Here is a 70840-nt window from a genome sequence, read left to right as displayed (position 1 = left end):
TATACTGCAGGCGTATTTCAAACACTGGTCTCAGAGAAAATGAAGCAGGATGTTAGCCTACCCAATATATTTATAAAATCAATACTTTTGATTAAATATAGGTGGTGATGGGAGATAAACAAAGTAGGAAAGTTGAAGGATTGCAGGGTTGGCGATATATTTACATAAAACCAAAGCAGTCGATTGATTGAATTTAAGTTACTGATAAATTAAGCGAGACTGAATGAATTTGTCAGTTGAGCCGGAAGACAGCTAGTCCAATAACTCTGTGAATATTCTACTCGAGAGTAAGATCAATACAGAGGTGAACTTGACCTACAGGCCAGGGAACTGTAATCATTCCTTTATCTTCACACAGTTGCTGAATCCCTACTGTGTTCCAGGCACAGGTTAAAACCAGACTTTTGGTAGTGTTCCCTTACAGTAGCCATCGCAAAAACCCTGATATTTCCAGAGAGGTCAGTGCTGCTAGAAAAACACAAGCACACAAAAAAAACAAAAAAAACCCTCTAAGCTAAACAAATAAAGAGATCGTGTCCTGTGTAATGACAAACTGGGGACACTTTCAAGCATCTGTTGCTTGTGATTCAGAAGAGCTAAGTATACTAACCTTCCCACATGCCTGTGAAGCACATCTGAGGAGTAACTAGAACCCCGTTCCTGCGAATGAACACATACCACACCCTCGCAGCGTTCAGCCCATTGCTCCCGCTGGAACAGCCTCTGGCGGGAGAGCCGGAGCCTGGTCTAAGTGACCAGGTGGCGATGACCCGGTATGTCCAGTATGACTCTTTAATATCCACACACACACACAACCTGAGCAGGATGAGCCGTATACCACTGTGTGTATACAGCTTTCACGGTGTGTGTTCCAGTGTGTATGCTTTCATAGTGTATGTGATCACATACACACACACACACAACACACACATAACACACACACATGCACACATACAACACACAGAGTCTCGCTCATCTGGGACATCTAAGGTTTTAAACTCCAGGAGGACGTCCTTTGCAACAATTGCAAGATAACTGAAACACGGATGAACCAGTTTCTCTACTCACAAAATGCAGGTTAAAATAAATCCTAATAAAGGGGTCATTTGAAAGTACCTGCCATCCTGAGGCTAAAGCTGTTGTATAAACATGGGAGAGCCTCCTTTGCAGCCTGTGTACACCGAGCCACTGCTTGGGATGATTCACTAGTGAAAACAAATGTGAAAGCAGCTGCCGGGACCACTTTCCCCTTCTGGTGCCCAGAACCAAGCACCCGAGATCACTGCATGTCCACCAGCAACACTGGCCTTCTGGAGGCTTCGTCAAGCAAATCTCTGAAGTGCGCATTTCACACCTACTTGAGCCCATCCTCACACAAGCACAGGCACAAAACCTTCCAGCCCTACTCCCTTTTCTGCAAGGTTGATGGAGTTTTGTTCCAGCCCGTTATCAGTTATATGCCCGGTAATGCTGGTTATACCCTCAGTAGTGAGAAACAAGTGGCTGAGCAGAGAAGAGCGCGCTCTCCTGAAGCACAGAGCCTCGCGACCCTGGGGTCCCCCTTCCAGCTTTCATTCCTTGTCAACCCAGAGGCCCGCCTATAGCAGCCCAGCTCGCCAGCACAAGCGTGTGGACGAACTTTCTAGACCAGGGCACAGGGCAGTGACTCGTGGGGAGAAATCAAGTCCATAGCCAGTGCTCACTCACACTCCTAAGCTGCTTCTCTCTGAAATGGGACAGGGCCCACAGGTCACGTGTGGCGCATCTTGAAAATCGAAAGCAAAAGAGAATCAGAAAGGAGGCAAAAGGCAGAAGACAGGGGCCCGGCCAAGACTAGGGGGCCTCTTGGCGAGAGATCTCGCCTGTTGGGAGAAGGCTCGTTCTCACTCCGTCCATCCACCCATCACGGGTGATCCCCAAAAATCAAATGAGCCCACCCAGCTCAGGCCTGTCCATCCCCACAACTCTGCTGAGCATGGCCTGCCTCTAGGGACAGGCAGACAGGCAGGATCCTCGCAGGACCCTGGCAGGCCACCCCCAGTCCCTACACCATGGCCACAGAGGAAAAGTTAGAATCAGAAATGAAGCACGTGTCGAAGTTGGGGGGACAAAACAGTCAGATTCCAGGGACGAACGACAGCTTTCTAAGCCAGGCAGCGCCTCACTCACCTGCATCTGGCCTGAGGACTGACAAAGAGAGTCGGGTCAAGATCCAAAATCCGAGTGAAGGAATCCAAGGGTCTCTACCCTGCCATCCTTTCCTCTGTCCCCGGCTCGTCGGGTGTGGGTTAGCTGACGAAGGACATGGCCCTGATGAATCCCGCAAGGCTGTCAAAAGGGACAGAGGGGTCTGGCCTAATCCTGCCACCACTCCCCAGCTGGAGCCAGCGTCGGGAGCCGGAGGCACGGCCGGCGGTGTGCGGAGGGCCGGCCTCCGACATGGACTGAGCCCGCAGAATACCTCGATCTGATCTTTTATAGTGCTTTGTTTATTACCTGCGTGCCCTTATTTCATAAGGGAACTGAGAGAGAGAGAGCGAGCGGGAATCATGAAGATGACTATTACTAGCAATCCAAAGACAGCTTTTCTTTAGCTTCATTCATAGCGGCGAGTGTGGCCAAACAACCCAGCAATTGTTCTCAGGGATGTCACCTTTCTGTGTGGGCCACTGTGCCCGTCAAGCTCAGCCCTCTCCTTTTCGCTCCCCCTGGGCTCTCCCCCCCAGCTAAAAAAAAATGGCTGTGTTACCCTCCAAATATCTCCAGAGAAATCGACCCTACAAGGAAAGCTTTTCTTCTTCTGCCTGCCCCCCTCCCGGCTTTTCTTTCTTCTTCTCGCAGCCCGAACAATTTGGCTCTGTTCTGGGCGCATTCCTGTGGCCCATTCTCTCCCGGTCCCCCGTGCAGGGCTGAGGACGGTGGGCCAGGAGAACACAGGCCCGCATTCAGACCCAGGATGGCGCTTCGGGCGGGGAGGGGGGGCAGAGAAAAGTGACCCGAATGTACCTGTGATTGTTGCGCCACCGACTTAATACCTGGGCAGAGAGACAAAGGCTCTTTAGAAAGAGTCCGGGCTGCCCATTTCCCCCACCCTCCGGGAGTTCAAAAGATAACAGGAGCTGAAAATAAGGCTCGAACATAATTAAAGTTTCCCAAGCCATTTCGGGAGCTATTACCAATGATGACAAGAGAGCTCACGGCTCGCTCTTTTTGATGAACAACTCATACGTGAAGAGTCTCTGTGTGCATGTGTGTGTGCATGTGTGTGTGCATGTGCACGTGCATGGATACACACATCCCCCCTCCCCTTTCCTGGGCAAAGTGACCCACACTCTTCAAGCCCTACACCTTTCCCATAAGCAGAGGTGTAGCCGTTGCTCAGAAAGTCCCCAATTGGAAGGGAATCTGCAAAAGGAAAAAGCCCTCTCCACACCAACTCTGTTTTATTCTTAGCAGAGAGTAAGCGGGGGTGTAATTCATTAGTGCATTTATTTCTGCCTGGGATCCAGAGACTGCACTTGCCCGTGGACATGGGTGGAAGTCCCTGAGGAAGTTCTGACGCTAAAGGAAGGGGAAAGCCTGCAGTCCCGACGCAGCACAAGGTGGTCAGAGGATTTGTCTTCTCAGTGGGGCGGGTGCTGCGTGCATCATAGAGTTGAGAGGCCAACTTGGACGCAACGCTTCATGTCCTTAGTTCCATGCTCCTCGGCCAAAGCCTTCATTGAGAGAGAGCATTTCGCCAGAAAACTGGAGAGCAGCGACAGAGAGAGCCAGGCCTAGAAGGCCACTGAGAAATGAGAGTGAGACAAATATGCAATCGAACATCAAACAGCATTTTTCTACTTGTAATGAAAGAAAGATGCACTAGAAAAGTGCCCTAAGTCACTGCTTTATTTATTTGTTTTTCAAAAAGATTATAAGTTCCAATGGAACAGGGACAGTGTCCTGAGTCCCCAGCGTCGGGCACATAGGCGTGCTGAACAACTCTTCTCTGAGGGCGGAAACGTTCAGGTTCACCGGGAATGGGCGGACAAGCTCGCAGCGGTGGGCCGCCGGCTCCCGCTCCCTGCAGGCGCTGATTGTCAAGTTTGCAAGGGTGGTGTGAGCCCGCTGTTAAGCACAGCCACCGTTAGGAGTTAAATTCTAGAAATGGACAAGTAAAGAAGTTATATTAAAAACAAGGGTAAATAAGCTTATCACTTCCTTACTCTTTTATAGTGTTTTTACTGTTATCTACGCGCTCGAGTTCGTTTACCTCGGGCTATCTATAGAATGGAAACACTGTGCAACAGTGACCACTGCCCATCTCCCTCCCCACCCCCTCTCTGTGTGCAAGGATGTCACAGTTTTAGCTTAACAATGGCTATGGCAGGAGCGTTGACATCATGGGAATCTAAAAATGCTGCAAATCAGCGTTTGATCTATGATTCTGTAGTTGTCTAGACTTAAAATTGAGTGATGAAGTATCAGTAACACAAATTAAGCTATAAACACGTATCGCTTCTATAGTTGTTACACTGTGATTAGCTTATATATATATATGAAATTTTCTCCCGGTATTCTGTATCTTTTTTTAAATTCAGTAATTAATTTACATCATTGACTAAGAAGTGAGGTCCCAGTGTATGTCTTCATTGTTTCATCTTGTTCCTTAACCAAAATGAAAGCATCAGCCAGCATTCACGCTAGAACTACTTTCATCCACTGCAGAAGCGAAGTCAGTGAATTGTTTTTTGAGAATCAGCTTTCTGGAATGGACAGTAAAGGGTATTGCACATTTTATAATTATCTGCAAACTATGTGCTACACATCTTTTATATCGAGACTTATAATCAGCTTATGTGTGTATAGACGTGTGTATAGAGAGCTGGTTGTTGAACATTTATTAGAATGCCACTGTCCAAAACACAACTACATGTAAAGAAAGGGGGTAATTGGAATGATTTCTAGGATGATAAGTAGAAGTGTGTGCGTGTGTGTGGTTCATCAATTAGCTCTGGTTCAATGGCGGCAGATCACAGATCACTGAGAGACGGCTATTGGTAGAAAAATGGCATAGTGTGAGCTGTGCCTACCTGCCCTATGTTTCATCAGGGCCACGAAGGACATGGCTCAGCGAAGGACAGGCAAAGGAGGCAGGAGCCGACTTTTCAGTTGTTGCTATATCCAGATAGTGCTTTAGTTTCCAAAAGGACTTTTGCACAAACCACATCATGTGAGCCTTTGTGATAAAGGTGAGACAGAGAGTCTTCCCACTTCATGGCTGAGCATGTTCAGGTTCAAAGGCTTGTGTAGTTTGCCCAAAGTCACACGATCAAGGGTAACTGAGCTACGACTAGAAAGGTCTTCTGAATCCCAGCCCAGTGTTTCTCAAGGGAGCATCAAAACACCCCCTTTGGAGCAGCTCTTCTGGAAAGTTCCACCCCTCTTAGGCCCGACTGTAAGCAAGGAGGCAGTGCCGTCGGAAAAGAAGGTGCTTGGGAACCTGCAAGTCCCATTGTCCACCTCCGCCACGCTCACCAGCTCTGCCTCCTTGGGCATGGGACCTACGATGTCAGCATCCAGGTTCTGATCTGTCTGCTGGTCACTTGCAGCCACTGCACGCCAGGCTAGCAGCCACCTGGCCGGAGTATCGCACTCAGCAGGCAGAGAACCATGGCAGAGCCAAGGGGCCATACATAGCTCACTGAATCAGAACGCCGCTTTCTATACTTTTTTTTTTTTTTTTTAAGAATAGCAGAAGCCTTTTTATTTTTTTTTCAGCAAAATTCTATATGAAACAGCAAAATATAATTCAGACCAAAAGGCAAGTTTCTGCGGTTGAACAAGGAAAGAGAGGGGGTTGGCCAGTCCCAGTTATTACTGCTGTCATCTCATGGGGACTCTTTAAGCACCATCAAAGAATCCTAGTCTCCTCAAAGTTCTTTTTAAAAAATCCCCATTACCAATGAATGTTAATGAGGGTTTGGGGTGTGTGCTGGGGAGCCGAGGGTCCCATGGTCTATACTGCGGGTCTCCTGGAGCTGGCTGGATGCCTTGGACTCTCCTGCCACTGGTCACAAAAGGGCAAAAGGAAGGAGTGGAGGCCCCTCGGTGGAGCTGGGCAGAGGAAAGTGCAGCTCCGCGCATACATTGCGCCGCAGAGAAGCGAGCAGGTGACTCTAATCATAATCTCAGCTAACAGTCCTCGAGAAGGCCACGCACTGCTCTGAGCCCTTTGAACGTGACAGCCTTTTAAGTGTTTTACAGCATCCTGTTGAGCAAGGGACTCTCATCACTGCTTCGTACATTAAGAAATTTGTGCTGAGAGAGGCTAAGTCACATTCTTGAGCTGTTACTGCTTAGAGGTAGTGAAGCTGAGATTGGGGCTGGCCTCCTGGGCAAGCAGGGCCGGCGCTTGGGTTTGATGCTCTGCGGACTTCATCTTAAAATTTTTAATGATTTTATCTTCAAATTTGTGTTTTGTGCATAAAGTCAGAGGGAGCATGTCTGGGTTCTCAGGGCTTCCGCACACACGTGGTCCTATCCCACTGCCTCCTTGGGATGGGTTCTCAGCTACCTACCTTCCCTTCCTGATACCTGTCCTCCCAGTTGCCACCCCTGCCCCTGACCACAGCCCAGCCCCGGGTCAGCACCTGGGTCCTGTCGACATGGAAACACTCGTGTTCTGTGTCCAGGGCTCCTCTGTCCCCAGCAGGGACTGGGCACAGGCACGCCAGGGACAGGGTCAAGTGCACCCCATTATTTCCCCAGTGAGGAAGGCCCCAATCGCTTCCATCAGGGGGGCAGGAGGCCTCTCACCCACCCCTGCCCAGATTCCCAGCACGCCCTGGAAGGAAGGTTGCAGTCTCTTTGAGGTCTTGTCCTGTGTCTCGGCTGTGGGCCCGTGAATTCCCCTCTCCTGGCCAAGGCTGTGCATGCTTGCTGGGCAGTAGACCCCATGGGTTATGTAGCTGGACCTGGCTGAGAGTGAAACCCAGACACCTCAAGTCAGGAGATGGGGCTGTTGATCACTGTGTGGGACTTTCTCTTTCGTCCATGAGGGTCCGTCCACTGTCTCAGCGTTGATGGGCTCCTCCTTTGCCAGCAGCCATGTCACAGAAGAGAGGACATGTGTGATGAACAACCCAAAGGCCCTGGGCTGCCCTGTGCTCATCCCATAGAAGGAGGACTTGCCTTCCCCCGTTGGTTCTCTGCCCACATGTACTCTCTTCTGGTTCCACTGACCATTGTTTGGGGAACACTCATGAGAATCAAGTTCCCACAAAGGATAAAGGGCGAGGTTCCCAGGACAGGGGAAGTGGCCCATAATGTCAGAAGTCACTCCGGTGACCAAAAAAGCACAGGTGAGGAGCCAGTGACAGTTCCTAGAGGCAGCCTCTCCCCCAGGGCCCCACTTCCCAGAATCCTGAGGAGTGCTCTCATTGTTTCCTTTTCTTGGAAAGACCGACCTATAAATCCCCCGAGGGCAGGGGCTCCGCCTGTCTGCTTGCTGCTAGCCCAGGACATGCCTTGCAGATCGTAGATACTGAATAGATACTGGGGGACCTGGCGCTGTTGGGTGAATTATGCTATCTATTAACCCTGTGGCTGGCATTTGTAAGGGCTGGAGATTTTTAGACTTAGGAGTGAGGAGCAAAATCCCCCTCCTCTCTCTTGTCCCTTCCTCCCCCCCCCCCCATTCTCTGTGCTGTAATCAATAGCAAACAGGCCAGGGCCCCTTGGCTCCTTAACAAAGCCAAACAGGTGTGAGAGATTAGCTCCCTGGACGGAGCCTCTGTCCAAGGAAACAATGTCAAATTCCCCCCTAATAAAGTCCAGAGCTGTAAGCAATTCCCCTTGTTATTAAGCAGGAAAGAAAACACAGCCCGGCTCCTTCCCAATTAGCTCGGGGGACCCTCCGATGAGCCGAGTTTAAACCAGAGACCTGCCATGATCTGGTTTCCAAGGCAGACAGCCCCTGCCTTCCCCAGCGAGTGGAAACTCGCTGGCCCGGGTTCCCAGCCTTCTTGGCACGAGGGTGCAGACAGCCCCCCAAGCCCCCACCCCAATATCCACGAGCTGTCTCTGCCTCTGATTCAAACCATCTTTGCAACTCGTTGCCAGATCCCTTACTTTGATTTTCCATATGGAGGCTTGGTCTCCTCTGCCAGGTTAGTGTTTATAGGGATGGGCTTTTTGACAGTTGCGCTGTCAGTGAGAGAGGGGATGGGATCCCTCCCCTGAACATGAATCACTTGCCTGTCATCCCCAAAAAAGGGGAAAGAGCAACATCCTGAAGCAATAACAACAACAAAATAGAAATCCCCGAGGGATCAGCAATGGGGCTGTCTCGCCTTTCCTTTCCTGCCCCCCTCCATCCCCACCCCCGACTAACAGGCCGTGGGGTGGAGAACAGAAAGGCTCCGGGGTGCTTCCAGAGATGGCCCGACGCCGCGTGACCTCGTGTTTACACGTGGGCTGGAGACACTCAGACCCCTGAGGCCGCCTGCTCCTCGCCCCACCCGTCTTCAACGCCGTTTGGAGGAAGCTCTTTCCACCTTGAGCCTCTCACCTGCACAGGGGATGGCTGAGCAGTTTCTTAATGAGCTCTGCGTAAAGATTGCCAGGCACTGTCCTACAGTGTTAAGGCATTGCTTTCATTCTCAGGAGAGTTTTACGAATTTTATGAGGTAACTAAGCATTTGAAAAGTTGCTTATCCAAAGCACACGGCTAGCCACTGGTAGAACTAGCGTTTGGACCCGGAGTCCAAGTCTAGAACAGAGGTGGACTTCTGTGCTGTTTGCCAAATCTTCCTTTTTCCTTCTCGGCTCCCCCTTCTGGCCACACTGTGGGACTCAGTTTCCCAGGCTCCACCGGTGACCAGCGCTGACCAATGAGTTGTGAACACAGGTAACATGTTATCACGTCCAGGCTGAGCCAATGTGTGTCTTCCCAGAATGCACAGTTCCCTGTGCCCCACTCACAGGGCACGTGAAGGGACTTCTGGGGTGCCTGTGGGAGCTCCATTTCCTAACTCGAGTGCTGCCTCCATATTAGCTTTATAATAATATGATAAATATTTGTTTAGTGTGGGTTTCTGTATCTGTGTTTTATTTGACACTAAGAGGTTGACAAATATTGGGGGATGTTTGTTACCGTCCCTTAACAGCCCTGACTGATACACCTTCACAGCCCCTGTTATGATGTGTTACATTTTAGTGATCCCCTTCGGTGTCAACAAATTTCTATCTTCTGAGATGAGAGCTGAAAACTTTGTGTGTTTTTCTGGTGAGTCTAAGTCTGGCAATGGAAAGGACAAGGTAGGAACATGAAATGCATTAGCTGGAGCAGTGCAGCTGCAAAGACTCCTCACACCCAGAATTTCCTTAGGGAGTGTGGCTGCCTCTCAATAGGCAAGACACGATTGACTCTGAAATAGACTCCAAATAGTGCCCATCACTGGAACCTTCTCTCTGGCTCTGCTTCCCTCGACTCCGGCACCCTCGACACAGCCTCTTCTGGTGGCCTTGGTGCCTGTTCCACGGTACTCTTAACTGTACACACAGAGGGAGGCAATGGAATAGCTCTGTGGGACCTTTAGGCAGGAGCGTTCACCCAAGGGAGACAAAGGTCCTGATGGTCTTCAGTGTGTCCCCTTTGGCAAGTGGCTGTGAGATGTGCAGAGAAACCCTCTAAACCATCTAGAGATAAGCAGGGTGCAAAGGGCAGAGGAAACCTGTCCCACCTCTCCCCTGCCGTGACCCCAGCCGCAGGCAGAGGTCTGGCTCTTACAACACCTAAAGCTCACAAAGATAAAGAGGCACAAACAATCGTGCTGAAGCAGCTCCCCACACCCCAGCCGCTGTCCACTGCGGAGAAGCAGGATGCTGTCCCCGGCAGCCATGTGCTCCTCATGACCCATCCCCCATCTCTGCACCGCCGCCCACCCACCTCCAATGACGTCATCGCTGCTCGGGGAAATGACAAGGACTACCAGTCCAAGAAAAAACTCTGCAGTTTTGTTTTGTTGATACAGTTCTTGATCTACAAATGGGCCAAAGCTGCCTCTATTTAGAACTGCTGTCCTCTTGAAAACCAATTCCCAAAGCACACCCCAGATCCTTACCACCCACTTGCAGCAGACTCCTGACGAGTCGCTCCAAACTCAGGGCGTCGAGGGCCTCTGTCAGCACTCCAGGCTGTTGACCAACAACTGTTTCCCAAGCCCGGCGCTCGCTGATCTAACCTCTCAAGCCGACGCAAGAAGAGTGTGATAGACTGATCCTGTGTGATAAGCCCAGGCTACTACTCACTGGGCCACCTGGCACAGATCTGGTCCCTTCTGTAAGAGGTTGTGGCAGGCCAGCCACACGAGAAGCCGCCCTGCAATTTGGGGAGAGATAAGTGGCTGATCTGCGGCTGTCCTGCCATAAATGAATTTTCATTGCAGCCTGGAGCGACACTGAACTTCAAGGCCCTGTCATTGTAACCCATTGATTTTTTTTATTGTTACCTGCTAAAAGCAAAAGCATATAACATTATCACTTTAACACCAAGGTCCAGTTGGGTGGGAGCCCTCCCCCTGTAAAGTCCAGGTGGCAGCAGCGAGACACACAACCCTATCCCTCCCCCAAACCTGGAAACATGCTCGAGGAGCCCACACAAGGATGAATCATTGACGGGCCAGCCACAAGGGCCACCTCTTCCAGGCCCAGGAATTGGCACTTTCTCTTGCGCCACATTTCTCTCTCCCCACCTTGTATCTTAGTTATTTGCAAGAGATTATGCAACCTACTGATGAAGGGTGCAGACCTGAGAGGCGAAAGTCTTGCATTTGAGTTCTGGTTCCCTGATTCTTAGTTGTGTGACCTTGAGCTGCTGTGCCTCAGTCTCCTCCTCTGGGAAATGGGAGTGAGGGAGACTCTCCGGCCTTCCAGTGCTCGGATGAGGCCTGAGTTGACTGAAGGGCATCTGCTCCGCCACACGTTATTATTTCAACATGAATGGAAGTGGGCATGGCTGCCTTCCTTGCCTCTGGACTCTAAGTCTCTTGTTAGCAGGAAACTTGTGTTAGACGTCGTTTCGTATATTTAGGTGTTTAGACTGGACTTGTTGAAGGCAAGTCCTGGAACTGACCCCTCATTTCATCCCCTGGGCCCAGGGTGTGCCTGGTGCATCGTAGGTATTTAATTATAATGCTTATAACACCTTGCACATTATGAATATCAGAAATTCTCACAGAATGAACAAGTGGATGCTCAACAGGACTTTTGTCCACCCTTTCTGTGAGTGGTCATGGGCTCTATTTAGTAGATGGAGCTGATGAACAGACGGAGACAGGGAGGGGAAGCGTCCTCCCCGGGGTGAGCGGAGGTAATGACAGGACACGAGTTGAGTGGGGAAGAAACATCCTGTGCACTTAAAAAGATGCTGTATTCTGCCCTGGCTGTGGATCTTTCGGGGCATGTGTTTGACTCCGGGAACCACATCTAAGAGGGGCCCCGCTCACCGCCGTGTTTGTAGAGAGGTGATGAGAACATTGAGGGCTCCTGAAAGCGTGTGTTGTGTGGTCAAGGGACGGAGTGCAGAGAGGAGAAGGTTCCTGGGAAGCAGGAGAGCCGTGCTCAGGGCACTGCAGGGTTTGAACAGTGTCCCCCGCTACCCTCCGGACACGAGGGTGGCTAGGCTCTGCGACCCCACCTCCCAGTATTTTTTTAGCTCAGCACTACCTCGGCCCCAGATCCCTGGTTATCCTGGATCGGTGGAGGGTTACGGGGCTAATGCCACATATTTTTCACTTTAGTGGCCGGTCTCCTCAGCAGGATGAAGTTCCAGATCCCCAGCATGGCACTCAAGGTCTACATTGACCTCCAGCCATTTTTCCAGAATCATCTGTTCCACAGCATACCTGCTCTCTGTCTCAGGCTTGCTGCGGAGTGAGATTAGAGTTTGGCAATGGATGGTTATGGTTTTTTGCCACCCACTATTTTCTTCTGCCACTTTCTCAGCCTTACGAAATCCAGCCCCACCTCTCAAGGCTCAGATCTGAGGCCACCTCACCTGTGAAGCCTTCTCCCACCTTCCCTGGTGGAACTGAGCCCTCTTCCACCTCTGTCCCCCAGGAACCTTGTGCATCAGCCTCTGTCACCATTTCCATTGCTCTCCTCTGAACCCCTTAAAGACAAATCCTGGGGTTTACCCAACTTTGTATCCCAGGGGCTGAGCAGCATGCTGGCACATAGTAGGTATTGAACAAATGTGGAATGAACAGAAACTAGAGGGAATTTCCCACTAAATAAGAGAAAGGGTTTTTAATTATGAGGACAAGTCCCAAATCGGCCTGTGCTAGATGGGTTCGTGTGATTCCCACGCAGGGGCGCTGCGCAGAGGATTCCCAGTAGCAGGCTGAACCAGGGCCTTTAAGAGCTTTCATCAGTCTTGGCCTAAGATACAAAGAACTGTGGCGTTTGCAGGTCAGCTCCTGACCCTCAGCCACTTCCCTGGAGAGAGAGACACATGGAAATCCTGGTTCTGAGACTCGTGACCCCACAGTGGTGTTTCTCCAAAAAATGGGCGGTTTTAGCCTGTGGGAAATGAAATAAATAGGAAGTGTTTAACCCTAGGACAGGAGAGAGAGATAATCTAGCAGGGATTATAACCCGGAATGTTAAGACTTTTCTCCAAAAAGATCCAAAGCAATGAACTTGCTTCCTATGTATAAAAAAAAAAAAAAAAAGGCCTTGGTAGCTTATGTTCTCACAACTGAAAGAGTCCAGGACAGGAGGGGGCAAGGCATGGCCTTCCAGATGTGTCAGGATTGCGATAAGTCATGTTTAAACTTTACCCAAAGTGAAATAAAGTGTCAACAGAAACTGTTGCCCAAACTCTCTGATCAGGTCAGGCAAACAACCAATCGAAAAAATCAATCAAACGTGAAAGGTGCCCAGAGGGGTGGGAATGCTGAACTCTGTGATTCCCATAGGAGCCAGGTGTAGTTAGCATGTGTCCTGCCAGCTGCTGCTCCTCCTGGTAGCCATGAAGTAGCCAGAAGCACATCACCCGGGGTTGTTTCTGGGAGCCGGCTTGGCCTTGAGCAGGCTAAGAGCTCAGGGGCATTGGCCAGTGTTGAAGGGCGGATGCTGGGAAGGGTGGGCTCGAAACAGATGGGTCAGATCAGCCCCGGGACCAGTACTTTGGGACAAGAGGTGGCCAAAATGCCAAAGCCAAGGGAAAATTTGACCTTGATCTGGAAAACTGTAACTGCTCAAGAAGGTTGGCTCTTGTGGGTGGGAAGGAGGAACAAAAATTTCTAAGTCGATGTGACAGAATGACAGGGGGCTCTCCCATGTGGCCCCAGGGGTGAGGGATCAGCAGGAAGCGGGCAGGTTTGGGACAGGTTTCCATGGTGAGGAGGGGGTCCAGGGTAAGGCAGGAATCCGGGGAGCAAAGGTTCAGTCTTGTGGACTGAGTGAGCGTGGTAGAGTAACGTGGGATTGGCGGACAGGAAGGTGTTTGGGTCTCACCCCCCACAACGAACCTAATTCTGGACCCAGAGCAGATACAGCTAATGTGCCCCAGGAGGGGGCGAGGATCTGACATGGCAGCCTGCTCACCGGGCCTTCCCGCTCGGTGATCATTGCCTCCAAAGCTCACCCTCCTCCCCTCCTCCTACATTTTAACATGAACTAAGCCTGGCACCAAGAATCACGAAGCTTCATGACCAACCAAGCTTCGTAGATTCAAATAGCAACACACAATGCAGGAGAAACATGGGCACAGACTCTCTGAGACGTAACCTAAGGCAACCCAGTGACCCGGGCTGAGATCTTAAAAAATGTGCATGGGCTTTAACTAAGTAGCTATACTTCTAGGGTCGTATTCTTAAGAGAAAAATAAAAACGCATTGGAGATAGAGGAGAACAGCAGGTGGGGGGAGGGGGGAGTCGGGAGAGGCATTTTGAATGTTTATCACTATTACATTGGGAACTGTGTACATGGAGAATCTCATTTAATCCTCACAAAATCCTCAGGATGGGGCCGGCGATGCTCACTGTAGCTTTGTTTATAATAGTAAAAAATTGAAAGCAGGCTTCTTGTGTAGCTGCTGAGAGTGAGGGACATTGGCTGCGCCCACGGAATGCTCTGCCACCAGCCCGGGAAACGCTGTTGGTGAAGAATTCATCCCGCCCTGGGGGAGGCGATGCTCAGAGGATAATGCTGGTGGAAACTGTATGTGCAGCAGATCTACCAAAATACTTTCTACTCATTTGTAGGTGTGTTTGTATGGGATACAGTTGTCTATTAATGTATCCACATGAATATCAAAAAGTTTACAGGGTTTATTAAATGGTGGTAGGATCATGAGTGAAATTTATTTTCTACTTAACAATTCTAAAATACTTAACCATGAGCATAGTTAGTTTAGTAATCAGTCAAAATCGTTCATGGAAATAGCTTATATACCATGTGTTTTTAATACAAATATCTGAGCACACTTTAGATAGGAAAGCCTTGAAATGGTCTTTATACATTCTCATGACAGGCAACATCACAGGGAGTGTGACCCTAACATCAAAACATATATAGTCAATGTATCTCTAGTCTGCAAATAACATGACCTGCTAAGATTCTTCATTGATATTCACACTGCTTTGGGATTGGCTAAGAAATTTTAATACTATATGTGTTATTCCCATATTTTTTTAAATCTAAATGGTAAGTTATAGTTTACGACAGGTTGTATCAATTGATGGCAGCCCTAACACCATAATCCCAAGATAAAGAGCGTCATAAACATTTTAATAAGAGCAGCTGCTGGGGGATTTGATAGAGCCAAGCCTTTGAAGGGTGGTTTTCTTCTCCAAAACAGAGTCATAAAAGGTGTGGGGAGGCCTCAGGAGATGAAAACAGACAGGACAGGGCCCAGTGGTTCATGACCGAGACACCCCCTCAGCCTTTTTCTTGGGGAGTTGGGGGGAGGAGACGGTGGGTTCTTGAGGTTCATTTTCTTAATGTGGTGGTGGTGTTTTTTTATTGATTTCAGAGAAAGAGGAAGGGAGAGGGAGAGAGAGAGACAGAAACATTGATGAGAGTCATTGATCGGCTGCCTCCTGCACGCCCCCAATGGGGATCGAGCCCACAACCCAGGCATGTGCTCTGACCGGGAATCGAACCGTGATCTCCTGGATCCTAGGTTGATGCTCAACCGCTGAGCCACGCCGGCCGGGCTTGAACTTGATTTGACTTATTTTCTCTAATCAGGAAGATGCCACCTTCCTTCCCTCTGCTAAACTGGGAGTCAGGGGGCAGCCCTCATCTGTAGCCTGAGACTTGACATCAGAAAGGCTGGAAACATGTTCATAAGACCCCCCCACAGAGGCAGATTCATACTGAATGCCAAGGGACTTCCCTGGTTTGCAGTTCAGCAGCTATAAATCATGGATTTTCCAGGACAGTCCACGTGGGATACTTTTTCATTATATTCAAGAGTTTAGCGTTAGGCAGATATGGTGATGTTATCCAGGGGTCTCCATCCTGGTTAACATTCAGGTGTGCTTCCAAGGAAGATTGTAGAATATCTTGCTCAGAATATTACCATCGATAAGGTGGCTGTTAAGAGTAGGTGGCTGCCTACACACAGCAATTTGAAGAGCGATGAAAGAGGCCCATAGCTAAAAATGTCTTACTCCAGTGTTGGAACACGTGGGGCTCCACCACTGGAAAACTGAGCTGAGCGTTATTTTTCCCTCAAGAACCCCATTTAAGAAGGCTAATAACGTTGCTCGTGACAACAAGAGCTGCTCCCATTCAACCTAGGATGCAGGAGACGGAGGTTCGCGCATGCCCGGGTCGCGGGCTCCATCCCCGGGGGGGGCGTGCAGGAGGCCGCCGATCAATGACTCTCATCATGGATGTTTTTCTCTCTCTCCCCCCATCCCCGCCTCTCTCTGAAATCAATGAAGACATATTAAAAAATAAGTAAAATAAGATATTTTTCACCTGAAAAAAAAAGAAACCTATTGCATAGGTCACTTTTGAACTTCCACATATTTAGAGTGCCAAGGCCTTGGTCACAGTCAAAGCACTAAACTGACTGGTGGAACATGGGGAGGCGGCCAGTCAGCTGTCCCCACTTCCCCACCCCCTCCCCTCCCCGCACGGTCCCCTGCTGTCATTTATCAAGACTGGCCTGACGCTGTGGAATTCCGTTCTTCATCGGGGCTTTGACCTCCTCCGACCAAACAAGCAAGGAGCGACCTGGGGGGGCGCTAACACCCGGCGGGGGGGCAACGGGGAGGAACCAATCGATGCTCCCGGACTTTCCCACACTCAGCAATCAATGTCATCGCTGTTTGGACACTGGGTGTCAAGGCTGGTCAGGTGGAAGCCAGAGGTTCTGCGAGGGAGGGGGCTGATGGAAGGCTGCCGCCCTGGCCTAGGTCTCGGGACAGCTTCCTAGAAGTGGCCTAGTAACGGCCAGCTCACTGAGACCCGTGTGTCACACTCCGCGCATCCAGGCGCTGGCGATCCCTCCTGCTCTCCGAAATGTTCTCTGTGCACCTTGGAAGCCACATGGAACGTGCATCGGCTCTCGGTTATGGAAAAAGGCAGACGCCAGGGGCGGCGGGCCTGCCTCCACGAGGCCGTTCGCGCGGCCACCTCTCAGTTAGCCCAGAGCCGCTCTCCCAGCGGCGTGGGGCCCAGATCTGCGTTTTCTCGCAGTCCTTCTGTTGCTCTCTGGGATCGTGATGATTGTTGCTCTCCTCAGAGGTGAGCAGAAGGTGAATCTAAACCGGTCAAGCTGCTGCCTGGCACTGGGTTTGAGCAGAGGAGGAGGTGGAAGCTGGAAGCAGTCACCTTAATGAAGACCCTAAGTTTCTCATGCCCTTGCTCCCGCTTTTCCCAGTGCACTGGGCCTCTGCTCATGCCAAGTCCTCCTGCCCGTCTTGCCACCCACGGAGTGCCCACCCTTTCTTATCCCCTCTCTGAAGCTGTCCCCAGCGCACCCTAGTTAAGTCACCTCTCCCTCAGCTCGGCTCCCACTCTGCCAGAGAAATGTGACTAGACTGCTCTATTGTGTGCACGTACCAACTCTACCAGCTCACCTGCATATCCCCAGGCCTGTCATGGCGGGTAGCATGTCCCGGGCACTACCTAACCATCGGAGGAGTGCACGCATCTGCAGATTTACATAATCAAGATCCTCTCTATTCCATGTAACTCCAGAAACCTGAGCCACAGGTGGGCGTGATGCTCCCCTAGGCCAAGAGGCTGGCTGCTCCATCTGAACATGGTGTCCGTGTGGTCCTTCAGACATCCTGTCAGTTTCCTCTCTGCCTGACCCCTGGTGGCACCTCGGCCCCGTCAACCCAGTCCTCACCACCGGGTGACTGTCGAAACCGCCTTCCCACACCAACCCCACCCTCTCCGCCCCAAGCAACGGGTCTGTGCAAACAAGAGACAGGACCTAGGAAATCCAGAGTCCCGGTGACTCACAAGCCAGCTCTAGGCCATACCGACATGACCTGCAGACTTCAGATTAAATCGGCTTCTTCCTGATACCAGATGTCCCTGCAGGTGACCGGCGCCTCCTCTGGTCATCTGGATGTGTCCTGCTACCTGTGTGAGGTAGTAAGCTCTGGTCTCCCAGCCCGGAGCCCCCGACACCCCGCTTATGATGCTAAGGGAGACTCCGCAAATCATACTCCGTCTTTGCTAACCACTTCTTCCTAGGTTCGGGCATCGGGGGGCCCTAGAGAGAGGTTGCAAGCTGGGGAGGGGAGAAGGCACTCCCCTCTTCCTTTGTGCTTGCTGTTCTTGCCGAAGCCACCTCGCAGCAGCCGTCACCCATCCCCCAGCAGCCACTGGGCGCAGCCTCCGCCGCCCCGAGCCGGCCTCAAGGAGCTTCCTCAGAGGAACCAGCCCCAGCAGGGCAGCATCCCGGCTTCCCAGCCCGAATCCCAGCTGCCCGGCTCTTCCTCCACGCTCCTCAGCTGCCATCGCAGGCACCCGGAACGTCCTCCGCAGAGGCTTGAGCCTCAGCCCCTCAGGACCCCCTCTGGCCTCGCAGGTTCCCTGGCCTCAGTCTCTTCCCGGGTTCCCTCGGCCGTAGTGGGGGAGCTGCTGCCACCTCTACCCCAGTGGGCGCTTCACTTGCTCAGCCTTCCTGCACCCATATAATCAGTCTCCTGGGTTAAGTCCCCGCCGGTGAAATTCCTCATGTGGCTTCTGCTTTCCCCTTTGCCCCTAACAAGTACAGCAAAGATCCGTTCTGCTGATGGCCTAGGAGGAAACCCAAGGATGGACCCAACTCAGACTTAGCTCCGATCAGCGGCAGAGTCCAAGAGAGGAAATAATTTCACTCTGGGTTTGATACCAGTTGACTGAAGAACCTTAAACAGGTCACCTTCTTGAGTCCCTGGTCTTCGGGCCACACGTGGGAGCAAATAATCTCAGTCCCCTTGGTCCCGAAAATGCAGCGGAGCTATAGAGCCTGGTCGCAGGGCTTGGAGACCCGTGTTAGAGGCGATCGCACAAGGCCCCCCTGAACGCCAGCAGGCTGTGGGGGACGTGCCCGCTCTGACCTCAGTGAGCTCTGCGGGACAGCTCTTCCCCCTGTGTCGACCACACAGGAATATTCTCAGCTATGGGAAGAGAGGCTGATGTCTCCCGTTTCCTTTACTGATAAGAGCGCTGGTACCATTTTTCAAAATAAGATTTATTGTGGATGTTGCAATGCCAGGTTGAGATTGGCCATCCTCCCGCCTGAGAGAAGTCGGTGTTGGGGGGCAGTCCGTCCGGAGGGAAGGAGAGGAAGCAGAGGGGAGGGGGCCGTGGGGTAGGGATGGGAAGAGTGTGTTTTTATCACATATGGAGAGTCATTGCCAAGTGGTCATGTTCCGACGGAGAAGGGCTCGATCTGAAAGAAAGTCGAGGGATTACTGGAAGGTGGGGGTGGGGGGAAGAGACGGCACCATCAGGTGCGGAAAACTGGACCCTAACAGGTTTCCTCTTTGTTCTGCCAATTGGTTTTGAAACAAATTGGAGGAAATTTGGCGAGATAGACAGCCTGGGTACGCACCCTTGTATTGGAACCAAAATAAACAACTGCAGAAACTTGGCAGTTTCTCATTGGACACTTCAGGAGTGAGTATGAGAACCACGTGGGGAGCTAGAGTTACTGCACATAAGTTTACACAATGAAAACGGAAACGAAGCCAACGATCACAAGTTCTGCTCTTGACGTTTGGGAGCTGGACACTTAAATAGGAAACTGATTTATGAGACGAGCAAGGAACTGAAGAAAAAAATAGAATCAGGTCAAATCTGAAGATGGTTTACGTACAGTCAATACACTGAACTTAAAAAATTTAGCCCAGGAATTCCACACGCGGACACTGTCCAGGCCTCCCAGTAACTGGGCTATTTTTCTTTTCTGGAAAAAGATTTCCCCAAGACCCAGCCATTGATATTTTTTCTTGAATGAGTATCTGTGAATGAACAGAGGTTCTTAACAACCTGTGTACCAAGGGGCCTTCTGAAAATGCATTGAAGCCTGAGGACTCCTCAGAATCGTATGTTTGAAAGCATAACTTGAAAAACATAGAGTTATGAAAAAATAAATTATACTGAAATGCAGTTGTCCAAATATTTAGACAACAACATCGTCCTAGATGATATATATGTTTCTTTACTAACACATCCGATAAGAAGACTGTGGCTCTGTTAACAAGCGTAATTTTGAAGGAGCGATGACTACAGATGATATTATTTTGGGGTATGGACAACACTGCAGTGTGATATGAAAATATCTGCTGTTTCCGTTGGTGACAAAGTCTCAGGCGTGGCCAATAATATTGCATCTATTCAAAATTAGGAAAAATATATAAATTTCAGTTAGAGGTTAGAAAGAAATAAAGATGTGAAAACTGCCACTGGTTCTCCTGTGCCCGCATCGTGTTGTAAGTCCTCGCATCACCCGCGGGTCCGTGGGAGCCCCAGCAGGAAGGAGCTGCGCCCCCCAAGTCCTAATCCCGCCCTCGCCCGCGGACGCCGCACTCCGGGGGCACGTACGTTGGAACCGAGGGAATGCCAGCCACGCGTCACTTCAATCGGAGCAGGAGGCTTATGCCAGCCGGCGCCTAAGGAGTGGGAACGTCCCCGACCAGAGGGACAGGAACAGGAAGCAGAAATAAGGACAGACGCCCGCCGGTCCTACCAGCTAGCCTGTGGCGATCCTTCGTTTTCTGAGGATTAGTTTTGGCAACTCAACCAGTTCATGTTGTTCATATGCATTGTCTTTTTCTTCTGATAAAAAATATCTATTTTGAAAAACAGTAATATTTTTGAAATTTTGTCAACTGTCTTGGTCTAAAGAAAGATGTCTAAAAAAACAAAACCGCCTCCTCTGTCTCGTCCCCTCACACTCCCCAAGTCCCCGAAGGAAGGAAAGACCAGCATCGCCCTGGGCTAAGTGTGACCACCTCAGAGTGTCACCAGCAAGGAGGCAGAATGTAAGGCCCGTGACTTTGCCGTCTGTCTCCTCCTGATAGACCTGTATCTATCAAAAGCGTCTTTATTGCTCACCCCTAGTCAACTGGGGGGGGGGCTTGTTTGTGACAGTTCCTAGCCCTGTGCAGGTCTCAGTCCACTGCAAGGACCCACCTCAGAGCAGCAGTGGTCTCTGAGCCATCGGGGTCCCTCACGGACACCATTTTTCCTACACCCCCTTGTCTTTGATGAGTCGCTTGATGGTAATTGAACCAGAAGTGTTCGTGATGGCCCATGGATGTTTTCCTTAGCTCCTTCAGTGGAGGTCATAGATACTATGCCTTCATGGCTGGACCGTCAGGACAGGGTTTTAAATCAGAGGTGATTTTCAGGAAGTGTGTCCCTGCAGCAACCTGGAAGCGTGACGTTCAGACCTGTCACACCCAGTTAGGATCTGCATCAGTGGCCGGTCTGGTGTTGTCGAGGTCCTGAGAGTGACCCGTGTGACCTCCTTGCTAAGCTACAAAGGTAAATTAATCTCTTCCAAATGCGGTTCCTTACATTTGGCTATTAGGGCCGGTGTAGTCCAGATGGCTGGGTTAATTGAAATGAAAACCATTTCTCTTATGATCAACATATAGTTTCAGGTCGAGTGGCCCCAGCAATGACTTACCCTCTTTTCCACTCAAGCTGGTGCAAAGCTCTTCAGAGGCCCGAGCACGTGTATCTCCTTCATAGGGGACAAAGCAGAGGTGAAGTGCGGTCATGGAAATCCTCTGGAAACTCGGGTCACTCAGCTCCTATGAGCAGGTCCTGGCTTGCCCGCACCTTGAATTTTCCCTGTGAAGCACTCTTAGCAAACAGGACTTCCGAGCTTGGGAATCAATGTGGCTAGAGGAGGACCCCAACCAGGCCGAGGTTGCTGTCCCCTGGGCGATCACCTCTCCTGCATGTTCCCGGTCCTCTGCTCCCTTGCCCTGCCTCCCGATGCACTGCCAGCTTACCAAACTTGAATACAAGGAGCCATAAGGAATCCGGACCTAGGTCCCTCAGATCCTTCAACAATTTTTTAGGCATGGCGATGCCTGGAAACCCCAACATATCAACCTTGAGGATGGTTGGGTATGTAGGCATGTGTATGTGGGCACGCGAGGGCTCGAATGCTTTCCAAATTGCATTATTCTTAGGTAATAGCTACTGGAATCACAAAAAGCACAAGCAACTTTTTGTCCACTACACTACCTGTTACGCAGTTACAATATTTTTTTTCATTGCTCAAACGTATCTGTTTGAATGCAAACTATATAAACTTTCTTAACTGACTAACAGATTACGTAGTTGCCTGTAAGTGGAACAGACATCCACTGTCTATAGGATAGGTACATGGGTGTCTTTTATTATAACTTAATAGGAATTCACAGCAATTTTCCAATTATTTTAACTTTTTGTTTGTTTGTTTTACTCTATCCAGAGTATTAAAATCCTAACATTCTTACCAAGCTAATTTTCATCCCAAGGATCACTTCTGTTTGGTGGCCATGAGACTGAACTGCCAACCAAAGATTTTAATGTGTCATCTCAAGTCTCTAAAAACCCAATCACTTGTCATCCCCTCTGCTTTTACCGTTGATATGTGGCAGCAGTAAAACGAGCATTGTTGGGGTTGAAATGAATATACCTACACTCAGCTTCTAAGGTAGCACAGTGTTTCTTGTACGTGCGTGTCTCTGTGGGAGCGAGTGTGTATGTGTGTGGTCTCTCTCCTAAACTCCCCAAGCCAACAACAGGTTTGCAATATGATTTGTTGATGTGGTTCATGATTTAGACAAGGCTGCATGATTGAAATCCACGAAGGACAGTCATCGTGAGAACCCCTGAACTCAAGAATGGGTTAGGTATTTTCGCAGGGACCAGGCAGTGTGCGTAATCAGCCATTTGTAGCCTGACTCTGGCATTGGGTCCAAACCAACTTAACACAAAGGTGGAAAGCAAATATATTTAGTGAGAATAACCTCCAAAGTCAAAGATTTCATACCAGCTGAAATCTTGGGAAGTGAATGAATGCCAGGTCTTGGGCTTCTTTGTCCCCTTTGAGATGTCTCCCATTCGCAATCCTCTGCTCCCCAACCCCCAGTGGTAATATGTTGACTTCCAGAGAGCCAAGACTTCTTTTCCAGATATGCATTGAGTATCTCAGTCTTCCTTCTCTTCCCCCCCCCAAAGCTTACCTAGCCTGTGCCTTGTCCCAAGGTGACCCTGCTTGAGGAGATACCCGTGAGTCCTAAAGATGAAATTAAATGATCAGTGACAGCTCTGAGATGCCACTTTTGCAACGGGGCAGCTGCGTGCGGGTCGACCCTGGAAAGGGGTGACTCTCCGGGAAGACTGGAGGCATCTCAGCATGGGAGGTAGGGAACTCTGTTTGGGCACAAGAGCCTTCCCCAATTAGGTGACAGCCTCTGACCATGAAGACAGAAGTTTGGTCACATGACAGTCTTAGGCAACCACGTCTCTCCACTTTTAAAATAGACAAGGGATCCAGCCCTCAGAACCTGAACTGCAAAAGACTCAGAGTAAATCCCAGACTCTGCAATTCACTCTTCCCCCACAGGCCAAACAAGAACTAATTTTAAACAAACCACCGTGACCGAGCTTAGGGGAAAGGCCCAGAACATGGAGCATCGGAGCCGGCAGAACTGCACGCCCCACCCAGATTGTTTACGGCTCCGAGCCTCGCAGGGCCCGACGGCCGGGGTTTGGGCTGCCGTCCACGCCACCCTGAAATTCCCTCTTCAGGTTAAGATCAGGAAACCCTTCCCCAGGCCCGTCCCTTCTGACCAGAAGCTCCGGCCTTCATCTCCTCTTTTTCATTTGTTTGTTTTCATTAAGAACTCAAGTCTGGATTCCAATAATAGAGGAACTGAAAAAAGAATCCTATTAAAAATCGTCCACATGCGTAAGTCATGGGTTTCTATGTCAGCCAGGTTCTCCAGAGAAACAGAAATGAAACATTTTATATATAACTAGAAATATACTTTGGTACACATATTTATTTTATATTTATATATCTATTTAAATGTATTTTAAATAAATAAAAATATAAATGTATGAAGTTTTATTATATATGTAATAGGGTATCCCCAAAAATGTATACACATACATTTTTTGATAGCTCAGTGATGTTTCTTTCTTTTCAGATTTAACCCATTGGAATTAATAATTATTCAAAGTGTGTATACATTTTTTTGGACTCCCTGAATATAAAAAAGTTGTTTTCAGGAATTGGCTCATGTGGACTATAGGGACTAGAAAGTCTAGGATGCATACTGCAGGCCAGCAGGCTAGACGCTCAGCTGTGGGTTGATTCTGCAGTCTAGATGCAGAATCTCTTCCTTTCTGGAAAGCCTTCGTTTTTGTTCCCAAAGCCTTCAGCTGATTGAATGGGTCCTACCCACACTGTGGAGGTGGCCTCCTTTACGTACAGCCAACAGGTTGTGAGTGTGAACCGCACCTACAAAATACTTTCCCAGCAGCACTTAGATGGGTGTGGATGAAATAGCTGGATCCTCGAGCCCAGCCAAGGTGGGACCAAAATGAACTGCCACAGATCCCCGCGGCTGTGCTGGCAGCTGGACCTCTATGCAGATCTTGTGTCATAAGAAGCTTTGGTGTTGGTTGTTCTGACCTCTTAGCTGCGTCAAGCCAGACTCTGTGGACCTTGGATATGTGGGTGCAATCTCACCCCAGGCCCAGCAGTGCCACCCTGATATAGAGGCCTTGGTGTCTAAATAAAATAACGGAGCAACTCTCCACCCCATGCTCACAGTGTCCTACGCAGCATCATTGGACTGAAGCTATTTCACTGAGGTGAATCCACACAGTATTTCTTTCCAGATGAGCAAAATCCAAGGATCAGAAAAGTTAAGTCACTTGCCTGAGGCACGCAGTGCTTTCAGGTGAGGGTCAGCTGTGAGGCTGACCGTCCTGAACCCTGAGGCCGGCCCCAGGGCCGAGAGAGCAGTATCCCCAAGACCAGCCCAGAATGGGTGGGGAGTTTCTTCCCTCCCCCCTTCCCTCTACCCCCCACTTTCTTCCCACTTACCTTGCTATAAATGGCTATTCTGGCCACAGCCCTGAGCCTGGAAGCTGGCAGTCGTAGGGGGAAGGGGAATAATAGGGAGGGGCGGGCAGAGCTGAGGTGTTGAGAGCTTTCAACTAACAACTAATCAGGGGAAAGCAGGAAGAGAAGTTTTGAGTTGCAAAATGTGTTTTTGCCAAAACTCCAAAGTTGGCTCTGAGCAGAGTTAAAATGTTACCTCCGGCCAAAGATGCCCCGGGAGCATCCACCTTCACTCACAGCAGCTCTTACCCCGATCACAGTTCCCATGTCGGGGCTCTCCGGGGCCCGGCCGCTGAGAGGACGCTGCCCGAAGTCGCCCCCTTCTCTGCGCAGAAGTGGTCGTCACAGTCCAGGATCCTCACGGAGGAGCCCGGGCCCCAGCGGACACCGCCTGCCCAGTCGGTCACGCATCATATTGTGCCTGCGGGCCTTGAACTCACGCAGCCCCCGCAGGGCCTTGGGGTCCACGGCATGGGCGCTCGGGCGTGTGCAGCGTCCGGAGCCGGGGCCTGGAAACGCTGGGCCACAGAAAGGCCCCGGGAAGAGCCCGCCGCAGTCAGCCGGGAGTGGCCGCCGTCCTCACACATCACGCGGCTCATGTCACAATGTTTCCCTCCAAGGAAATCAACACAAACGAAAACTGGCCGAAGCTCTGGTCCACCCGACTGAGAACAAAACCGCAGCATGGAGGCTGCCCAATTCTAATTTAATTCAGAAGAACAAACAGGGGATCACTCAGCAGAGCCCAAGTCCCCGGTCAGAGGAGTATCCCCTTGGAGCCAAGAGCTTCATGGGCCATCTACCCCACCTACGCCTCCAGCAACAACAAGTAGATTAAAATAGCTCGCGAAGCCTTGCCTCGCCTCGGGGAGGGACATCCTCCTTAGGACCTTGCTGTCCGCGCTGACCCGGTGCTTTTTGGATATAAAGTCATATATGCACGATACGAAGAATTTATTTCTCAAAACAGCGGCAGTACTTCTCTGTGAGGCTTGCCGTTTGCCTCTCTCCGTGTCACTCCAGATCCCGCGCAAATGCCACCCTCTCAGAGAGAGCGTGCCTGACCGCCATTCTGAAGGGCTCCCTCTACCACCCAGCGCTGGCTACCCTCTAGATCTGCTTTACTGTCATTCCTGGCATCTTATCGTATCTTTTTTTGCTTATTTACCTAAGAAGTGTCTCTCCTGTTAGAATGTAAGTTCAATGAGGACAGAGACATTCATCTGGTCATAGGTATGTTCCCAGCGTCTACAGCGGTGTTCAGAACACAGGAGGGGCTTGACAAATATTTGATGAGTGAATGAGTCACTGGGCTGGTCCAAGGATCAGTCACTGAAAAGACCTTGCCGAGGATGAGCGGTCTTGGGTGTGTGACATGTGACATTTCTCTTACTGGGGAGCTACCCTAAACATTCTCGGCCTTCAGCGGTTCAGTTCCAGATCCCACGTGTTAGGATTAGACTGGTGTTAGGAAGTACTGACTTGTCTAGTCAGAAAACCAACTGTGGGATTTTCCACTTGTCTCATGGGCAGAAACAGAGCAGTAGGAATGTTGAGATCAAGAGCTGAAAGATCCAGGTCCTGGATCTGGCATTTCCTAGATGAGTAGCCTTGGGATATTTATTTTAACGTCTCTGTGAAACAAGAATGATAAGACTCAGACTTACTTCAGAGGGTTTTATGGGAGGAGAGAAATGAAGGAGAGGCTGCTGGAGGAGCCCCCAAATCATCGGGTGCCCAAGCTGTCCACACACATTTAAGGAAAGTGGCTAAATGGTTCATTCCTACAGATCATGATGTAGTTCCTGCCGTGTTGTGTGGAGAAACCAAGCCTGCTCTCTAACCACATCTGATTGCCCCAGGAAATGGTCCATAAGTCAAAGGCAGCTACATGTGGACCGGACAGGAAGAAAGCTGAATGTCCTGGGACACGTTGGTTCTAAATTCTACCCAATAACTCTATCCAAGTAGGATGGTGGCATAGAATCCCAACCAAATCCTTTCAGGGAGTGTGCCTATTAAGTAAACAAGAACAGTCTGGTGTCTAAAGCCCAGTTCTCTATGAGGGTTGATATACCTCCCAGTCCCGGGGTATTAAGATTTAAGGAAACACCATGATGGAAGAGATAGTATCCCTTTCTCCCCCAGCTCACACCAATCCTTGAAATACGCCCCCGTTACTGAAGGCAGCCTGTGCGGGGTCCTCGTGGAGCCTGAGACAAAGCCTCATACCCAACCCCAAATTTTGGTAATGATATAACTACCAAACTAAACATCCCAAGAACAGATGTGCCTGCTATCATGTCCTTCCAGTACAGATGCTGATTTTAAGGGATTAATGGAGATGCCCACGTGATGCTCACGGTGCCTGCATGTTTTTCATCATTTCTCCACTGTGTTTGTGCGAGAACTGAAGCGCGGCGCTATCGAGTAAACTTGTTGCTGAACAAAACTGCAGCTCCACAGGTTTGCACATTGCTCTCACCCTACGATAATACTGACCTAATAAAAGGGGGGAGAACCTGTAAGTTAACTAATCTTTGAGTGACCAACTCTCAAATCTAAGACAGTACAGCGTATCCTGCCATTTGTAGTCCTTCCGCCTCTTCCTCTGGCCAAAAGGTGGTGGTAGGTCATCAGCCAATGGTCTGCCCGTTTAAAAATGGATGTCCGAGTGTTCACATCCAGGGTCCAGATGTCCTGCTTAAACAGCTGCGAGCGGAATTTGACTCTCACGGAAAGGATTTAAGACACGAATTAGTCACTCACTTCCAGTGTTTGCCCTGACTTCTTACAAGGGAGTTCGAAGTGGAGCTGTGAAGTTTCCCTAGCTCCATCCAGGTGACAAAGGCCCACCCTGCAAACAGCAGCCCTTTCCTTCTGAAGACCTGGCACCTATGAATCAGCAAGGAAGGAATTTTCTGGCACAGTCATCCCCCAGGCTCATCCATTCCGGTTGGTTGTCCTTCACAACTGAGCTCAAGAAATCTGTGTTTAGCGATCTGAATGAATTGGCCAATCGAATCAGAAAAAGCGACAAGCTCTCACAATATTAACACAAGTCCAGGTCTGGGCACCTCCCTTCCTGCCTCCTGCACTGGCCTGCACTCTGGAGGGGACCAGGCCAAGAGGAGCTGGTGTCATTGACTTCAGGGAAGTCAAGGAGAGACGTCAGCAGACTTGGCACATTTCAAGTCCAATGTGCTCCATTTCTGAAATGTCCATTCAGCTGCCACTTAACCACATGTCCCGCTGGGGTGGAGATGGAGACCACGTTTAGTGCCAGCAGACAAGGAAACAACATTTCTCTTTTGTCCCAAAGTACAGAGATGCCATGGCTCCTTTCAACCTTCTCATCGTCACCATCGTCATCATAATTAAAATTGCCCTCCCGCATCTCTCGACCATGGCTCCTAGTGCCTTAAAACTTGATATGCTGGTACCATCTGACATCTACCAAAGTCACTTGGGGGTAACCTAGGCCTACATCCCTCTGAAGAGCACCCACCCACCACCTTCATCTTTGAAAGGAGAAAACTACAAGACTTTCTCACATGGCTCTGCCCAGGAGGGCGAACGTCACGAAGACACTCTCGGGGGTCTGAGCAACAACCTGTTTCAGAGGGAGGCAGCCCCTCGAGCGATCGCTGCCAGCTAAAGGGTGCGTGGCTCTTTCCAAAGGGCATCCTCATTCCAGGTCCAACCCGAGGGAGGCAGGCAGAGGGCACTCTTCTCATAATTCTGATATGAGGAAACTGAGGCTCTTAAAGGGGACCCACTCGCACTCATAGGAGTGTCTGCCCTGTCTTCAGGTTGCCCATCCACACCCCGCCACTCCCGCCCCGGGCAGCAGCCCCCAACCTCAATATCCTCTCCCTGCCCAGAGGCGCCGCAGGCTCCTTTGCACAGTTTAGTTTTTCCTTCCCCCAACAATGGCCGTCTGTGAGAGGCCCTGGGCGCCTGGAACCTGAAATTGTTTTTCTTCCCTCCCTTGCTGAGCCCCAGATTGTTCCTAAGCTCCCAGCAGCCCGGCCAGCGCAGGCCTGCCTGGCTGGCACCTGGGGTGGCGTGAAGGCCCGGGGTTGTGTTTGCGGGACTGCTCGTGAGGGATGGAGTGCGGCGCTGGCTTCCTCGTGGACGGTGCACGGCAGGGAGGCATGTACTTGCAGGGCAGCAAACTTCAAGAGCAAGCCGAACACACACACACTCCACATCCTGCCCGCCGGGTCCCCAGTCCTGACGGGTGATCCATCCTGACTTCCTTACGGAGACACGCGCCCAGCAGACTGCCAGCCGTGAGGCTGGTGGGTGGGACAGAGGACAAACCTAGAGTCTCCACTCCCCAGAAAGGTGGGCTGGGAAAGGTGACTTCGCCTCTGGGCCACAGGCTCCGCCTTTGAAACCTGTGAGTGTTATTTTGGTTCCTCCAACATACGAAAGTCTTTCCCACCCCAGGGCCTTTGCATGTGCTCTTGTCTCTGCGTAAGATGCTCATTCCCTCTCCCCTCCTTTCACACCCTCCTTTTCCTGAATAGCACCCCTCATCTTTCAGGTTTCAGCTTAAATGCCATCCACTCAAAGTCCCTTTCCCCAGCAGGTCATCCTCCACCCACCCACCCCACTTACTCTCTATTTGGCCATTCATTTGCTTTCCTTAAATATTTGTCACCATTCCTAATAATTTTTACTCGCTTTGTCTTCTCTTTCTGAGGGCTGCTCTCCGCTGTGTCAGCACAATGCCTGGAATTTTATTGGGATTCAATCAATGACTGTTTAACTAATGAGAAAGCATCCTTCCTTTGTCCAGGCTTAATCAGTTCAAGGGAGAGATCAGTCCAGACCCAGTGGGCAATTTTATCTTCAGCTGAGCTCATGCGAACAATAATTATCAGTGGCAGAAAGACGTGTCACCCAGAAGGCCAGGGGAACTAGTGGACTCGTTGCTGGAAAGGGCATCACACGCTCTTTACTGTGTATCTGCGATTTGGGGCCAGCACACTACAGGAGTTGTGTAACGTTTTCCCCCATCTTCCTGGGAATCTTCTGTACCCGCCTAAGTGTGTTTGTAAAAATATCTAAATCACAGAGGAATTTAACAGCAGACTGAATGGAAAAATACTATGAGCGACAAGTTAATAAATAGAAATTCATGATGAAGTTCTGTTCATACAATACAGATGTGTCTAGCGCCCGAGATTACAAATAAATGAGCGATGTCATTTTACGCTCAATAACTAACAATCCTCTCTGTCACCAGTAGTTTTTGTTCACATGAGCTTGGCATAGAAAAATTACAGGCTTTAGAACTGGAAGAAGGATTCATTTTATTGTGAAGTAGAGCCCCTTTATTCCGAGTGTCCTGCAAATGGACAATACTCGACACATGAGAGTGCGTACGTTTAAGAGGTACAGCGTGTGGATCTGAGGGGTGCATGTGTCGTAGTGTGATAGCGCCTCTTATCACATCACACGATTACCATTTCTTTTTTGTGTAGTTTTGAATAATTAAGGTCCAGCCTCTTAGCAAGCGTGACGACCATGACACAGTATTGCCGTCTCTATTTGCTGTAACCCCACTAGGGCTCCGGGGCTTATTTATTACCAACGGCGTCTCTCCCCTTCCCTCCCCAGCCCCGGTTACCACCGCGTTCCTCTGTTTTTACCAGCTGTGCTTTTTTAGATTCCGCATATAGTGACAGCATATAGGATTTGTCTTTCCCTGTCTGACTTATCTCAGTCCAGTGTCCTCAAGGTCCATCCATGTTGTCACAAATGTCAGCGTTCTGTGTTTCCTTATGGCTGGATAATATCCCATCGTGTGTGTGTGTGTCCGCGCGTGCTCGCGTGTGCGCTCTACAGGGTGGGGTGAAAGTAGGCTTACAGTTCATATGGAAAATAATATAACAATTAATAAGTAATGATACAAGAATAAGCTGTTTCGCGTGCTCACAGCTGTCAACTGCTTTTTGCCCGGCCTGCGTGCATCACCTTTCTGCCCGCTCGCCTGCCGACGGACACTTAGGCTGGATCTTGGCTCCTGTAACTAACGCAGCAGTAAACGTGGGAGTGCAGACGTTCCTTCTTGTTCAGGGCGTGTCTTTATTTAATTTGGGAGAAGTCCTTTAATGACGGATGCAGAAAAAGAGGTCCAGGGGGCTTTTCCCCCCACGTGGTTCCTGTAACAGTGGAGGGTCGGTGGTCAGAGGCCCAGGCACCCAGTCTTTCCAGTCCAGCACCCGGGCCATTTTAGGAGGAGGTGGGGCAAAACCTTGGCCACTGCACCGAAATGAATGGGCAGGATGGGGCAGTTGCCATAGCAACAGGACTAGGCCAGGAGCAGAGAGACGTGACAGGAGCCGCTTGGAGGGGAACCGAGGGGTGGCCAGTGTTCTTTGCTCCTCGGAGAACACCCTGACTTTTGGCATGTTGTCCGGCCAAGCGGCGCCTGAGTCATTGCTCTCAGGGCAAGAAACCAACTGGAATAGAGGCGCTCACTCATCGCGCCCCACACCCTGGTCATCTTGTGCTTTGCGTTGCCTCTGATGCCGGACCTATAAGCATGCAGCGGGGGAGTCTGCGTGGGCCACCACCGTGGCGTGTGCTATTCATGTTGGGAAGGTTCAGAGCAGGAAAAATAAATCACCTCATCCACAGGTAGCAGGCCTGGCTCCTCCTGAACCAAAATGCTCTTGTTGACGTGGAAGCAAGAAACAGGGGAGCTGGGAGAGCATGACAGAGAATGAAACGTGGCAGGAAGGCAGCATTTGCACGCTGCCGTGGCTCGTGACCACCACACCCACACGTGCACAGCGCCTTGGGTGGGTCCCCTGTCTCTCGGAGAAAGAGCCTCCCCAGAGAAGTGTGGGTTCCAGCTCTGCTTTTTAATAGCTGCAGGATCTTGGCCATGACTTGTACCTCTTAGAGCCACAGTCCTCTCATCTGCTAAACCTCTTCAAGCCCTCGGCGTGATGCACGGCCAGGAGCAGGGATCCAGCAGATATTAGTTCCCTTTTTCCTCCTGGTGGTGGTGGAGAAAGAGGTCCGGTGAGGAACTGTCGAATCCTGGGACAAGCCCGGAGGCTTCCAGAGGACAGGAAGGAATGGGCCAGGGCGGGACACTAAGAGCAAGGTTGAGGACACCTGGATGCAGAGTCCGCTTTAAGGCAAAAGTGTCTCGGGCAAGTTTGATTCCCTCTTTGGACCTCAGCATTCTCAAGCCAAAACAAAAGTTTTAATATTGATCTCTGGAGGTCTTTATAGCTGTCTGGTTCAACGGTGTTAAATGTTATTCTGGCAAAAAGTAAGGGCCATGGCGAGTGAAGTCTCTTCCCCATTGTGTGCCCCATCATAGAGTAGGAGCCGAGTGGAGAAAGTAGAGGAAAAAACTGGTCAGGACCCCATGGACCTAGTGATCCCCAGGACAGTAGCAAAGAGATAAAGGTGGAGTTCATCCACTATTTCCAGCCAGGAGGGTCTCCTCTTCCTCCTGGGTTTCACTTGTATGTGGGGAAAATTACATGGGACAAGTGTTAAAGGTAACACTTAATCTATTTCAAAAGGCCCCAAGATTGGTCAAGTAGGTAAGAAAATCCATTAAAACTGCATGTGGTTTTTTAAAAATATTTTTATTGATTTTTTTTTTTATTTTTTATTTTTTAAAGAGAGAAGGGAGGAGAGAGAGAGAAACACTGATGTGAGAGCGAACATCAATCAGCTGCCTCCTGCCCACCCCCTACTAAGGAGGGTGCCCAAAACCTGGGCATGTGCTCCAAGCAAGAATCAAACCGGCAACCTCTAGGTGCATGGGACAGTGCCCAACCAGCTGAGCCACACCGGCCAGGGCAAAACTGCATGTGTTTTTTTTTCACCATGCTTGACTATAAAGTCAACTCTCCTGTCCATAACGTTTTTCTCTTGGCTGCCCTTCTAGAGGGAAGGCGGGGAAGCTAATAAGAGAATGAAGTAGGTATTCAGAGTGGAGTCCACCCTACCAAACAGTGGCCTCAGACACATCCTGACCTGGTAATGTGGCCTGGGGCATGCTTGTAGTTGATTTAGTTCCCCGAAACCTAAACACCTCCAGGAGAAGCCAGAGACTGCTGAGACCTGAGTGGTAACACGCCAAGGGGAACCGCACGCTGCCCAAGCTGGAAAACCAGAGGACACGTGTGCTCCGGGGTGGGTAGGCTGACACTGCTCTTCCCTCCCAGTGACTCGGCTCTGTGGAGGCCCAGTGTATTAGCTTCCTGGGGCTGCCACCACGCCGTGCCACAGACTGGGTGGGTTAAAACAACAGAAACATACTGTCTCACAGTCCTGGAGGCCAGAAGTCTGAAATCATGGTATCAACAGGGTCATGTCCCCTCTGCAAACACTGGGAAGGGGTCAGGCCATGTCACTCTGCTGGCTGCAGGTGGCTTCAGGTGTTCCTCGGCTTGTAGATGCATCAGTCCCATCCTGTCTTCTCGTGATGTCCCCCCCACGTCTTCCTTCTGTATGTGTCTGTGTCCAAATTTTCCCTTTCTTAAAGGACACCAGTCATGTTAGATTGCCCTCAACCCCCTACTCCAGTGTGACCTCATCTAAACTAATTACATCTGTAATGACCCTATTTCCAAATAAGGTCACATTCTGAGGTACTAGGTGTTAGGACTTCAACATCTTTTTTGGTGGGGACACAATTCAACTCATGACACTAGCCTTCTCTAATTTATGATCCAGAAGTCAGGATTTGAAAGTAACATTCCCAGAAAGATTACAGACCAGGAACATCTACTCCTTTCCCCATGCTCCTTCACCAGAAATGATACATTCGGATGGACGCCCATGCGGGCAGCGCCAACCGATAGCTGGCCTGCAATCTCTCGCTTCCACCGCCCACACATTGCTCCTCCGAGAGCTTCCTGACACTGGGAATGCGTCCCAGCCCCCAAGGAACACGCCACAGGAACGAATCTGCAAGAAGGCTGTTGATGAAACTCATGAACCCCGATGAGGGCTCATCTAAGTAGAAATAAAATTTCTATCCAGTGAAGGGGAGGGGGCACCACAGGCTGGGAACAGAGGCACCTAGGAAAAGCCATGCTTATGACCAAATCTCAACATTGAAAAAGTATCACATCACATCATTACCCATTTCATCAAATCCCCACAAAAAAGCATTCAAGCTAGAATACTTTCAGAGAGAACACACAGACACACACAAAAAACACACATTTCATTTACTTCTGCCTTTGTTTCAGGAGCAGAAAGTTGGGGAGTGGGGAGGTCATTCAAAAAGGCTCCCCCATTGGTGACTTCTAACATATTATTTTTACATTAGTATTATCAGGCCAGTAACCCAGAGACAAATGCCGAAGGAGAAGCTGATCACATTTCCCAATCTTATTTGCAAACAAGCGTTCATTTCCTGCTTATCAAGGCCCAGCACGGGCACTTTGTCCATTCGAATCATTGTCTTAAGCCAGTGATACAAACCACTGAGTGAGGTTTGCCCCAGCCAGAGCCAGGACGCTCGATGTCATTGAACTCAAGGAGCAGATAATTAGTATTGAAAGGTGTGATTGCAGCCCCGTCGGCCAGGTAATCAGCCCCGGATTTCTCTTCAGGATTCTAGACCAGTTGGAAATCTTAGCCCAAGAGGAGGCTGGAGGGAATTATCCTGGAAGTGTGGTATCCCTTTTCAAATATAAACACCGGACAATTATCCCAGCCGGTCAGCCCTTCCTTGCTCAGCACGCCGCATCCCGGCCAGTGAGCAGAGGGGAGCCAGCCTTTCCCAGGCAGCTCTGCCTCCTGGCCCTGGCTCCCCAGGGCTCTTCCACCAGCTCACATCTTCCAAGACTGTCGCAACCTCGGGATGTCTCTGCAGACCAAGCCTCTTCAGCCCAGTGCTTGTTTTGCAAACATTTGGCTGCTCGGTGAGAACCTGCCTCAACCTGAGGCCCGAGCTCCTTCTTGGCTGGGATGGCAAGGGCTTCTTGAAAAGGGCTGGTCCCCTTTCCCACTCAGACCTGATGGCTTGGAGGTGACAAGCTGGAAGGTGTCTTCTTTGCTCTCCCTTCCAAGATGGAGTGCCAGGTGTCAGTTCTCAAAAGCCAGCGGCCAACTTGGACATGAAAACATGGCTATTTAAATGGCATCCACAGAAAAAAACAATTTTCAGGCAATTTGACAAAACATCAATGTAGAATCTAGGCTCCTTTGGCCATGGGCGGCCCCTCCTCCAGGGACAGGGTGCTGTCTGACAAGGGAGATGCTCGTAGAGTTGCCTCTCTATCAAAGGGCATTTTCTCCATCCTACAGCGTTTTGCTTTAGCCGACCTCACAATGGCTAACAAAGTTAGACAGCAAAATAAACATGAGTGTCCATAAAATGCTGACGCTTCCAGGCTCCAGAGAAGGCTCCGCAGCCAGCTACCTGCCCTGGTCTGGGAGGGAGAGCCCAGCGTATAAACAAAGTTTGCATGCAAGACTCCACGTACTATCAACATATCACGTTCAGGCTCCTGCCAACCTCACAGCAGACACTTAACTCTGTATTATGTAACGTGGCGACCAGCAACATTTGGGGAAAAGAGGCTTTTTGTTTCTTAGAACCTATCTGCCACCCAGGGCAGATGCCAGCCAACTCTCAGGGGCCAAGGCCCAGAAATGGTGCTCAGAGCTCCGGGCCATGGCTGCTCCTTCCTGCCTCTAGAAAATGCTGAGGTTACAGTTCGGGTCACTGGGCAGAGGCCCTCCCGCCTTCCACCTAAGCCTCCCCTTTCTTCCATTGCTCCATTTTTTCCCCTCAGAATTTTATTAAGAAAATTTCAAATACCCAGAACATTTGAAAGGATCACATGGTAACCACCCATGAAACATACGTTTTCGTTAATACCCTCTCCTTAAGGCTCTTACATTCATATCTTCTCCTCTGAGCCCCATTTTTCAGGAGACCTGTCTCAGGGACCAGCAGCATGGACAGTGGTTGTCCACGTGGCTTTCCAGGGCCTCTCGTCACCCTCTTGCAGAAATGGGAAGAGCCCAGGTGATGGCCACACACAGACCTGGTTTCGATCTCAACCTCCCACTTACCAGCTGTGTGAACCTGGATGTGTTATTTCATTGCCCTGAGCCTCAGTGCACCTTCAGTTCTATTGCGGGCATAGAGCTAACCCAACGAACCTCTGCTGAGCGTTTATTAAATGCCAGGGACCCTTCCACACGAAGCCCACTAGCCCAAATCCTCAGGGTAACCGCATGAGAGGACCCTAGTGTTGTCACCCTTGGGAGAAAATTAGGCCGGAAGTCCAGGTCTGCTGCTTTGGGGTGCTTTGTGAGCCAAGGTGAATAACAGTTTTTCAATGCATAATTCTAGGATTAGTATCATTGTTATTATTAATTAGCAGCAGCTATAGTATTTTTAGAGAGGGCACCCAGTCAGCACCCAACTACAGCTGAGAACATAGCCAACCATAAGTGCTTCTCCTTGTTCTGGGTTCCTACCACATCCTGTATTTACAGCAGAAGCCACTGCTTAGTGCCCTGGTACTGAAGGTGGCACCCCCAAATTAAGGGTCCTCCCGAAGAGCTGTTTTCCGCATAGCTGGCAAAGACCCTTCTGCAGACCGCTGCTTTGAATGCTCAGAAAATTCAGAACCCCGGGCGGCATGGATGTGATAAAGAACTGGCAGATGCTAAGTGCCGTCGTCAGGTACTCCTATGCGGTCGCAGACGGATAGAGTCAGACACCAGCGCTGGTTAAGGTTTATCTTTTATTGGCTGGAAAACCCTTTTGTGAAAAGTGATGGAAATGCGTCAAATCTAAACTCCATCCGTATGCTCTACTGTAAACATGGCTATCGACGCTGCGGAAACATTCCCAGACTGGCTCATCCCTCGCCTCCTCAGCTCAAAGATATTTTCCGTGGTGGCTGCCACGCAAATCCTAGACCCTGCCGGTGCCAGGGTTGGTGCCCCGTGGGTGATTAGCTCTTCTCTGCTGCTGTAGTTAAGCGTGGGGACGCTTAAAGGCAACAGGACCTCCGTCTTCCAGCCCAAAAAGCTCTTGCCTGCTTCCAACCCTTCCCTCGTGCTGAGCTCCTTCGAACTCACTCCGAGGGAGCGCGTCCGCGATCTCGCAGGGAAGCCTCCGGGCCGAGGGAACGAGAAAGAAAGTGGGAGTGTGTGCTCAATTTGACGAAGAGCCGCCTTTGAGTAAGAGATGTAACTGAAGCCCAGAGATGGGGTGTAGCTTTTCTAAAGTCCCAGAGGGGTGAAGCAGGGCAGCAGGCTCTATCAGGAGCCCACACACCTTCATGAGAATTACATTTAAGAACTTGCTTTTGGGGGAAATGAATGTGCCAAGACGTCTGATCACCTTAATCCTTCCCTGGGCCATGGAAGTTCATGCACGGCCAGCAGCTGGCATGTCACCGTAGAGAAGCACCACGGATGGGGAAGAGAGAGCGATGTTGTGGGGGGCCCGCAGCACAGCGTGGGCCGCCCCGGTTTCCAGCGTCCCCGCACGGCTCTGGGAAGCAGGCGCTCTTCGCACCGGGCCAGCCTTCCCTACCCACCTTGGGGGTCTGCCAGTTTTCACTGGCTCTCTCCACTGTCAAGCCTTCTTGTGAAATGACTGGTACTTCCCGCTCCCCGTCGCACCCCGGACCCAGACACGCCACCTCTCCCTGGGTATCCGCCCTGTGGTTTAATGAAAGAGAGCCAAGGGGCTCTGCAGGACACAGAAGCCCCTGCTCGGATGAGGGCAGAAAGAACAGAGTCATTTCCCTCCCTGTTTCCGAGTTTCCCTCCACCTTTCTCTGCTCTCCCCCCACCCCCCACCCCTTACTGTGGCTGCCACCTCCTGGCCCTAACTCAACACCGCGTGTCCCAGCCTCCCAGCTGCAAGGCCATGGGGATGTTCAGAGAGTTCCAGCTCCAAGAAATTCTCATCTCCATAGACCTGTCTGCCCACCTCCCACCTGGCCTCCCGAGAAACAGCCAACATTCCTCAGTCCCACGGAGAAAGGGTGTGACTCGGATTACTCAATGAAGCCTCCCAGCCAGCATCTTATGCCCCCAGAACAATAGAGGTGTGTTTTTCTTGGACTTCCTCCGTTTTACTTGGTTTCTCCTTTGATTAGCAGAAAAGAACTCCTCTCCCTCCCCCTGCCTTCCTTCTAATCCACCAGCCCAGCTCTTGGGTTCTTCCTGGAAAATTCCAACCCCCAACCTCAGGCAGGTAAAGCCCTGGATCCTGAACTCGAGTGATGTCAGTGAGCTTTGCTCCCGGGCTTTCTCACACGTGGGAATCGTGTCTGGGGAGCCTGCAGCCCATCTCTGCTCTGTTTCTCTTGGATGCTAATCCCAGGACGCTGGGTGAGGTGTTAGTCAGACTGACCTTTCCCGTTTTCCGAGCCAGTGATCTCAGATCACTAAGTCGGGTGCTAAGTGTCGAAAATGAAAATCAATGTGTGGGGCCTGAAAGAGGGATCCCGAGAAGGTGGGAACAAAGGGGTGAAAGGGGAAGGTGACACCTTGGTTTGGGTTGAAACAAACAAACAGAGACCCATCTATCTGCAATCAAACCCATCCCCATCAAAAAGAACCCTGCTCATTTGGTACAAGGCTCATATTACAGAGAATAGTGCATGGACATGACCCCCTCTCGACACATATTACTTCTGAAAAGGCTGCCACATGTCTGGAGTCTCAAGGGAGCTTCCATCCATCCCCAAACAACCAAATCTCCTGGTATTCGGGGAATTTTCGGTTGAGCTCTGGAGGTATGTCAGGCTGCAAGGGGTATTCACGGAGTATCTTAGCTCTCACCAGGCGGGGGCACTTGGGGACCCCACTAATGCCACCCCAGCTTCTCTATCACCAAACTGATCTCACGGAACAGCAATGCTGATAATGCCAGGTGTCTGGGTTGGATTGGCTTCTTCCATCTCGCTCTTGTCTCGGTCAAAATCCCCAGTGAGCCTGAGTCAACGCACCTTAAAAATCTATGGAAATCCGGACAAGGCAACTTCTTGTTTTTTAATCTGAGGGAAATGGCTTGTGGAGGAATGTGTTTTACAAAAGGTCACACAACTATTTACAGGAACACAGTGGTCACATTCTCGCTCTAAGAAACTCTGGAATTAGAATGATTACCTGAAAGATATAAAGAGATTGTATTGTGTTGACAAAAAATTGGCTTTTAGATTTAACCAAACGTCCTGGCCATCTGCTTAAGCTTCATCGCATTAGAATTTCAGAACTCTTCTGTCTCCCACACCAACAATCAAACCTTTACTCCCACCCAACCCACTCCAGCGTATCGTCTGACTGCCTTCTCCGTGAATATACCAAGCCAGGCAGGTGCCATTCTTTTCAACAAATATTTGCTGAGCATCAATTATGTGCAAGGCGTTTGCTCAAGTCAGATCATTTAAAAAATACTAAATCGCTTTGTGAAACAAACCATATCACACTCTCTCTACATATCTTTCCAAAATTCAGCAACCGCTCTTTTCTGTTTTCTACAATCCTGTTTTCAAGAAGAGACAACTTGATTGCAAAAGAAATTATCCCTGTCTTCTTTTCTCTGAGAACAGACACACACACACACACAGAGACACGCACACATAGACATGCACACACACGCATGTATAACATAATTATTTGTGCAGTAAGATTTACACATACGTCATGGAGATAGGTATACGAGACATGTATCAATCTGAACTCCAAGTATGCACTGATTTTTTTTAAGTCTCCACAAAGAGAGAAAAGGGAAGCTCAACAAGAGCCTAAAGGAGTGGGATCCCTTTCTGTGCTGTCAGGTAATTGTTAGCAGAAATCGGCTGTAATAACAAGCCATTTCAGAGGAATGCCGACCCAATCCTATCCCACCTAAAGAAGACCCGAGTCTGCCTTTGTTCCTGACCTGGGCAGTTTGGAGACAATAATACCTTCTTTCAGAAACGGGGGGGATCTGAAAGGTGGGACTCCCGCTCTCCCAGATAAGCGCTGGCAGGAGAGGTGCCTGCTATCCAGAGGGAGGCTGTTCTTGGCTCCTGGGGGGCAGCCCTGTCGGAGGGAGCGAGGTGAGGGGGCGGCAGGAAGAGAGTGTCCTGCTTTCAGAAACTTAAAAAGGCTCTCCGCTCCTCCTCCGTGTGGACTGGGCAGCCAAGGCCTCGCCGGTGGCGGTGGCGGCAGCAGCCTCCTGGGAACCGTCCCTGCCCTCCCTGCTGACTGTCTGTTTGCGTCTGGGACTGTTTCGGGCAGCTGGTTGCTTCCAAGAGTCTGAGGTTTAGGGTTTGGGTGAGCTCGACGGGTAGCCCTTTTCCCCCTCCCATTACTTTTTTATTCACAGTTTCCAATACACAAAGCCCTTCGTAAGGGCCATGGAAACCTTGGTGACCACGGAGTTAGAGAACAGCTGTGACCAGTGTCAGGCACACATGGGAAGGCCCAGGGGAGTGTCCGATTAGGTGGCATGGATGTGTGGCTTTCTCTCTTTTCTAATCAGGTCCCCAAAGTGGCATTTCTTGGCAAAAGGTAGACTGACAAGGGCCTCAGCAGAGCGTGATGTGATGAATTCAGGAACGAAGTTGCCGCTGAGCCAGTCACTTTGGGGAGTCACCTAGCACGGAGCCAGGCCTGGCGGAGACATTCGTGAGATGCTTGTGGAGTGAGCGTGCGCTGCCTTTTTAAAGGCTCTGTGTCGTCGTTAGGACACCCACTGGAAGCTTCCCAGAGGCCGGAGTCCTGGCGTTTGAATTTGCCATTGTTCTTGCTTCCACTGGGCTCCCTGGCTCCCTGGAGAGCGACCAAAAATTGTGCTCCTAAACTAATAGATTTTTGTCTTTCTCTTGAAATCGTCTGCCCCCATCCCTAGCAACTGCCTTTATCCCACTTCATTTTTCCCCCCAACCTGTTATACAAGAGTAACTGGTGAACATTAAGACTGAGTCCAGCTGAGCCATCATCTGGCTCTTCCATGGAGGAAACAGCTGACGGACAAGAGACAGGACACTGGCCTCTTCAGGGAATCTGAGCTCCCAGTCCCACAGCCACCTGCCTGCCCGCCCTCTGTCAGCTTCCTCTTTCCTTAAACCAGCATCACAACCCTCTTCCCCTCGCGTTCAACACGACCGAGCCTTCAACAGAGTCGTCGCTGTGCAAGTGAAACGTGTTATCACTAAGAGGAGGTTGGGACCAGAGGATCCTCATCTTGATTCCTCCCAAGAGGAGAGTGTCTTTCTCTGTGGCCCGTCAATGTCAGGCGACCCCTTGGAGTCTGGGCAGAGGGAGAGAAAGGCTCTGAGGGGCCCCAGCCTGGCCTCCATGGGAGGTCACCCCTTCAGCCATGGCTCATGCAAAATGCAAGACAGCCATTGAGAAATGATGATTCTCAGTAGGCCCCCTGACGACCTTGCTTGGGGACTGTCACGCCCAGTGTGAATTAACGTCGTGCCCTAAAACACAGAGTCCAAAGAAACTAGGCAAGGCCAAAAAAAGAAATAAGGCCCCGAGTAAAGAGCCTCCCTCGCTGGGGAACGAAGGTGACCATCGCACAGCCCCCTCGGTCTTCGCAGTAAAGCATCAAGCGTCCGAGAGTTGGCAGCCATTGCTTTCTTGTTTCACTGCTGTCGTAAGTGTAGGTTTTCACCCCTTAACACTGAGAGTCTGGACAAGTAAATAAACCGACTAAACCTCAGCTTTCACACCTGTTAAATGGGGAGAAGGTAAGAATATCCACAAGAGGTCTTCCCGGGGAGATACAGGTGAGGCATCGAGGTGAAAGCCCTTTGCAAGTTGCTGAGCACATAGGAAGGGCTCTGCAAACATTTCTTATTAATAAATGTCCCTGTGAAGCAGAAAAAGGGAGAGGGGAGCCCAGCCCGGCATGGCTCAGCAGCTGAGCTTCAACCTAGGATCCAGGAGATCACGGTTCTATTCCCAGCCAGGGCACATGCCTGGGTTGCCGGCTCAATCCCCAGCAGGGGGCGTGCAGGAGGCAGTTAATCAATGATTCTCTCATCATTGATGTTTCTAGCTCTCCCTTTCCTTTCCTCTCTCTGAAATCAATAAAAAGCATATTTTTAAAAAGAAAAGAAAAAGGAACCGCTATAGAGGGGCCTGCACATCCCCAGGTTGCAATGGTGACATCCCAGTTCTGGTTTGTAGAACAAAATGACTTTGAAAATCCGGACAAGCCTCCATCAAGATGTTAAAATGCTGCCACGTGACCCCAAGGAGAAAGAAGCCCCAACACATATTGGAGTGAAATGAGTCCTGGGAAACCAAGTCAACCAAGGCCCCACCACTGTGAACCCAGAGCCGGTCTCCTGGAAAGGAAATTAAGAGCCACGTTCACTGTGCACGGTTCAAGTCACACTTTGTTCTCTGCTGCTAGGGACAAAGGCAGCCAAACCCTGATTAGGGGAGAAGGGAGAAGATAAGATCAGAGACACGCTTCACAACAGCCTGGAGCCCCAGTTTCTCTGCATGACCCAGAAAAGAGCCGGCGCCCAGGGGGAACAGTGAGAACCCGGGGGAGTGGGCTCCTGGCCGGCTGGCCCGCGAGCCCGGAGCCGGCGGCCCTCGCTGAGAGCAGCGCGTGGGACTCTGGGGTTCTGTGTGTGCCGGGCTCGCGGGGGAGGCAGGCGCACCCCCGCTCGGGCTGGACCTGCCTCTCCCCTCAACCGCGTGGCCTTGACCAAGCCACGTGCTACTTTCGGGGCTTCTGTGTCTGTGCAGAAAAAGCGGGGGGGTGATTTCTTCCCCGCCGCCTCCCGGGGACGTCCAGGGAATGGAGCTGACGCGCAGGTGCCAGGGCCCTTCCAACGCAGAGGCGGGGAGCGGCGGCAGGCGATGTTCATTGGCATCAAATTATTTTTCCGCACTAGGTGAGAAGGCACGGGAGCAGGTGAACACATGTGCTTCAGAGTGATGTGTGGGAGAAGGCAGGAGAGCGGGGAGAGGGTGTGTACCCCCGAGACCCCTCGTCGGGTCCCCTGGTGTTTGGTAGGAACCGTGTGGCGCCCGATGAGCGAGTCCAGGCAACCACTGGCTATGGGGGCAAAGGGATAGGGACCCCAGCTGTGACAGCAGTGGACACAGTGCCTTGGACAGAGCAGGGAAAATGCGGCTCTAGACAGACAGAGGCCGGGCCAGAGCTCCCCCCCCCAGCTGGCACCCACAGTTCCCACACGGGGTCGCTGCCCATCGGCTGGAGGAAGATGCCCATCCTTGACCCCTCACTGCACCGCCCCACCCTTCTGAGCAGCAAGGCTCCCCCAGGAGCAGCAAAAAGCTGTGGCACTTGGACAGTTAGTAACGAATGAGTACCTCTCCGCCCACCCCACCCCACCCCACCCTGCAGCCCCCTGTTTCCCATGTTCTCTACCTCGCCTTCCTCTCCTCTACTGCTTCCAAATATATCACAGTTTGGGATTAGGGACAGGGTGGCAATGGGTGATTTTTATTTTTTATTTTTTTTTATTGAATGCTTCTGGTTGAAGAAGATGCAGGATATTAGGTCCAAACTGTACTGCAAGAGTCCCCAACGTTCCCAGATATCACACATCCGTACCCACCTACACACACTTCCCTGCTCTCTTTCCCTTTAAATCCACCCCAGAAGGAGCTGGGGAGGAACTTGTGCTCCTGGGGCTCCTGGGACCTCAGTCCCTGGGGCCATCTGGGAGTGATTAGCCTGCAGATTTCAGGTAGCTCCAGCCACACGTGCAGCCCACATGACACCCCCTAATTCCATGCCCACAGCTCTCCTACTCCAAACAAACAGCAGCTCGGTTTGCAGAGAAAAGAAAATGCCTTCCTTAGAGGAGCTGCCGAGGAAAGCCGGGTCATAACCGGCTCCTCTGCACCCGCCCCCACCCCCCGTCCACCCACCCCCAACCACCATTCATTCAACAGTCGGCCACACCGAGGCTCATCCGTGGGAGGACTGCGCCTTGTGCTTAGGAAAGCAAGCAAGAAAACCAGGGAGAAAAAAATATTTATTATCGTTGTATATTTGGGTAGCGAGGTCCCGGGGTTTTTAGAGGTTCTGATATGTTAATAATGATTTCAGTTTGTGGTTTGTTTTCTCAAAACCTGTAAATCCAGGCCAGACATATAAAAAGATTGCAATCTGAAAGCTCTATATCCATCACTCCAAATAGTCTCCAAAGGCACAGCTCCAACGCCCTTTCTTACAGAAAAAGGTCAAAGGGTAGGAGATTTAGAAGAGGGTCCCAGAGCAAGGACAGAATTCTTTCTAAATGGCACAAGCAGCCATCTGTCTACAGGACACATTTGGAGGGGAGCCATAAGGACATCCCATCCAGCTGCCCAAGCATCCCACCAGGTGCCTGGTAGCTGTAATCTACCATTAGGTTTTCATTGCTTTGGCTAAATTCTGGTCATCCATTCCCTCCGTGAACATTTACTTAGCAGAGTCTGTGCGGCACATCAGCTAGGGGTAACACTGTGTTCCTGTCCTCAAGGAGATCGTAGTTTAGCGGTGAACATACATGCACAAGGCACAAATGACAGCACAGAGGGGCATGCACGAAACGTAGTAAGAACACAGAGAGGGAAGCGAATATCTATTCCTGGGGAGACCTCTAGTCTTCACAGAGGGGTTCGTGTTTCAGCTGGATCTCTTTCCCCCATTACAGCCGAGCTGCCTCATAGACTGAGAGTATTCTAAGCCTTAACAGCCATTTACTCTATAGTCTGAATGAGTCTCATCTTTTCAAGGAGAGCGTCTTTTTTCTTTTATCTGGGAAGCCACCCTTCCCTGAAAAGCTTTATAAGGAAGCGTCCCCTGTACCCAAGAAAGGAAAATCTGGAAGACAGGGAGTAAGTCGGTACATAAATACAGGAGGGCTGGGCTAGTTCCGTCCGTGAGTCATTGAGGACGTGGGAGAGACTTGGGGGGCCAGGGCTCTTCCTAGGAATGAGCAGACGTAGGCCAGTCGACAACTCCTTCCCCGCTAAGGAGGCACTGCCTGGGATTTTTCAGAATCAAAGAAGAGTCTCATGTTTTCTTCGAACCCATTGGGGTTTTTTCAGTTACAGTTTACATTCAGTATTATTCTGTGTTAGTTTCAGATGCACAGCAACGTGGTTAGAAAATCATGTGCTTCACAGAGTGGTTCCCCCGCTGCTTCAGGCACCCGCCTGGCCCCGCACGCAGTTATCACGATACCGTGGACCCGACCCCCTGCGCCGTAATCCACATCTGTGCGGCTATTCTGTAACTGCCGCCCTGTGCTGCTTAAACCCGGTCACCTTCCCACCCGCCGAACCCACCCTTACATCTCAAAGGCACCCTCCCTCCCACCCCCGGTTTGCTTGACTGAGAAATCAAAGTGCCCGGACAGAAGGGAAGCTGGGCCCAAGGATTGAAGAGCCCGGCGTTCAGCGCATCCGTCCTCGGCCTCACCTCTCCAGGTGAGTCTCGGCTGATGAGACTCACCCAGGAGTTGCTGCCGCAGGCCCCACGCCTAGCTGAGCTCAGGCCGGTGGGCCTGGCGGCGGATGCCCCGCCGATACCACCCCGCAGCCCTGCTCTCCTCAGACCTACGTTCCTGGAGGAGGGTCAGACTCCAAGAACCTCCCAAGTGCCAGGAAAACAAAAAGCAATTAGTGACTTTCGCTGCAGGCAGAATCTAAAGGGGAAAAAAAGGAGTCTTGGCGCCCCGCAGAACTCTGCCTCCCCGGGCCTCTTCCGGAACCACACTGTTCAGCCCACTCAGCGTTTGGCCAATGCCACTCTCTCCTCCCCCAGACTTCTTTGCTCCTGGAAAATCATCTGGAAACTGTCATCACCACTGTGCTGGTTGGCAGATGTCCCCCAAAGAGAGAGTGAAGCGTACCACACACTACAAGGCATTTCTGGGCTGGGACCAAGAAAGGGGGAGAGGTGGGTGGGAGATGATGGCTGGGGCACAGAGCAAAACAGCATCACCAGGGCTAGAAGAGAAGGGGCTCCAGGGCCAAGGGATGGGAGGGACCCTGACACTGAGCCAGGAGCTCTGGACCACTTCTCCCCAGGCTGCGCCTTCCCCTGGGGACTTTGATGGAGCCACAGGATGGGAAGCAGCCCTCTGTGACCCACACAGTCTTTCGGAGCAAGAAAAGGGGACTCCGTGGAAGAGGCAGAGAAAGAGGGTCTCAGAACAATGAGCCCGGAGGGCAGAGCGGAGCACTGGTGGCAGAGGCTGAATTCTGGCGGGAAGCAGACACAGACAGTAACAGCAGGGACCCAATCTTGTCCCCTTTGGGTGTCAGGCACGTAGTAAGCCTCCAGCGGCACTTGCTGAATGTTGGGCTAACGGGGAGAGAGACGGCAAGTGGAAGAATGGCAGGGAACGAGAGAGGCTAGAGAGGACAAGATGTCTGCACCGCAGCGTTGCACCCAGAACTCTAACCCGCCGCCTGGTGTCCCAGAGCCAAGCCTCAGATCCAGGGACCCGCGCCTGCTCCCCCAGTCCCTGCACGGCCTCCATCATCCGTGCCTCGCAAAGTCACAAGCACCTGGTTGGCTGTCCGTGAACCTCGTGCGTTTACTACAGTTTCGTTCAAGTGAAAGCTGGATGGGGGCTCCTTCAGGAGCTGCTGGAGCCAGGTCCCTGGAGGGCAGGGGGCAGGGGACCCTAGGGGCGTGGGTGATGCCTGAGCAGATTAGGCTGAGCCAAGACCACCCACCCTGCCTTCCTTTCCTACAGAGGTATCAACCCGCAGCCAGGTACCACCTTCACTCCTATTCCTGAGGAAAGCGTCTCCACCTGACAATGAGCGTTTCAGGGCAAGACACCTACATTTGGGGCCCTCTCGGACTCTCTCGTTTTTGAAGACGAATAAATGCCCTGATACAGGAATCTAGGGTGACTCTGCCCCTGGATTATCCCAGGAATTGCTTTCTGGTCTCTGTTTTACACGCGGATAGTCAGGCACATGAGACTAAAAAGACAGCGCTCTCCTGCCAACCAAAGCTGAGTTCTGTGAGCCTCCGGGCACCCCAAAGGGAGGCAGCTTCTGCCCTCAGCCCCTGCCTGGTCCAGGCCGCAGGCCTTCCCTCCTGCTTCAGCCAACCTAGGGCTCCGTCTGGCACAGGACAGTCTGCCCTTTCTCACATGACGGAAACACACTTTGTCCTAAAGACAGTGACAAGGAGACGGTGAGATTCCCTAGGTCTTAATGACTTAAGGGAGGGACACACACACACACACATACACCCCAAAAAACCCTGTTCCTCTCTCCTATACCAGACCAAATTTCACACTCATCCAGAAAAACCATAAAAATGACAGGCTGGGCCGGATGAAAGGGTATTTAAGAGCCCACTTCATCACTTTTTACATCAGTGAAAAGGGCCTTGGGAAAAAGATGCCATAGAGGGAAGGAAAGACAAGGGGGGAAAAAACTCAAAACAAAACCCTGCTTTCTCCAAATCCCTGAGCCGCCTCCTGGAGGCTGGGAGAGCACCAGAGACACCCTTTGCTTCCTCCCCAAACAAAACCGGGATGGAGTCTGACGGGTGCAGCCGGTGCCTCCCGCAGGCTCGCAGGCGGCCACGCGCGCAGGACTGAGCGTGGGACCAACCAGAGCGGGCGGGCCGGGCCGGGCCGGACCGGGCTGGGCCGGACCGGGCCGGACCCGGCCGGGTATTCGCTGCCCAACTGCGCGAGGCCCCGGGGCTGTTTCACCGGCTCTAGGGCGGCCTACCCCCTGCAGTGCTTGTGACCTTACAGCTCCGAAAGCCCAGCCCCCACCCTAAATGCGTCCCTCTCGCGGAAACTCCAGAGTTGGGGGCTGACCTCTTGACCTTGGCCCTCCTGGGGCCTCAGGCGCTGCAGCCCGAGCTCAGACCCGAGGAGCGCGGCCGGGCTGCGCCCCTGAACCCCGCGCCCCGCGCAGCCGCTCCAGGGGGAGCCCAGCTCGCAGCAGGTAGGGCGCCGGCTGGGCCCCAGCAAATCTGCAGGTCCCAGGAGCCAGGGCGATGCTCTGCCCCGGCCCGGCGCTGCCGAGACGGAAAGCACTGAGCGAAAACACGGGACACTTCGTCTTTCGCTCAGCTACCTTCGCGTCTGTGTATTAATAGCACTTCTCCCTTCCCCTGGTTTGATGGAGGCATTTTCCGCTATTAATAAAGATCCGAAATAATCGCGCGCCCAGTGGGACTTCTTAGGGGGAGCAGCGGGTTGGAGCCCCTTCGGGCTGAGCCGGGGCGTCGCTCGGAGCCCCGCCGTCCCCTGGGGGAACCTCGGAGACACGTCGCGAGCGTCTCAGCTCCTTCCTGCGGCCGCGCTCCCGGGTCCCAACACCCGAAACGGGAAGGTGCCGGAGGCGAGGCGGCGGCGCGGGTGCGAATCCGGCGTCTGCGGAGGAAGCTCGTGGGGCGCAGGGAGCCCGGCCCGCGGAGCCCCTCCAAAGGCGCCGCTGAGCGCTGCTGTGTGGGTCTGTAAGTCAGCAGGGCGAGGGCACCTTTCGCTGGGAAAGCCTGAAAGGTCGGTAAGCGGAAAGCTGAGGGGGTGGGGGAACTCGGCCTAGGAAATTTCCCGCAGGCCGTTCTAGGGGTGCGTCGAGGTACCCAGATGACTCGCGGCTCCCTTGCGCCTTGACTAAAGGTGGATATTTTTGGAAAAGTTCGGATTTTTTTTTTTTAAAGAGGAAGGGCACCAAAGGCGCCCACTCCCCTGGGAAGCACAGCCCCTTTGGGATGGAACTTCTCCCGGCACCGTCCTTTCCCCTCGCAGAGCAGCCAGGGCGGGGAGCCAGCCGCTCCGGCTCCGGCTTTGGCTCAGGTCCGAACCGCCCCCGCCGCCCCCTCCCCGGGGCGCCCCGATGGGTTAGAGCCACCGCCGCCCTGAGACCAGGCCGGGTCACGGGGAGCACGTGGACGGTTCACGCCCCCCTCCCCTCCTGTCCACCTAAACCGCCTTTCTCTCCGAAAACAGAGAAGGGAAGAAACCCAAAAAGCCCCTTGGCCTTCAGCGTTAGGGGCGCCGGGATTGCACAGTCAGAGGTGACACACGACAGATAATCTCCCTGAGTGGGGCGCCCGTTTCGGGAGAAATACACGCACAGGGCTCTCCAGTCACCTGCGTCTGTGGAGCGTGTTTCTGGGAGGTCTGAGGGCCTGTGATGACAGACACACACTGGGGCACCGCGTCCAGAGGTCACTTTTTCCGGCCGGTCACGGATACGTCTGGCGCCTCCACGAAGCCCTCTGCCGCTGCCGTCCAGCCCGAGGACTCTCCTAGCCTCGCCCCACCTGCCGCTGCTTCCAGAGGGGAGCGGTGCCCGCGCGGACGGGGCGGGCGGCAGGCTCCGCGCCCGGGCAAGTTCCGCTGACCCCGAGCGCCGGGAGCGCCGCGCGGACCTGAGGCCCCGCGGGGCTAGGGTCTCTCTCTGCAGGGAACGGAGACCCGGGGACTTGGCAGGAGAAGGGTGTCCCCAGGGCTGAGACCTTTGGGAGACTCCGCTGCTCACCCCACCCAAATTCTTCTAGGGACGCGCATCCCTGCTGAAAACGGATTTAGACACGGTCCCCGCTTTGGCTAAGGAAATCTGGGGAAGGGAGGTTGTGATCCTTAATTCCTCAGGTATGGGGAACCCCATCCACCACACCGCTCGCCCCCACCCCGGGATGGAGCCCCCATCCCCTTGCACTGCGTGTTAGCACCGCGTGTTTGCACCGCCCCGCAGAGGGGGAGAAACTCGCTCTGCGCCAACTCTGGGTTCCTGCCTCGGCGCCCGCGTAGACGCGGAGGGAGATTGGCGGCCCCGGCTGGAGAAATTGAGCCCGGCGCCGGCCCCGGCCCCGGACGCCGCAAGAAAGAGAAGGGGGGGACCCCAGGCCTCGGCTTCCCGAGGTTCCCCTGGGGATCCACTCGCACCTCCGCGTCTCCGCGCCCGGCGGCAGACCTCGCGGCGCTGGCTCAGGTGCCGGGACCCAGCGCGCGCTGTCGCCTCCGTGCGCAGGGCCGCCGGTTGCCTGTCCATTTTCTGACCAGCGCCCCTTCCCTCCCTCGGCCCCACCAGACTGTGGATCCCGACGCGTTTAGCACCTGGCAGAAGGCTCTGGCTAACACTGGGCCAGCGGCCTCAGTTTCCCCATCTATAACCGCAACTCTGGGGAAGGGTTCCTTTCTCCCTGGCTCTGTCTGACTCAGGTCCTCAGGTGGGAGACTGCGAGTGTCTTCCCGGGGCCAGGCGGCGAAGTCAGGGGCGACCGGGAAAAGTCATAGGGGAGCGAACCGAGTACCTGAAAGGGGGTGGGGGAGTTGGCACCCAGGCCCCAGCAGAGACACGGGACCGCCCACTGGCTAATCGATGGTGCCCACGCGTCAGACTCGGCCTGGTCCTGGCACGCCTAGCAGAGGGCAACGCTTGGCCCCTGGGAGATGGGTGGGGGTGGGGGTGGGGGTTCTTCCCGTGGCCTCGGTCTCCGCGTTCTGTGCAGAATAGAAATGTCAGGCACCTAGGATGCTCTTTTTATCTGCTGAGTCCTCTATAGACACGCACCTCCCAGGTCCCCTAACTGGGCTGCGCAGAGGTGGGTGCTCACGGAAGGAATATCTATGGTGTAGGGATTTCTGCAGAGGTAAATCCCAGCAGCAAAGCAGTTCTGACTGAGCGGAACGCACCGCCCTCTCCACCAGCGCGGGTCAAACGCCCGGCGGTTCGGAGGGTTAAGACAGTTTCTGGGCTTTTGGCGCCCCCTCCGGATGCAGCTGAAAACGGCAGTCCATTTTTTTAAGTCAACTGATTGTTTATCCTGTTTTCAAAAAGATACAAGGACACAAAATGCTTGCATCCAACCAACAGAAAACGGATCCAGTACCGTAACTTACTAGTTAAAATGCTATGTATTATTTACGTCCTATTACCTAATTGTATTACGATATATTTTTATATGTACGTATTTTTCTAAACCAATATTTTAGTGAAATATTCCAAAAATATCTTCAAGCCTCAGTCGTCTTCGCTGCCTGTTATGTCAGTAAACGTGGGAATCACAATAAAATACAACTAAATATAGGCGCCTTGGTTAAAACTTCTGCCCCCAGTTCTGGTCTCTGAGCCTCCTTCTGGGTCAGGTGTCTGCGAATCACACAGTTAGTTATCCTCACAAATGTCCCCTCCGGAAACAAATCAGTGCATACTACGCAGGACTGTCTCCCCCCGAAAAGCAAGGAATTTTTTCTAATATTTTCCCATCGTATAGGGAAGCCATGAACGCAAGACTATTGTATGGAGAGATCTCTTAACTGCCTGTGAAACAAACTCTAAGGTACCAACGACAACCACTGTGAGTTACATTCTATTAAAAAGTAAATACTATTTAACAGGGTTGCAACTTACTACTTTCTGGAGAGTTTCGTTTCCTATAAGGAATGTCGAGTTTTTCGGAAGAAAACGAGATTTAAAAAAAAAAAAAAAAAAAGCCTTCAAGGAAAACAGTCTTTGAAATCTTGTCCTAGTGTCCGCAATTTGCAAGTTAGAAATAAACAAGTCTTTGATAGGATGCGGGGCCAAGTCACAATAACAAAAATTTGAATCCAGGCGAATATTTGCGGGAGCCAGGAAGGGGGGAGCTGAAAATGGAGAGTTTTCCACAGTTTATATGCGATTCTGAAGACAAGGTACCCGCAGGCAACTAAGGTTTTTCTTCTGCCCCCAAAAAGATACCCAACCAGACTCTAAACATTCGTGTAAACATAAAGATTGCGCTCAAATCACACTCGAAACGCATCAGACACCTCCACCCCTGCCGCAGAAGTCCCAGCTGTCCGCGAGTCACAAAAGGACCGGACTGTAAAGTGAGGGCGACAGGCGCTGCGCCCCTCCAGGTGTTTGCAAAGGAGGGCGAAAGCAGGCGGACTCCGCCGAAGTGGCCCGTTTCGTCCGCGGCGGTGCCCATTTGTTTGGCCTTTTACAGACCGAGCGACCGACCGGCCGCAGCCTCCGGCCGGGACGGCCACCTTCGCGAAGCTCGGTCGGTCCCAGCCGGAGCCGCCTGCCCGCTCTTTCCAGGGCCAAACGTCCCTGCTCACGCTGGGACTCGGCCGGGAGGTGGAAGCAGACCGTCAAAGCGGCCGCCCTGTCACCGAGGCGCTTTGGCGGGGCAGGGGCTTGGGAGGGGGCCCGAGAAGGACTTGTCGGAGTTCAAGGTCGCGAGGGTGCGGGACGGCTGGGCGAGCGCAGAGCGCGGGGGGGCCTCGCCGCCGCGCCGGCCTCCGCGGGGCCCTAGCTTTGGTTTTCATTGATTCCCTGTGCAAAAGCGCAGCAGAGCCCCGACCAGCCGCGCCAGCCCCCGCGAACCGGAGCGTGTTAATCTATTTATATGGATTATTACAGAGGAACGGCGGGCGCTGAGTCACCAAAACATTTGTTTCCAGAGACCATTTCTGAGTACGTTCGGCAGACGCAGGCTCCCGGCGCTTACACTGGGCTGCGCGTTAGGGAGAGACTCGCCTCGCGAATACTGAGAACTCCAGCGAAGTCCCCGGTACCGCGGAGAAAGCGGTGGAAAGAAAGGCTTGGGGGTGGGGGTAGGTCCTGGCCGGACACCCGCGCGCGCACACACGCACACACACCCGCACACGCACGAAGATTCGCGCGGAGACGGCACCAAAATTCTGACATTAGGAGAGTACGGCAAACTTACACACTTGGACGTCCCGGGTCCCCCGCCTTCCCGCAGCACCCCCCGCCCAGCCGCCGGGCCAGCGCAGCGCGCCCCGCCCCGCCGCTCCCCGCCCCTCTCTCCACCCAGCCCAGTGCCGCGGCCCTCCCCCCTCCCGCAAACCCGGGCCCAATCAGCCGCCTGCCAGCCCCGTGATTGGCTGGCCGGCTCTAAGGTGAGGGGGAGTATTTATTAAAGAGCAGCCGGGCTGGGAGTCGGAGAGCGGAGAGCGGAGCTTGAAATTAACTGGGAACTTCAGTGGCGCCGCGACCTGCCAGGTTCACCCCAGGAACTTTTCTGTGCAGGGGGAGAGGAGAAGGGGCGCAGACGCCCCCGCTTTAGCTCTTTCTTCCCCCACTCCTCCTCCTCGCCAATTCGGCTTCCCCCACTTGAGGCGGGCAGTTGCGGGCCGGCCACCCCGCGCCTTCCTAAGCGCTCGCCGCCGCCGCCGCCGGGTGACGCGCCAGGCTCCCCGGGAGCCGCTCGCTCCGCGTCCGGGCAGCCGAGGGGAGAGGAGCCCGCGCCGCGAGTCCCCGAGCCGCCGCGGCTTCTCGCCTTTCCCGGCCACCCGCCCCCTCCCCCGGGCCCGCGTATGAATCTCCTGGACCCCTTCATGAAGATGACCGAAGAGCAGGAGAAGGGCCTGTCCGGCGCCCCCAGCCCCACCATGTCCGAGGACTCGGCGGGCTCGCCCTGCCCTTCGGGCTCCGGCTCCGATACCGAAAACACGCGGCCCCAGGAGAACACCTTCCCCAAGGGCGAGCCGGACCTGAAGAAGGAGACCGAAGAGGACAAGTTCCCCGTGTGCATCCGGGAGGCCGTCAGCCAGGTGCTCAAGGGCTACGACTGGACGCTGGTGCCCATGCCCGTGCGCGTCAACGGCTCCAGCAAGAACAAGCCGCACGTCAAGCGGCCCATGAACGCCTTCATGGTGTGGGCGCAGGCGGCGCGCAGGAAGCTCGCGGACCAGTACCCGCACCTGCACAACGCCGAGCTCAGCAAGACGCTGGGCAAGCTCTGGAGGTAGGGCCGCGGCCGGGGGCTCCGCGGCGCGGGGGCGGCGGGGGCGCGGGCCCGGACCGCTCTCCGCGCCCCGCCTCCCACCAGGGGGGTGTCTCGGTCCGCGAGCCGGCGGGGTGGGGCCGGAGGGGGGGGATGCGGTGTAACTTGGCTCAGAGTTTGACCAAGTTCTTGGATTGCTCCGGGAGAGGGGGCGGGTGCGCGGAGGGGGAGGGAGAGAGCCAGAGAGGGAGGGAGACCCGCAGGACGCCCGTGGGAGGGGGCCGCCAGCCCGATCTCCGCGGCCGTGAAGGCCAATCCCAAGTGGGTGCTGGAGTGGCAAGTGAGGTTTGCTTCCCTCCCCCCCCCAAACCGCGCTCGCGGAGTTGGGGGGAGGGAGGGAGGGAGGCTGCTGGAAATAGGTGGGCGCAGCCTGCGCTGGGGGGTGGCCGGAGGGGCTCCTTGCAGATGGAGTGGGATCCTTGGAAAGTTTTTAAAGGGAGTTGGGGGTGGGCGGAGGGATAACTCCAGTAGCAAAGACCTTCAGAGCGCAGGCTGCACGGAGCTATTTTCATCTGCGGGGTTCCCAAAATATAGAGGGGAAGGGGGAGGGCGGGGCGCCGAGACGCTGCTCGGGTCCGACTGAAAAAAACGCGAGCGTTCTTCTACTTCTTATACTTTTTTTTTTTTTTAAGAAAAGTTACCAGCGGCGGGGCAGTGGCTAGAAGCAAGGAGGGGGCCGCGTGCGGGGCGGCGGCGAGGTCGCGGTCACCTCCCGCTCCCGACGGCCGGCGGATCCCACAGACCCCCCCCTTTTTCTCCCCCCCCCCCCAGACTGCTGAACGAGAGCGAGAAGCGGCCCTTCGTGGAGGAGGCGGAGCGGCTGCGCGTGCAGCACAAGAAGGACCACCCGGACTACAAGTACCAGCCGCGGCGCAGGAAGTCGGTGAAGAACGGGCAGGCGGAGGCCGAGGAGGCGGCCGAGCAGACGCACATCTCGCCCAACGCCATCTTCAAGGCGCTGCAGGCCGACTCCCCGCACTCCTCCTCGGGCATGAGCGAGGTGCACTCCCCCGGCGAGCACTCGGGTGAGTCCCCGCCCGCCCCGCGCCAGGTCCCCGCCCCGGGTCCCCACCTCGCGGGCTCTGCCTGCGGCTCCGAGCTGCCCGGGAGCGAAACGCCGCCCCCGCCGCCCAGTTCTCCCCCCTCCCTGCCGGGGGCCCCGCGACGCCCCTAAACACACACACACACACACACACTCTCTCTCGGCCCCTGCGTCCTGGCAGACTGGTTTCATGGCGAGGCGGGATGCCTCTACAGCTGCACAGGACGGCGCCCCTCTTTAGTCCGCTCCCACCCCAAAAGCACCCAGGGGACTCCTCTGCAAGTGCAGTTAGGCCGAGGGTCCCGGGAGCCCCCCGATAGGAGACCCGCTGCCCTGTGCGTGCTGGCGGGTTAATCCTTCAGGACCTCAGACCCGCGCAGCGCGCCCTTGTGGGGGGGGGGGGTGCCAGGGAGGAGGGGGCGGGGGAGGGGACCCTTTGTCAGGGAGGGAGGGTCCCAGGACCGCTCCTAAGACTCTTGGCCTTTGCCCCACCCTTGTTGATTTTCCTGCGTTTCTTTTTTTATCGCTTGCAGGGCAGTCCCAGGGCCCCCCGACGCCGCCCACCACCCCCAAAACCGACGTGCAGCCGGGCAAGGCCGACCTGAAGCGAGAGGGGCGCCCCCTGCCAGAGGGGGGCAGACAGCCCCCCATCGACTTCCGCGACGTGGACATCGGCGAGCTGAGCAGCGACGTCATCTCCAACATCGAGACCTTCGACGTCAACGAATTTGACCAGTACCTGCCCCCCAACGGCCACCCCGGGGTGCCGGCCACGCACGGCCAGGTCACCTACACGGGCAGCTACGGCATCAGCAGCACCGCGGCGACCCCGGCGGGCGCGGGCCACGTGTGGATGTCCAAGCAGCAGGCGCCGCCTCCCCCGCAGCAGGCCCCGCAGGCGGCCCCGCAGGCCCCGCAGGCGGCCCCGCCGCCGCAGCCGCCGCAGGCGCCCCCGCAGCAGCCGCCGCCGCCCGCGCCCCCGCAGCAGCCGCCGCACGCGCTGACGGCGCTGAGCGGGGAGCCGGGCCAGGCGCAGCGAACGCACATCAAGACGGAGCAGCTGAGCCCCAGCCACTACAGCGAGCAGCAGCCGGCGCCCGCGCAGCAGATCGCCTACAGCCCCTTCAGCCTCCCGCACTACAGCCCCTCCTACCCGCCCATCACGCGCTCGCAGTACGACTACGCCGACCACCAGAACTCGGGCTCCTACTACAGCCACGCGGCCGGCCAGGGCTCGGGCCTCTACTCCACCTTCACCTACATGAACCCGGCGCAGCGGCCCATGTACACGCCCATCGCCGACACCTCCGGGGTCCCCTCCATCCCGCAGACGCACAGCCCGCAGCACTGGGAACAGCCCGTCTACACACAGCTCACCCGACCCTGAGGAGCCCGGCGCGGGGGCGCGGCGATCGATCGTGAAAATAACCGAAGGAAGAAAGAAAGAAAGGAAAAAACCAACCAGAATTCCCATTGGACTTTTTTTTTTTTTTTTTTTCTTTCGTGATCCCCATAACGACGTTTAAGCTAAAGGCAACTCGTACCCAGATTCCAAGGCAGAGACATGAGCCACCCAGACGCGCCACCACCTTGCTGCGCGCGGCGGGCCCGACGGGCCGGCGGAGTGTCCCCGAGAGACTGGACTTGGAAACCTCCAGAGCGAGCCCAGAGCGTGAGGAGAATCGTGGGACCCGTTCGCTCAACCTCTCCGCCTGTTTGGACTTTTTGTAATTATTTTTTAGCAGTAATTAAAGAAAAAAAGTCCTCTGTGAGGAATATTCTCTATTTTAAATATTTTTAGTATGTACTGTGTATGATTCATTACCATTTTGAGGGGATTTATACATATTTTTAGATAAAAAATTAAATGCTCTTATTTTTTTTCCAACAGCTAAACTACTTAGTTGAACAGCGTGCCCTAGCTTTTCTTGCAACCAGAGTATTTTTGTACAGATTCGCTTTCTCTTACAAAAGGAAAAAAAAAAAAAAAGTGTGTTGTTGTATTAACAAGAAGAAAAAAAAACAACCCACAGATTTGTGTTATGTGATGAGTTTTGGGGAGTTAGCTTTGCTTAATGCCTCAGGCTTTCTGATTCAAGGAGCTGCCTTAGAAAAATAAAGGCCTTATTTTGCAAGTATGGACCTACACACGTTAGCCTAGAGAAGCATATGGTAAGCTTTATCACATATATATTTTTTAAACAAGAGCAAAACACCTTGAGCCTTAAAAACCATGCTGCTGAAAAATACTTGCGCTCTCTCTTAGTGCATTTATTTCCCCCTGCCTTTGCTCGTTCATTGAAATCTTAAGCAAGAAGCGAAAGGCGAGGAGAGGAAATGTGATTTGGGGATGGTTCAGCAGCCAGTCAGTGCCCCCCCCCAGCACACTGCCCCCTGGTTGCCTGGCCGGCCCCATGTGGAACACAGATGCTCCAGTCCTCCCACAGTCACCTGTGCCTCTCTGAACACCAGCAGTTTAACCTTCAAGACATTCCACGTGCTCAAATTATTTATTTTGTAAGGAGAGGTTTTAATTAAAAAAAAAAAAAAAGAATTTCCTTTTTTTTTTATTTTGAAAACTTAACCTTCTTTAAAATAGGTTGTTGGAGCCTTCCTCAAAGGGTATGGTCATCTGTTGTTAAATTATGTTCTTAACTGTAACCAGTTTTTTTTTATTTATCTCTTTAATCTTTTTTTTTTTATTATTAAAAGCAAGTTTCTTTGGATGCCTTGTCCTAGATTTGTATAAATGCCTTTTCGTCCGTCCTTCTATTTTTTTTCTTCATTGTTTTTGTTGAAAACAAACTGGAAACTTGTTTCTCTTTTTTGTACAAATGAGAGGTTTCAAATGTAGTGTATCACTGAGTCCTGCAGTGTTTTCTGCCACAGACCCTCGGGCTGCCCACGCCGTGTGCGCGTCGTGACACAGGACGGTGCGAGCCTGTGTCCTGGATTTCCCCCTGCATGTTCTCTTGGAGTGAGGGAGGAAAGGGGGAGGGGCGGGCCCGCCGACAGACCTTAATTCTTAATTACTTCTGTGGCTGGAGAGTTTGAGGATTGCTTTTTAAAAAAGACAGCAAACTTTACTTTTTTATTTAAAAAAAAAAGATATATTAACAGTTTTAGAAGTCAGTAGAATAAAATCGTAAAGCACTCTTATAATATGGCATCTTTCAATTTCTGTATAAAAGCAGATCTTTAAAAAAAAAATATTTCTGTAACTTAAAAAACCTGGCATTTAAATCATATTTTGTCTTTAGGTAAGGTTTGGTTTGTGTTTGTGTTTTGTTTGTTTTCCTGTCCCTGCCCCCCACCCCCATACTTTTGTTCTCTCTGTGAAACTTACCTTTCCTTCTTTTTCTTTCTTTTTTTTTTTGTGTATATTATTGTTTACAATAAATATACATTGCATTAAAGAGAACACTGCCCTATGGACTTATTCAGCCCTTTCTCTCGTCGGAAGAATCGGGGCACAGAGGAGATGGTCCCCTGCTGACCTGATCACTGCGAGGTTTTTGGTTTCTATGTGCACTTTGGGCGACCCGAAAACCGGCCCTGGGAAGACTGTGTCCTCAAACATCTATACAGAAAAATCGTGTCAAGTGCCACCCCACTCGGGCACAAAGAGAATTACATGTCAGTAGTTGGCCGCCGGGGAAAATGTTTGTTGTGGTTCAGGGCAGAAGCTGTTCCCTTTGGAAGTCAGGAGGGAATATTAAACCTGAAGCCAGGAGCTTGTCAGAAGACAGATGCCAGAGGGGGTGACTTGCTCATCTGAATTCAGTAGAGTCAGCTTTCTGTTATTACGAACACATCCCCTGAAACGGGGTGTCCGCTTAAAAGGCAAAGGAAGCCGAAGTAGAACAGAGTGTCAGAAGGGGACCACGGGGAAGTCTGTCCCATGGACCCACTAAATAATCCCGAGTTTATCTGCGGGGGCCACGGAAGGAGGTGATTTTTCTGTTCCCTCCAGTTTAACTCCTTCTGAGAAGATGCAAAGCCATCTCAGAAGTAATAAGACCTAATCCTGTTTTCCTTGGCCCCGGTTAGATGGGAGTTTCCAGGATCAGAGAAACGCTCAGGTCATTTTTCATTAAACAGATGAAATCACTCCTTCCCTCCCACCCCCACACCGAGACACCCCACCCCCACCCCAGCTGATCGGGGCAGTGTCCCCAGGAGGCTGGCCTCCTCTGCAGCCTCAGGCGGGCGACTGCAGGGCCCGGCTCCCAGGCCCTCACCCGCCCGCTCGGCTCGCCTGTGTGCGCGGCCGCCTCACGTTGTCTGTTTCTGCTCATTGGATTCCTGGCCCGCGGCCCACGCCAGGATCATGGCAACCAGGAAAATGGTAGTTATCAAATCGAGGCAACGTGAGTGCTCGGCCTCCTTGGCAAATTCCTTTGACAAACATTGATTGAGGGCCTGGGATCTGCTGGGTGCTGCACTAACCCGCCCCTGTCTCCCACCCCCCACCCCCCACCTCCGGCATCAGATTTGTTGCTTGTTGGTTCTGTGACTTCCCATTTGCTTAGGCCCGGAGCCCATCCTCTATTTTTACAAAATCTCTATTTTTTTTCCCCTTGCCAATATGCACACAGTCCTTTGTCACAGTCTTTTAAATTCTTTTTTTTTTTTAATATGTTTTTATTGATTTGAGAGAGAGAGGAAGGGAGACAGAGAGAAACAGCGATGTGAGAAACTTCGATCAGTTGTCTCCTTTACACACCCCGACCAGGGATCGAATCTGCAACCTGGGTTATGTGCCCTGAGCAGGAATCGACCCAGCGACGTTTTGGTGCGCGGGACGAAGCCCAACCAACTGAGCCACACTGGCCAGGGCCTCTGTTAAATTCTTATTTGCCCAAATCCCTTTGTCTATTAAAATCAACACATATCATCCCATCATGCTCGGCCCTTTCCCTACCAAATCTGTTTGCAAGATTATTTTCTCCACTCCTAGAAACCTGCTCTCTTCCTCAGCACGTGACCTTGGGCTGACCTCCTGAGAGCCAGAATATGCTGTTGAGACATAAACTTGCTAGGTGATCTAGAGCAGGCTGCGTATTTTCCTGTGCCTTGGTTTCCCCTTTTGTTAAGCATGTTTATAATCCCTCCCTCGTGTAACAGGGTTGTTGTTAGAGCAGTTTTGGGGGAGGAGTAGTCTGAGAATTGACTTGCTCTGAATCTCCTGGTCTGTACAGGATTCCTACTGCTTTGGAAGGAAAGGAAAATGTTTGGGGTTTTCAGAGGCTCCCCAAATGGTTTTGATACATGGGAAAATACAAGAGGCACCCCAGTGCAGAGAGCGAGTGCCTCCGAATCCCGTCGCTACCACCCGCCAGATCTGGTCAAAGCCCAGCATCACCAGATTATAAAATATTTTAGAGGAATTTTCAGTCTAAATCCAGAAATGCAGGGCTTATCACCCGGACAACAAGACATTTATTGGAAACCCAGCAAAGAGTCCTCCAGATCAGAAAAAGCTTGTATTTAGATCCAGGGTTAGTTGTTTATTTGCACTTGAAATAAGACTTTTTTTAAAACTATTTTAACAAAAAGGGAATTTTTAACAAAAGGGAATTTGAAAAATCACCGAGAAGCAGTCTTTTGGGGCTGTAATTAACACGGCGCTTATGGATTCGTGTGAGAAGTATGTTTGACTTTCCCAACTCAACTCCATCCCGCCCCCTCCCTCCCCTTCATTTCCAAAATGAACATTTTTGAGGCACCACTGTGACCCTTTTTAAATTAATTGGTGACTATTGCTATAGTCAGAGATGCACTTACTATGATGCTAAAGATGCTTAAGCTTCAGGACTTGTCACTTGCATAGGCTCCAATTATGGCCTTGTATTTAATCTCATGTTTTTACAAATATATATTTATTTTTTCTCGAAGGCCCCCCCCTCCAAACAAAAACTATAAGCTTCAGGCCCCACAAAACCTGAGTCTGCCCATGACTGTGGCTGTTGGACAGCAAACCATGACATTGGCAGCTGCCAGCAAGATGCCTTTCCTTCCGTTCTCAACAGTCCTGACACTTAGTAGGTGCTTAATAAATACCAACCTTTCATCGTCTCCGGGGACCTGATGGCGAGGCTGCCAATGCGTTACATCCTGTCCTAACTCATTTTTCTTACCCCTCTGAGACTCAAATGCTTTTTGTTTCTCAAAAGATATTATCTCATGGGCATAACAGAGGTTCATGAAGCCAAGCCCGTAAGAAACGTTAGTTATTTCTTCTACCTCGCTTTTTCACTTCCTCTCCCTACTCATTTCTCTTTTCCTTTCCCAGGCCATCTCCGCCCTACATTTCCTAGGGTCTCCCATTAACTCTGGAAGCCAAAAAAAGTTCGCTGGGCCCTAACGGCACCGTTCCTTTTCCACCATTCACAGACGAGAACCCTTGTACCCTGGACATCTGAAGAATTGTTTGTAGACCAAATACAGCACGGGCCGGGCAACGTGGGATTTGCATTCATTCAAAACAACCAGGCAGAATTCGGGTCATATGTATGTCACCTTAAAGCTGCTGCTGGGCGCATCCCTTGGAATGTCAAGGTTTTATATTGAACTTAGTCCAGGTGCCAGGATTTCTTGGTGCCATATTCCGCTTGCGAAAGATGTCTACTGTCCATTCCCCCCACAAACATTTGGAGAGCATCTCCTGTGGGTCAAGACTCGGCAGTGAACAGGACAGACGTAGCCCCCCTGCCCTCACGGGCTTACAGGTTAGAGGGGCAGGAAAACCGCAGAGCCCCCCCGCCCTTTCCTTGTTCATGTGCCAAGGACACGAGCAGCAGAATCATGCCACCGACTAGGGTCCGTTGAGAGGCCGCTGCAGCCATCCAGGCGGAGGTGACGGTGGCTGGCGGAGGATGGCAGAGGGACAAGGTAGTTGATGGATTTGGGAATGATCTGGGTGAGAACTTTCTGACTTTTTCTCTCTCCTAATGTCCATCCATTTTCCAGTGACAGTTGACATAGAAGTAACCCAGTCTCTTACACCTTAGTTACTCCCCCCTGCCCACCTCAATAACCCTCTGTGTCTGTACACCTCAGTGAAGCACAAATTCATGCATCTCACAATCCCCTTTTTGCCAGAGACCTCAAGAGAAGGCTCCAGTCCCTGCTACCCAAGAGAGTCTCTTGGCCTCCAAGGATTTGGTGAATGCGCCCCAGAGATTGATGGGATCAGAAATTTGGGAGGAATGATGGAAGGTTTTTAAGTTTGGTTGTATTCTCATTGTAAAAATCTTTAAAACAACATCTCAGCCATTGAATGCTCCTCAATCGCTTCTAGAATGCTTACATTGATGGAGAGCTCACTTCTGGAAATCTTACCTCTGTCATTTCCATCCAATGGGGCGACCGAGCTCTACATCAATATGATGTGAGTCTTGCCTTTCTTCCAAATAATAGCCCTTTAACTATTTGTACACTTTTCAAGTTTTCTGTTAGTTTTTTCCCCAGTGCTAAACATTTCCAATACATATTCTATCTGATATGGTTCCCAAGCTCTTTCATAACTTGCCATTCCTTTTTTTTTTTTTTTATGCACTTCACTTATCAACAGTCCTCACAAATTAGCATGTGTAGAAAGAATTACACTCACAACTCCAATTTTGGTTTGACTAATATGGAATACAAGTAGATTCATCTTGCGTGTAATCAGAAATTGTGCTTCTATAAATTAAAATTAAAATTGTATTCATTGTTGTAGGGCCCACATCACCCAGTTATGTTACGGTGAGAAACCTCTCACCTAGCAGGTCATTGCGCAGTGGATTTTTTTTAACTTAACTACCGAGTTTTACATTTGCCTCCGTCTTGACTGGAGCGCGACACATGCAGGCTCCTTGGAAGGAAAGAGAGGACAAGGGGTTTGCGTCATCGAGCCCTCACTTTGCCAGGCTCTGTGACAGGTGCTTTATATACGGATCTCATTTAATCCACTTAATAACCCTTAGAGACAGGCATTATTATTACAGTTTTATTAAGAAGGAAACTGATGCCCAGAGAGATTAAGCAATTATCCTGAGGTCGCGTAAACGAGCACACGGCATAGCCAACCACCACCACCGCCCCACTACCCACCGCCCCCCACACCCCAACCAACCGAGTCCTCAGTTTTCCAAAGAGAATATGAAATAGAGCTCGTAACAGGACAACGAGACTAAAATCTTATATTACGGGGAAAACTTTTAAAGCAAGATCCGACCATAGGACTCCCCCCTCCACCCCATTCTAAAGCTTTCGATAGCATCCTATTCACTTGCAATAAAATCCAAATTCTTCGCCCTAGGAGACCATGGCCTACTCCTGGGGGGTTGCCAACCACGGCCCACAGGCCATTTCTGGCCCACCAGCATTGTTGCGAATAAATTTTTAATGGAACTCAGCCATGCCCGTTAGCTTCCTTGTCGGGCACGCTGCCTTCCCGCTATGATGGCAGAGCTGCGTGCGGGGGCCAGAGACCGCGGTCCGCAGGGCCTGGAATACTGACCAGCTGGCCTTTGCAGAGAGGTTTGCTGACGCTTTCCCTGCACGACCTAGCCCTTGCCTATTTCTCTCTTGCCATCACCCGCCTTCTTCCCTCTGCCCCCCCCCCCCCCGGCATCTTTCTCATCTCAAATATGCCAACATCTTTGCCATTTAAGGACCTTTGCACTTGCTACTTACTTGACCTATACAGGAAAGCCCTAGACTGGCTCAATAGTAATTCTCCTCCGGCCCTTAGCTCGTGATTGCTGCAGGACAGAAACCTGCAGCGGGAAAGAGGGCCGTCCTAGTTTCCTCTGCATGGCCCCTGGCGCCCCCTCTCCTGTCTGCCCAGCAGAGTGGAAGGAGATGGGATGAGCAGGGAAGAGGAGAGGCGTGAAAGGGACATTGGTCTGGGTAATGCCTCCCTGTTGGGTCCTGCTAGGCGCTGAATGCCGGCATCCCCGCGGGCCAGGCGCCCGTCCGGGGGGACCCTTCCTTCCCCGGGCCCTCCCCGGGCTCCTCGTTTGTGCAGCTGTCTTGACCCAGGGAGACGCCTCACTCTCCAGGCTGGTAGCTTTCACCTCCTAGGCCACTGCCGAGCGCCTCGGCCCCTCCCGGAGGTCTCCCTGCCCCTGCAGGGGGTCTGCTGGACAGGACCCAAGGGGATCCCGTGCTTGCCCTCTCCTGGGAACCACGTTGGGTTAGTGGGAACGCATGGCTTACCCAGGACAAGTCACCGCTCCTTACATCTGGACTCGCAACAATTATCTGTGTTTCTCAACAGTTAGGACGCGTTTCAAAGTTCTGGGAGCAACGTCTTCTAAAGCCCCATTGGTTAAGCTCGGGGGGGGTGGGTGGCACCTCCACACCTCCCCAGGGAAGACAGGATGGCAACAACTCGCCAAAAAGCATCCTTCCAGATGCCCTTTCCCATTTCTGACTCTGCCCCTCCTTTATCTTACTGCGGTAAAAATAAAATTTAAAAACTTTACATACGGTGAAAGGCATAGGTCTCAAGTATGTAACTCTGCACTTACTGGATGTGTGCACCTGAGCACCCACCACCCAATCAAGGCAGGGAGCGTGACCACCGCCCCAGAGAGTTGCTTCATTTCCTTCCACTCAGCCCGCATCCGCCCAGACACCCGCCGGTCTGATTTCTATCACCACGCGTTAGACTTGCGCTCTCTTCAACGCCGGGTAAATGGAACTATGCAGATTTATATCTGGCTTCTTTTCCTCAACATAATGTCCACGAAATCATCAATGTTGCGTTGATGTATCCGCAGTTCATTATTTTCTCTTACTGAGTATTATTTCCTCGTATAAACATACAGCAATGGGTTCGTCTGTTTTCTTGCTGATGGACATTTGGATTTTTTTTTCTAGTTTGGGACTATTGTGAATAAAGCTGATAGAAACCTCTCTTGGGCAAATACCTAGAAATGTCCCTGCTGGGTCACAAAACAGATAAATGCTCAATGTTGTAAGAAACTCCCAAACCATTTTCCAAAGTGCATAAATCACGTTCCACCCTCACGGGCCATGTAGGAGAGTCCTGGCTTCTCCACAGCAATGCCAGCATTTGTTGTCAGGTTTTCAAAACCTGACACCTACTTTCGCGGGTGTGAAATGCTATCTCATGCTTTTAATTTGCATTTCCAATGACCCTTCTTCCTCCACGCCCTGTGTAATTCCCTGGCAGAGTGTTTTGCATTATCGAATTAATGTGACATCAGATCTGACGGCCCCCTACAATCTTCTGCAACCCAGATGTTTATTTCCTTTCTCTGGATGGGAAGAGCTTGGATATCCATTTTTCTTATGACTTTTCATTTTTGCAGCTGTCCCGGCGCGGTATGAGTCCAGCTAGGCCCGTACAGGGCACGCCAAGGGCCGCGAGGAAGCCGATTGCGCTGGTCCCCCAGGTCCAGCTGGAGACAGAGGCCCGGGAAGGCGGGAGCGTCTGATGTGAGCTCTCAGCGCCTCCCAGCAGCCTGGGAGGCGGAGGAAGGCAGGAGGATGGAGGGAGATGTTGAAGCCCAAATAAACATCTGAGCTGCTTGGCGGTGCGTATTCAAATTGCCCTGAATTCTCTGACCTGTGGAGAGCTAACCCACATCTGTGCACATGAAGGACCTTAGAAATATCACATCTGTGGGGCTTTCACACTTTATAGCTTAAAGCCCCTCAAAAAGGTAAGATTTGCTCTCATTTGGGGTGTCCTTCATCTCTGTGAGTTTGGAAAGAAGAGGCACTTCTCCTGTAGGGTTCCCCAAAACAGAGATAAAGGAAGGAGTCCGGAGCCCCATTTCCCCTTGCTCTTGAGCTCCCGAATCTCACAACGACCATGCAGCAATTAGCCCCAGCGCCTCAGTCAACAGATCCGCCTCTCTCTGGAGCCACTTTTGAAAGTCCCTGAAATTTCTGAAGCCTTCAGTGAACATGAGCACACAGCTGACCTCCGAGTTGATTTCATCACCCAGCTGGCCCCTGTCTGAACCCCTGCCTCCATGGAGAATTCCTGAAATCCATGCTATGCTCCACCTGCAGCTGTTTCCTGGGATTGGAAACAATAATGATATGGCATGTTTAAGTCTCCCAGATGCCCCTGCTCCTGGGTCCCCTGTTCTCACCAGGACTCTTCCGTGTCCAGTTTTCACCCGTGTTATCTGGACATTTCGATTTGGCCGTAACGCAAGTGGTTAACTATTGAGCTAACGAAGCCTGCACCTCATTGCCAGATGGCAAAACTAAGGTGGCAGGAAAGTGGCTTGAGCCAACAGAGTATCAGGAATCAGCCGCAAGCAGTAGCTGATCAATGGACACGAGGCCAAATGAAATTCAGCCGTCCAGCTAGAGGCCAGCGCCCAAAGCTAGTCACCAAAACGATCCTCATAGGCATAGAGCGTGGAAAGAACTGGCTTGCTCTGGTCGTTCCAGCCACATCGCTCAAGACGCCAGAATCAAGACAACAAATGGGCCTGCCTCGTGTGCCAGCTGACAGGCTCAGCGCCAGGAGCTAGTGGTACAGCAGGACCCCGCACCTGGTGGGCAGAGGCCTGCACCGAAGGAGCGATTTTAATAAATTGTGGAGAGCGAGGTCTCTGGGTTCAACACAGTCAAAAGAATTAAGTGAATAAAAACTTGGTAGTCAGGAGCTTCCTAGCTTCTAAAATTCATCATCTGAACGTGTATTACTTTTAAATACCCCACGAAAAATAAGAGATTACTTCGTAAATAAATTGATTACCCCCCAAAAGATCAGCGTCCTGATTTGTGGAGCATTGGCACGACCCGGCAGGGCTAGGTGGTGCCCTACCAGTGTTAGCGATGAACTGAAGCCGTAATTACCGTTCATTTCTGGCGGCGCGGGGAGGGGTGGCAAATTCCTCACTTTCCCAGGAACTCTGTCGACGCTGATATGAAGTCTGTGCTCTCCTCCACGTCGCCGCATTTTCACTGAGTTTCTCAGAGCTGCCCGACCCACAAGTCCCTGGAGACAGAGTCCCATCGCTTTTTTCGAGGGAGCCGATGCTTATGGCCCAGGGAGTGTCTTTCCTGCCCAGTCGCTGTGTCACGCTGGCCCATCATCGACAGAAACACACGGTGCGTGAACCTGCTGTTGACTTTTGTGCCGAGACTCTGAGAAAAACCAGGTTTAAATGAAGTTGGGGGGATTTATATGAGGTTGAAGAGAGAACAACCACGTTGCGCAGTGAACTACCAGCAGCAAATCTTCTCTAATGCAGCGAAAGATGGGTCCTTCTCCATTTTACAGTCTGGCTTGAGAGTGACGAGGGGAGGCAGGGCCGAGGGCAGGCCCGCCGGCCCACAGAGTGGGCACCACCCAGGCTGCGGGCCTGTTTTGGGTGATACCCGCCCGCCTCCGAGCAGAGTCTTGACAGCCAGCAAGCCCCTCCAGCCGCCACCCACCCCACACGCTGCTGTTGTCCTGCCACAGCTGTTTCCGTTTTTTATTACGATTTTCTCCGCCTTTCATTTTCCAGGCCAAGGGGGATCTCAGGGGGCCCATCTGTTTCCCTCCTGCCCTCTTCCCTGTTCCCAGAAGCGAGCACATACATGCACGCGTGCACACACGCTCCGCACCAGGCCACCACAGAGTCCTGGGGGACAGTGGAGAGCCGGAACCAGGAGTGAGCGCGACCCGCCCGTCAGCACCCCGGGGACCTGAAATGAGAGGCAGCCGTGGGGAGCGGAGGTGGTGTCCTCGGCAGGCTTTGCAGGAACAGTGTGTGGCGGGCGAGAAGAGCATCCGATACAGGAACCAAGCCCTCTCCATGAAACAACAGGGTTTCTTCCTAGGAGAACTTCCTGTCTTGTTTTTGTTTTTACTTAAACTTTCCTGTTAAAAAAATAAATAAAACAGGCTTAGTGGCTAAAGCTCTCCGTGCTAATTCACTCGAGCCTAGAACACCTAAGAGAAGTGATCCCCTCGAGTTTAAGAGAAGTTAGAAACTTATTAAAAGAGCAGATGTCCCCCTGAGATGGAGCAAAATAGTGTCGCTCCTAAGAAGAATGGCATCATAAAAGCCAGTCAAGTCCCTGAGGCCCCAGGGACAAAGCTAAGTCTTTAAAAACACTGTCACGTTGAAGTCCCCAAACCAGGCTTTTTATGACTATTTTTTCTTCTTAATGGGGCAGGAGTAAGTCTGTTCTCTGTCCAGCGCGAGTCTCCGTTACCCACCTAGAAAGAGCTGCTGCAGCTCCTGATGAAGTGGGTGCAGATCTCTGCCCCCTCCTTCTGCCACCAGAGCTTTTGGGAGCCCCAATGTGCTTATATTTCTGGATTTTTCAAGGACCTATAGCACCGAATCCTAAACACCAAGCAAAACTTGAAGTTCTTTTTCCCCCTCTCCCGCCCTCCCCCATGGGTCATCTCCGATCTTCCCTCTGGATAATCTATCCCAACCTTGAGGGTTTCTCCACCTCAGCGCCATGGACATTCCATTGCAGGGGGGCTGTCCTGTGTATTTATTATATATAGGGTCTGTAGCAGCACCCCTGCCCTCTACACACTCAATGTCAATAGCATCCCTCTCCAGCTGTGACAGCCCCAAAGCGTCTCTAGATATTGCTGGGGGTGGGGTAATAGTGCCCTGGCTGAGAACATTGCCGTGAGTCTATGTTCACATGATTCCCGGTCTGGGACGTACTCCTATTATCTACCTCTCCTTATAAGAACTCTGAAGACTTGAATCAGCTCCTCCTAAGAGCTTAGGGGAGTCGCCCTGACTGGTGTGTCCCATGCCTTTCCCCATGCTACCTAGATAGCGCCCAGGGGTTGGCCGGTATTTTACTTTGACGCTTTACAACTGTTTTTAAGTGGGGTTGTCGCTTCTACAGCAATAGCTTTCAAGCTACTTGATGACTCGAGTTGTCCCTTACTCTGTTTTAGGTGTCACCCATAGCACGTAGCGAGTAATACAGTGTGTCACTCACCACAGAGAACCTGGCACATAGTAGGCCCTCAATCAATATCAGTGAAAGGAGGGAAGAGCAGAGGGAGGGAGGGAAGGAGGCAAGATGTTCGGTAGCTTCTCGTAGAAGGGCAGAGCTCCCTTAGGTTCACCTGTCCAGCCTCGGGTCCCAGCTCAGAGGTAGCTGAGGCTGGATTGTAACCCCCTTTCCAGGCCATGTCTCGTCTAGGTCTGTCAGCAAAGAAGTAAAATGTATTTACTCTCCCAGAAACTCAAAAACCTCACTGCCAAGCCTGCAGCTGCTCCACTGCCATTCAGGGAAGAAGCCAGGGCACCTCAGAATGCGGTGCCGAGGGAGGCCGTGCCGGGAGCCCCAGAATTTCCCTCCACCTCGGAGGGAGAAAGCAGCAGGATCTTCCCACTTGGTGCCCTGGAGGCTGCAGATAGGGGCACAAAACCAAACAAACACAAACGCAGAACAAGCAAAACCCCAAAGCGCGTCAGGCGAGTCCTCCAGGAGGCAGATGCTGGGGTGGGATGACATGCCCCAGGGCCGCATTAGAGGAAATAGGGAAGCAGCTGGAAAAGCTGGGAGCCCCGTCAGCCCGCAGGGCAAGTGTGACCCTGAGCGAAGGAGGGAGAGACGCGTCCTAGACAGCTGGGCAAGACGGCGTGGGAATCACCCCCAAAGTCAGCCTTCTCTGGGACGCTGGGTCTCCCAGGAGCCCCGCACCCCGGGCAAGGCGTCCCGGCTGCGCTCAGCCCTGGGCCCCAGCAGCCTGTGGAAGGCGCGGCTTCCGCACCAACCTGGCCTTGGGTTTCAGAGGGCGGCTGCTGGGACGTTGGTCACCTCCAGTCCCCGTGGGTGGAGGCGCATTCCCAGGGGAGGCAGGGAAGGGGCTGCTCAGCCGAAGCCGAGGAGGCCGTTGGGTGCGTGCTGAGGGGCGGGCGTGGCGGGCGAGCAGTGGGGTGAGACCCCTCGGCCCACGCACTGTGGACACAGCCAGTGCATTTTCCTCACCTGCTGAGTCCGCGTAACCGCTCTTCACAGTGGATACGGCTGTTTTTACCCCAGCAACTTTGCTATCTGCAGGGCGCAATAAAGCAGCCTCAGTTCCTTTCCTACTGCGGCATTTAAGCTTTTCTTTGTAACTGTAGACCTGTCCCGCGTGGCGTGAACCATGAGCAAGTTGCAGGCGCGTGGAACAAGACGTGGAAGAACCCACGGACCCCAGCTCGCGATGGGAATAAATCTCCATTGCCCGTTGCCTGTGGGCCCCGTAAGTGTGAGAATGAGAAGTGACTTACTGAACTTCTATTTAGCACCTCGTGCCGAGCACCTGCCTCACTTGAGCCTCCTGATGACGCCGTGAGGTGGGGAGGGCCCGTTAGCCCCACTTTCCAGGTATTCAGGTGAGAAGGCAGGGGTCAGAGGAACCAAGGAGACACTGAGAGTCGGGTGGGCTGAGAGCTGAACTAGGGCCAGAAAGCAAGGAGCTGGCGGCTGAGGACCGTTGACCAGACCCCCTCCCTCAGGGCTTCAAGCCTCTGGGCAGAGAGTGTGCCACTCACGCCACTGCTGACCCTGTCCTCCCTCCCGAAGGTCACGCTAGACCTTGTCCCTCAACAGGACATCCTGTGTGAACGCTGGAACACATTCCCACACTCTTTCAGGGAGACAGGTTGGGTGTCCTCCCCTTCCAGGAGCGTCAATGCCGCGCTTCGACTCAGGAGTCAAGGGAGAAAAGAGATCGCCCACCCATAATAAACTGCCTGTCTTACTTTTCAGTTGTTAGAATAAAATCGCACATCAGGGAAAAGTTGGTTTCTAAAGATGATGCCGAGTCTCCATCCCCATAGCACATCCGCGGGCCGTTCCCAAGCCCCAGATGTTAGTCCCGCGCTCCGAGGGCTGCGTGGGCCTTTGAACACGCAGGCGCGATCCCAGAAGGAAAGAACCGGGCACTATCGACGATGCTAAACTCGGACGTGTTTGCTTTTGATCGTCTCTGTTTATGGGGCTCTGAGACCTGCCCACTGGTCTTTATTTCTCACCTGAGGGCTTATTACCCTGAGTCGTGGGGACCCTGGATTCTTTATCACCCCCAGCGGTCTCAGGTTGTAAATTTCAAGCCACTATAAACGTGGCCAGACAGATTTTTAAGACTCCTGCAGACGGCATACAATTAACCATCTCCTGTCAGCTGGAAAATCAGCTCAATAGCTATTCAAGCCCCCAACCAAACCCCTTTCCCTTAAGGAAGCCTTAGGACGGTTCCCCGAGTCTCAGAACCAGACTCCCTCTAAAGCTACGGAGGCGGGAAGAGCTCCGAAGTGGGCGAGGCAGCCGCCGTGAGAGGGAAGCCTTGTGCAAAGGATCGTACCAGCCGATCGTTGCAGTCGCCACCAGGTGCTTTTTTTTTTTTTTACCCAAATCATTTTATTGGCGTAGTCATGCCAGTAAGTCCCGTAACATACCAACCAATACATTTTTTTACCGCGTGCTCTGTCCGTCCCCGGGACGGGACGTCGC

General features: G+C 52.2%; 1 protein-coding gene across 1 annotated transcript; it reads left to right on the top strand.

Annotated features, from left to right (window-relative positions):
• The first annotated feature begins 52500 nt into the window (after positions 1-52500).
• Positions 52501-57108, top strand: SOX9 (SRY-box transcription factor 9). Its single transcript, XM_081161527.1, has 3 exons — positions 52501-53301; positions 54112-54365; positions 54916-57108. Exons 1-3 carry the CDS (start codon positions 52871-52873, stop codon positions 55767-55769), a joined length of 1539 nt encoding a protein of 512 aa, XP_081017653.1. The 5' UTR covers positions 52501-52870; the 3' UTR covers positions 55770-57108.
• The last annotated feature ends 13732 nt before the right edge of the window (positions 57109-70840 follow it).

Source organism: Miniopterus schreibersii (genome assembly GCF_964146895.1).
Source record: "Miniopterus schreibersii genome assembly, chromosome: 16".
NCBI classification, from domain to species: Eukaryota; Metazoa; Chordata; class Mammalia; order Chiroptera; family Miniopteridae; genus Miniopterus; species Miniopterus schreibersii.
Note: the sequence above shows the minus strand (reverse complement) of the source record. Positions and strands in the feature narration are given on the sequence as shown.

Coding starts and splice junctions, on each gene's coding strand:
- SOX9 (XM_081161527.1), top strand. CDS start 52,871: ATGAATCTCCTGGACCCCTTCATGAAGATGACCGAAGAGCAGGAGAAG. Junction 53,302..54,111: donor ACGCTGGGCAAGCTCTGGAG/GTAGGGCCGCGG, acceptor CCCCCCCCCCAG/ACTGCTGAACGAGAGCGAGA. Junction 54,366..54,915: donor CTCCCCCGGCGAGCACTCGG/GTGAGTCCCCGC, acceptor TATCGCTTGCAG/GGCAGTCCCAGGGCCCCCCG.